Consider the following 72089-nt stretch of genomic DNA (forward strand, 5'->3'; position numbering starts at 1 on the left):
TGGAGCTGTGCTGTCCAGTACGGCAGCCACCAGCCAATGTGATTATGTTAAATTAATTAAAGTTAAATAAGACTTCAAGTTCAGGTCTTTGTTAACACTAACCCCATTTCAAGTACTCGAAAGCCACATGTGGCTAGGGCCACCACGTTGGACAGTGAAGATGTTAGAGGAAATTGTCATCATGGCAGAATGCTGTATCAGATGGACTTCCCTGGAGAGGCTCCCTGCCTTCCAAGAGGATCTCCTTAGCCAGGGGAGTCCCCAGGATCTGCTCCTGCCTTTCTCCCCCCAACTCCCACTCGCTCTCCATCGTCTTGTGCTACCGGCAGGGTTTATTTTTATTTATTTATAATTTCTATTTATTTTATTTTTGGCTGCATCAGGTCTTAGTTGCAGGAAGTGGGATCTTTCATTGTGGCGCACGGGCTGCTCTCTAGTTGTGGTGGCGGGCTCAGTAGTTGCCGTGCGTGGGCTTAGTTGCCCCGCGGCATGTGGAATCTTAGTTCCCGGACCAGGAATCGAACCCGTGTCCCCTGCACTGGAAGGTGGATTCTTAACCACTGGACCACGAGGGAAGTCCCTACCAGCAGGGTTTAGGGATAGGAATTCTACCCTTCGGAATGGGAAGAGTGCCAGAGAGACCCAGGATACTCTTTGATGGACAAATACGATATTACCGTTGGCTGAATGAAAGTGATGAGGTGCCTGTAGCATCACCTTCTGATTCCAGGGCCGTGAATCAGAGGGAGAAAGGCCGGCTGAACCAAGATGGCAATGCCCTGGGAGAAAGCCCGGCCGAATTTGACCTTGGACAACAATTTGGGGATAAAAGGGTTAATTGGGGACCACTAGATCATAACACGCAGAAAAGCCCAGCCTGCCTCTGCCATCTCGCGGTCCAGGGCCTGGCACACTGCCTGGCTGGTTGTGGGCAGTTCATGAGCTGCCTTTGTGCCTACGGGCCCTCAACAGGTACTTGGTGATTGATGGTGATTGAACTTAGCCTCTTTTGGGGCTTCCTAATTAAGACGTCTGGGAACATTTACATAGGTTTTGCAGCTAGTCCATGAAGTATATTTAGAAGTTAGAGAATAAAAGCCGTTTTAGGGCAAGGCCCACCTAGCTGTGCAGTGGAAGTTCCCTTCTTCGCAAGACGCGATTTCCACAGCGCCTTCCTCCCCCTTTCCTCTTGAAGTCTGCGTTTGGTTTGTTTTGCTATTTCCCTGACGGTGTGTGTCTACTTCGTCCAAACGAGAAAAGAAGTTCACTTTAATAAACCGAAGGGGAGAAAAATGATGCGGCCAGGATCCTGGTAAAGTTGGGGAAGGAGACGGAGAATACAGAGCAGAAATCGTAAAACCACAAGCCCAGTAACACTTTTAAGAGTCCCAGAGCTCTTGTATTTTGTCCCCAGGCTGGGGAGAAAGACCGTCAAGGGGGGAGCGATTTCTTTCACAGATTTCTAAGAGCGGCGCTGAACCAAAATTAACTCCTTCGCGGGAGCCGGATGCCGGCGTGGCGCTCGGCCCGCGGCCCCGGGAGCAGGTGGCTCCAGGTGACTGAGGCCGAGGTCCCCAGGGCTCCCTTTGTTCTCCGGACTCTGCGCTGAGGCAGGCGGCGGGCGCCAGCGCCCCCGTGTGGCCGCGCGCGTCCCGTGCGCGCAGAGGGTGGCTGGGTGGGCCGGTGGCGCCCCGGCACCGCGGGGCCGGGTGAACGAGGGGTGCAGCCCGGCCCGGAGCAGGAACGATCCCGCCTGCTCCCGGCCTCTCCCGGAAGTCGTTCGGGCAGGTGATGAGCGACTAACGTCCAGGCGTGCCTGCAGCAGGAATCCTGCTGGGACGGATGGATGTCTTGCCCCGATGTCTGGGGTTCGGGATGCGGCAAGGGGAGCGGGCGGCCCGGCCTCCACCGGGCCTGGCCTGGCCTGGCCTGGCCTGGCGTGTTCTTACCTCCGGCTTCCTCTGTCCACAGCGTGGCCTCTCCCCCACACTTCCAGTTTGTGGCCACATCTCTCCACGTGGATCCAGCCTGAGAACCAGGTCTGCAGGCTCATCCTTACACCAGCTCCGACCTCCCGCCCCCTGTTTGGGCTTCCGGCCCCAGGGCCCACCCGGACTGCCACCCTCCAGGGTGGGGATTTCCAGCTCCCCTCCCACCAAAGCCCGTCCGTGCCCAGATCTGGGCTGTCTTCTGAAAACCATGCACAGCCCGACCCCCTTTCGGGTTTGTTTTTTCCTAGCATCACTGCAGCTGCCCTGGATCCCCAGTCCCTTAGGATTCTGGGCCAGCGTCTCCCTCTAGCCTCTGCTCTCCGCCACCCACTCTACCCGGAGGTGGCGACCACCGCCCTGCTCCTTCATCACTCACAGCCCTGGCGGCTCATGCATTTGCTGGAACCACGACCCTGCTCTGTCATCACACAGCGGGTGCTTGGTGGCTGACATTTAATAGGCACTCGCTCTGGCCCAAGCAAATGTGATCATGGCCTTATGGGTTGCCCCCTATTGATTACAAGGGTCCTGTGAGGTAGGTACCACTCTGACCCCCGTTTTACAAATCAAGCAGTGGAAGCATGGAGAGTTTGCCGAAGTCATACAGTCATGAGGTAGGGAGCCTGGCTTTGGAGCAGGTGCTTGTCCCTTATACTGCCAGGATTCCCTGAGCAGGCGGTGGGGGCCACATCGGGTCCAGGGTGGGGCAGCAGCCTCAGCTGGTGGATGGAAATGGAGGCCAATGGGGCCGATTCTTCTGATCCTTCCAGAGAGCTTGGCCATCCCATTCAGATTATGACAGTTGTGTCAATTTTTGGACTGACCCCTCTTTCAGTTGGCCTGTGGGCCTGCAGGTTGCACCCACCCTCTGCTGTCCTGGAGTGGCTGGGATCGTGGGCCCTGCAGTCTAGCTCTGCCTGCCGTGGGCCTCACATCTGCACCTTCTTTCCACATCCTCCTCTGTAAAATGAAGTAACACTAATACCATGATCAATACATGTTAGCTGGTGTTATTATTTCCAGTCTGAATGAAGAGGCATTCAGACCTCCTTCTCTGTAGCTCTGTCCTAACCCTGGCTTTGTTTCTTGCTACTTCTCTTTGCTGTGTTACCATGGGCAAGTTACTTGGGCTTTCTGAGCCTCCTGTGTCCTTATTTATAGGTGGTGAGTATTGGATATCACCATGTTCAAGTTTCACCCCGAATAGCCTTGATTCCAGAAGCAGCTCAAGCTGTCTAGGGCAAATTATTGCTCACTTTCTTGTAAGGGGCTTCTCAGTATCACATAGAAATTCATTCCAGTGTTGGCTCATCATGACCAACAGCTGATTCTTGGTTTTATCCAACTGAGGCATCATTTAGTCCCAGCCTCTGGGAACAAGGAAAGAACCCATTCACTTCTTTGTAAAAATCCGCTGTGTGCTTCAAAACAGGAATCAAGACATTTGTTAGCCTCCTCCAAATAAGACAAGACACCACTTCAGAACACCACTGGGTTAGCAGTGCCAAATTTAGCTATTTAATAAAAATACAGGACACTCAGTTAAATTGGGATTTCAGATAAACAACGAATACTTTTTTTGTATAAGTATTCCCTAATATTGCATGAACAAATATTGCATGGAACATACTTCTATTAAAAAAGTATTCATTGTTTATCTGAAATTCCGATTGTGGTGAATGTTCTATATTTTATATGAAAACCCTACACTGGGTAGAAGGCACTCCCACAAGTTGACTGACTGGGGCAAGTCCAAGAGAGTTGGGCATTCTTTCCAGAGGTCATTGGGAACTGCCTCCCCCTCCCATCCTGGACCTGATTAATTTACGCATTGAGAGTGCTATTTGGAGAGAAAGATAATAATCTATTATAAAACCATGCTTCCTCTTGAATGAAGTAGTAACTACGGTATTGACTGCACTATTGGAGAAGACATGATGTTTTGCCATCAAGTGTGTGTGACGGTCCCCGGGCACTGCAGCTTGCCACAGGTCACAAAGCCTGTGATGACGGGCCTCTCAGCTACCGTGCTTCCTCACCTGATCTCTGCCATCCTACGGGGAGTTAGTTGATGGGCAAAACACAACTTTGGTCCAAGATGGCAGCAGACAGGCCCTCTGCTACAAGTATGTCCCCACCCACCTGGGCCATTTTTCTGGCTGCTGTCCAGTGCCAGCCCTTGCTACTCTACCTGACTCCATTTCTCAGAGCCAATTTTTCTGCTCAAGCCTGCTGAATTCCCAGTACTTTCTCATGACCCCACCAGTGTCAGCCGTCTGCTGTGGGTATCACCCCAACACCAGCCCCAGAGATCATGGATTCCACTGGCCATCCCTCCCATCCCCTCTGCCAGCCCCTGTCATGTCACGTCATGCATCAGGGCTCACTTTACCCGTCATCTGCCTCTGTCACCAATGCCTTCAGCTTCCGACAGGTAAGCCATGGATGTTGGTTTCAGGCAGACCTGGGTTCCCAGGCCAGCTCCTCCACTGAACCACTCTCTGAACTTGGACAAGTTCTCTGTGTGTCCGTTGCTACATCTGTTTTCTAGATGGCGTATTAGTTTCCTACTGCTGCTGTAACAAATTACCACAAACTTAGTGGCTTGAAACGACACAAATTTAGCTAAGCCACAGGTCTGTGGTTCAGAAGTCTGGGTGGGCTCAGTTGAACTCAAGGTGTTGGCAGAGCTGTGTGTCTTTCTGGAGACTCGGAGGGAAGAACCTGCTTCCAGGTTCATCCGGGTTATTGGCAGAATTCGGCTCCTGATGGCTGCAGGTCCTGTTTCCTGGCTGCCAGGAGCCCCTCTCCACTCCCCTCTTCCATCGGTAAAGTCAGCAACAACACACCAAGTCCCTCCCACACTGGGAATCCCTCTGATTTCTTCCCCTCTGGCATCCCTTCTGCTCAAGCCAGAGAAAGTTCTCTGTTTTTAAGGGTTTACGTGATTAGATTGGGTCCCCCCAGTTAATCTCCTTATTTTAATGTCCATAACTTTAATTCCATCTGAAAAGTCCTTTTACCATATTCTGGGGATTAGACGATGGATGTCTTTGGGGCAGGGGAGGGGGGAGGCATTATTCTGCCTACCGCAGATGGGGTAGTGATGTTGTAGGGTAAAACAAGGTGCATTCGTTTCCTAGGGCTGCTGTGACAACGTGCCACAAACTAGATGGCTTAAAACAACAGGAATTTATTGTCTCACAGTTCTGGTGTCTAGAAGTCCCAAATCAAGGTGTCAGCGAGCCATGCTCCCTCTGAAACCATAGAGGAGAATCCCTTCTCTTTTGTCCTAGCTTCTAGTGGTGGCTGGCAATCCTTGGCGTTCCTTGCGTTGCAGCTCGTCGCTCCAATCTCATCACGTGGCCTTTCTCCCTGTATGTCTGTGTCCAAATTTCACTCTTCTTAAAAAGACACTAGTCATCCTGAATGAGGGTCTACCCTAACGACCTCGTCTTAACCTGATTCCATCTGCTAAGATCTTATTTCGAAATTAGGTCCCATTCACAGATACCGGTGCTAGGACTTCAACAACTATTTTGGGGGGACGCAATTCAACCCCAACACGAAGTAATGCCAGAAAGGCACCAGGCATGGGGCCTGACCACTGGCCGGTGCTTAATCAATAGTAGCGGTTGGCATGCACAAGTGAAGTCTCAGACACACTGGGTGACCATGGCCATGGGCGGGGCCGGCTGGTGCCTAGAGATCACACTTCCTTCTGTCCTGCGTCCTGACCGTTCCTTTCCAATCTTGTGTTCAGCTTCATCCCCTCCCCCCAGCCCTTTACTCAGGCTGCCCCCTTGCCGGTGATGCCCCCTCCCTTCTCCCAGGCTGTCCAAATCCACATCTTGGCCACTCTTCAAGCCCCACCTGTTCTGGAAGGCCACCCCCCAGGTGGCTGTACCCATTGGCAGGTTGGGCCAATTAAAGATGGAGCCTGGAAAGGCTATTCCACCCCGAAAATCCTGCTGCTCAGCTGGCTGGAAACAGAGCCTTCCTATCAGGCAATGCAGGTCAAAAACTCAAGGGAGAAACAAAGATAAAGCAAGATGCTGACTCAGTGGCAGAAAGGTTCAGAAGAAGAGTAATTTTCAGGCAAGAAATTGCACCCTCTGCCTATCCTGGGCTGATAATAATCCATCTTGTAAGCGTGAACTGCTCTTCCTAGAAAGAAGAGCAATTAACATCCAAACACCCTGGCCAAGTTAGCGTTCCAGGGCCATAATTCTTTGGGGGTATGCACTACATACAAGACACTGGGTACTGGCTGATTACCACCCTTGCACATTTGTTAATATTACGTTGGCCTGACTTAAAATGCAAAGGAGGAAAGGTTTGATAGATTCCATCAGCAGTGCAGGAATCTCACTCCATTTTCTCTGTACCTCCATGTTTAATCAATTAGAACATGTGCAAACGCAAAGCAGTCCCCGGCCACGGCAGAGTCTGTGGAGAGTGCAGGCCTCGGTGCTCACTCTCTAGAACGACTTCCAAACACTTGAGCGTCCTGACCTCGCCTCGTTTCCGGAAACATCCTTAAGCTCACTTCCCCCAGCACAGATGGGAACAGAGCTGGGCGGACGAGGGACAGCTGTCGCTGCCGGAGGAACAGAAGAGACAGGCAGTCTTGTTTGGGGCTGAAAGACGCTCCAGAGGGAAGTCACCATCCCCCTCAAGACACGGCCCCTCAAGGCTCTCACCTGCGGGGTGAGGGGCTCCCAAGGGCCAGGCGGATCACCTCTGCATCGCGAGGATCTAGCACGGGGCCTGGGCAAGATCACTATGGGTTGGCTGAAGAAACAAATAAACTCAAGACCTGGGATTTGAGGCAGCCAGAGAAGATTCTGGAATCTGCCCCTGCTTGCAGTCGAGAATGGGTCTCAGCCCCACCTGAGTCCCAGGATGCAGGCCTCCACCTCCCATGGGCATCACCTGGCCTGGCCCAGAGCACAGCAGGCAAGAAATGCAGCCACCTTTCAGCTGTAGGCCTGCAGGTCAGAGCCGACTGCCACAGCCCCGTGGGGCAGCTGGCGGGGGGTGGGGGGTGGGGTACCGTTTGCAGCTGTTTATATGATGTGTATCTGGTAGATAAATAAACTTCATTTTCCGGGGCTGCCAATCTCTAAACATGCAGAAATATACATTCGCTCTGAAACTTAAAAAAAAATAAACAGACGTGGTGATGTTTGAATCTTCCTAGCATCAGGGCCCTGGGTCCCAAGCTACTCGCCTTTCAGCTGGTGAATAAACCTAGTTTATGGATCCCTCCTATGGGCCTGTGTGTAAAAGTTTTGCTCGGAGGAAATGCTCCCTGTTAGGATGTGGGGGAGGGACGGCGTGAGTACATCTCACCCAGTACATCTCCAGGCAGGCCCACGGCACAAGCCAGGCGACCCTTCGCGTAGCCCAGAAGGCGGCCCCACCATCTGCTGCCAGCCTCAGCTCAGCCTGACACGGGGGGTCAGGCAAGCCAGGTGAGAAGCCACCCAAGTCTTTTAAGCTGGGAACCCCCGCCCCCCGCTTTATTGTGACTCCGAGGCACCTTAGACAGGCGCCTGCCTGCCTCCATCCCTTCGTGGGACACGCAGACAGGAGAAGGAGGGAGAAGATTCGGTTCTGGGCTTCACTCCTTCTCCATCTCAGGCTAGAAGGTACCTGGAGATGTCCTCGCCACCTCCCTTGCTCTGAGCCGTCACAAAGACAGCACGTTTATTCTTATGGTGCCGGTCCACAAAGCCTGTTCGCACAGCAGCCCCTGGGAGGCCCACAGGGTGGCCGTTCTTTCATTCATTCATTCGCTCACTGGTGCATCAGGTGAGTGACAACCCGCTCAGGACTGGTCCTGGTCCCGGCGCCCATCACGCAATGCTGAGCAAGACAGCAGCCTTCAAGGGGCGCATACAGTCCAGAGGAGCCAGAGGCCAGGTTTCAGGAACTGGAAACCCAGAGGTGTCAGGGGATTGGGCCAAGGTCTCACCTAGTAGGTGACAGAAAGAGACCCAGAGTCTGGTCCGATTCCCCGACGGAGGGTCTTCCTACCACTCAGTGGAGTTGCATCCTACCCACAGGGTTTTGTGTTAGGAAAGGGGAGTCGGTCGAGAGGGGGAACAGGGTCAGAAAAGAGAGAAAAAGAGAGAAGAGGGGGAAGAGAGGAGGGGAAGACAGTTTAAACGGCTCAGGCCACACGCCCCACCATTTGAGGCCTGAGGTGACAGACAGGTAACACTGTTCCCTCCGTCATGATCCTGGGCACCTGTCACAGTGCCAGCGCCTCTCACTCCTGCAGTGAACCCCCTTTCTTCTCCTTCTCGACAACATGGCTCCAAAAAGAAAACCCACCACTCTCTCTGGTGCCCAAGGCAGTAGAGCCAGCTCCAGCCCTGGGGACAGACTGGTGCTGGAGGACTGACAGAAACAGCGCAGTCTCCAACCCTTCTCCAGGGACCTCCGAGGGTCCTTTCACCTGCATTGTCACCTTCGCCACTAACTTTGCACCCTAACGCCCCCCGACCCACACGCCCAGGCAGAGGCCACCAGGCTCCGGTTCCTGGAAGGACGCCTGGGCCTGCTGCCTCTCCTGTCATTCCCCGTGGCTCCCGTCACACAGCCAGGAGCACCTCGAGGAAACACACGGCTGCAGTGGGCCCGGGGGAGCACCCATGCCCCCTCGGGACCGTGGGCCTCGCTGCCTCGGCCGCTGTGAGCGTCGGCAGTCATGGCTCTCAGCCGGGGCCCCGTGGGGAGCTGGCCTCCACCGCACACGCCCTCCCCTTCCCAAGGTCATGTCACCTCCAGAGGCAGCCCACGTCCAGTGACTGGGCGTTAGAAGGGTGGCCCATTAATTTTGGGGCTGAAAGGCCACGTGCCAGGAGCCCCTCAGTCCCGCGAGAGTTGGTCACCATAGTTGTCGCACAGGGTGGGCACCAAAGGCCTGGCCCCTCGACCAGCAAGAGACGGCTCTGAAGGGCCACTCTGGCCCCAGAGGCTCCTGAAGGGCTGGCTGAGGCCTTTGCCGTGGCTGCGTCGGAGCTCACTTTGGCCCCGTCCTACCTCCGTCGCTCCCCCACGGATGCAGGTGCCAAGGACACGTCCAGTAAGCTTCCTCAGAGTCTGTTTCATGGGGATCCGACCTGAGATAATAGCGAAAGTTGAATTTTGGCTTGGCAGTGCCAGCTGAAAATTGTCACTCGCCGTCTGCCTCTACAAGGTCGCTAGCCACCGCAGTCGCTGACCTTCAACACACCCTGAGAGGAGTTCAGGGTGGAGATCAGGAATGAGGCCCTCTGTGCTCTGGGGAAAACTGGCAGAACAGGGCTTCAGAGAGAGATTTTCAGGAGGAGGTTTTATGAGCCCATGTCTTGCACCTCCTCAGATCTAGAAAAGCACTAAGATCGTGAACGGAGACATCTGCTCCTCGTGACCAGCAGCGGCCTTCTGCTGAGACGTGCGCTTGACTGCACGCACCCCCTTCACCAAAATCATATGTAACACTGACCTTCCCCCCACCCCTTCGGAGCAGTTCCTCAGAGCTCTCTGAGAGGCTGTCTCCCGGGCTGTAGTCCTCATTTTGCCCCAGATAAAACTTCACCCACAACTCTCACGTTGTGCGTTTTTTGTTTTTTTAGTTGACAGCAGTCACAGATGTCACAGCCAGGCTCTCCCAGGGACAAGAAGGAAGGCGAGGTTCCTAGCCTACTGTTCCCCTTCGAGAGGCTTCTATTCTTCCCTCTGTGCCTCCTTTCCTGCCCCAATAATGCAGGCTTACTTGACATAAAGGCGGATAATCTCTTACTCCATTTAGCTATGAGCTGGCATCCCTAGGATTGGCAAAGACATCTGGAGAGTTGCTAAAGTGGGCCTGCAGACATGAGACAGTGGGGAACAGCATGGAGGTTCTGGGTATCCCAACCCCGCCTGATCTTCCCTCACGCCAAACACAAATAAAGAACACCTTTGGCACTTTGTGGCCACAGGTACCAAGTTTTGACTTAAAGAAGCATCTGGCTGGTTGGAGGTCGAGGCGGGGAAGGTTTGTAAATACCAGGTAATCCATATTACAAAAATAGCTTGAGAAATTGGCCGAGGGAAAGAAAGGCCTCTGGATGCCAAAGTGAGGACAGGGATTGCCAGGTGACACTGGACCAGGTGCATCACTGCCTGTGTAGTAAAAGGTGGATGACGGTCTACATTGTTCTCCTGGTCTCTGACACTGAAGAATTCGCCAACCAGAGGAGTTTTCATTAGAAATTCACATCTTGGCTAAACACTGCACTTTATAAGAAATGGGGAAAACACATTCCCAGCCTTCAGAAGTCTAGTCAGCAAGCCCATCTTCGGGTCGCTCAGTTATCCACTGTCACATAACAGCCCATCCCAAAATGTACTGGCCGTTGTGTGGGCTGGCTGGGCTCAGCTGGGGGGTTCGTCTGCTCTGTGCTGGTGTCACCAGGGGCTGCACTCATCTGGAAGCTTAACTGGGATGGAATGACCATTCTGTCATTCACTCATGTGGCCGGCCATCTGTACTGGCCGTTGACTGGGTGCTCAGGTGAACTGTCCACAGAAGCACCTGGGCTCCCCGCCCCCCCACCCCCAATGCATGTGGCTGCTCCACAGGCCTCGAGCATCTCACAGCACAGCACGCTGCTCCAAGCAGGAGCTCTGTAAGTGAAAGCAGAAGCTGCGAATCTGTGAAGACCCAGCTTGGAGGTTCCATAGCATCACTTCCATCACATCCTATCAGTCAGAGCAAGTCAGACCAGCCCAGATTCAAGGGGAGAGTAGAGCGTCTTCACCTCTTGACGGGAGGAGTGGCAAAGAATTCTCAGCCCATCTTTAATCCATGGGGATGGAGAATGACACTCCACTTTGGCCCTGTCGTTATGGTGCAAAAGACACCAGTGTGTGGGCTTTGGACTCACAACAGCCTGGGAAGAAGGATCAGTTACATGCCTGTCCTGGATTGACATGGAACTGGCAGGGAGACCAAAGGCTGGAGGCACAAAGTCATGTAAATGACAGAACATCTCCGTCTTTCCCTCAATGGGTGAGAAATGGCAGGGGGAGCGTGGCTTGGCTTTGAAACCCATTGGACTGGCCATCTTTTTCTTTTCTCCTTTTGAGTCTGAACATTCCTGATTCAAACAGGAAGCCCTCATTGAACACGGATGCCTACTTTAGGTCTACTGGTGAGATGAGACTAGGAAATACCCTTCCTCTCTGCACTTTTCAATTCCAAGCTCCAAACACATTTCCAACGCCTGTTTTCTCTGTGACAGCACTGGATCTAAAGAAAGTGGAGCTTAAGCCTAGGGTTTAATTCACCTGTAGTAAACTTAAATCAACACAGATAGAGAACACCACAGGAAAGAGAGAGCTACACACTTGCTTTTGTTTTTTAATTCATTTTGCCCATTTCCTCCTGATTTCACATGCACAGACTACAGGTAAGGCACCTTCAGCCCAGCAGGGATCTCTGAGCTGAGCCCCTAAGGAGACCCCTGCATACCCAGAAGGCCAGTCCAATCAACTCCTTAGAAAAGCACAGGGGATAGGTATGGGTGTCAGAAATAGCTTGAAATGCTCCCCAAACTAGTAGTGTGAAAACCACACCAGATTTCCAGAAAGGGCGTTCTCATCCCCAAGGCAATTCCAGAGCATGTGACGGCAGAGCTGTAGACTACGGCCCAGAGGGGCTGGACAGCCATCCTGCTCTACGTCTCCACCCTCCACAGTGCCAGGTGGTAAGCCAATCCGCTGTTTCAACGTATTCTTCTGCTTCCTTTCACAAGGTTATCCCAAAGGAAATTTCAAATCAAACCAAATGAAACAAAAAAGGTGGTCAGTCTCCACAACAAGGCATATCTGATGGGAGATAATTGGAGCATTTGATAAAAAGGCATCATGTGGACCAACATGCAGTAAATGACCAAGAAACTGCAGACAAGTTCCATTGACTTGTAGCTGTGTGTATTCAGTCATTCAATCAACGGTTATCCAGCACCCGGGATGCCAGAGCTAGGGACAGCGGTAAACACGAGCAGGATATCCCTGTCATCTCAGAGCTTGTGGTCAGGTGGGAATGCAGGTGATCACTAAGTCATTACGAGTGGGAAGAGGGCCACAGAAAAGAAAGGCCCAGGGCCACGTGAGAACAGCTCCTTACTGCAAAATTGAATCATGTTATCCATCCTGTGTATCACTGAAAATCATACCAACTTTGATTCTGCAGCTATAAACCAAAGTCCTGTCTGAACAAGTAATACATTATGAACAAATAATTCCAGAACTAATGCTGTCTGCTGCTGCGTTTTGATTGACACAGTTCCACACGTGATGAAATGACCCCCAGCTACCAAATATCATACAAAGATTTGGAATTTCATACCAGTAAGTGGACACTTGACCACAGAGAAAAACAAGCCACCTCTCCATGACCCACCCCTAGAGCCCATCATTCCAATGACCCCATCTTAGTCCACTCAGGCTGCTGTAACAAAAATACCACCAACTGGGTGACTTAAACAACACTTATTTCTGGAGGCTGGAAGTTCAAGATCAAGTCACCAGCAGATTCGGTGTCTGGTGAGGACTCTCTTCCTGTTTCATAGACAGCTGTCTTCCCTCTGTGTCCTCACACGGGGAAAGAAGAGAGGGAGCTCCCTGGGTTCTCTTTTATAAGGGCACTAATCTCATTCACCAGGGCTCCACCCCCATGACCTAATCCCCTCCCAAAGGCTCCACCTCCTAATATCACTTAGGGATTAAGTTTCAACATATGAATTTGGGGTGGGGGGACACAAACCTTCAGTCTATAGCTCTCACCAATGCTTCGCATTTTTCTTTGGCTAACAGACAGGGCCAGCCTGGGGAGGTAGAGGCAGGGCTGTCCCAGCTCAGCCACTGGGGGCCAAAGGCAGGTCACTGCCCTTCTCTGGCTGCAGTTTTCTTATCTGCAAATTGGGTGGGGGAAGGACTGGCGGACCACGTTCTCTCACTGAACAGTTCTTCAAAGCAACAAGGAGGCAGCTGCAGGCAGGGGAGGTTTCCCCTGGGGAGCAGGTCCTGATCCCCCAGCCACACTGTTGTCCTGGGGACCATTCTGCTGTTGTTACCTGTTTAGTAGGACAAAAAGTTCACCCTATGTGGCTGGGGCAGGTTGCTCTGCCTGCATCACTCTGCGTCCTGACCATGGAGCCCCACCCTGAAAGGCAAGGAGAGGGAGAGCCTTGGGCTGCGTTCCAAAGAAGGCGAGGGTCAGAACGAGAAGGCTCGAGGTGAGGGTGTGCCCAGGCCAGGCCCCAGCAGAGGCTGAAGAGGAGCACCCTGCCCCCATGCAGGACACCTGGTGGGGGGCCCTGGACTGGGTGCGCCAGAGTCCCCTGATCTGGAACCCCAGGGCGATGAACACCGGATTACGTGTGTCATCTAGGTTGGGTTTCCACGTCAGACTTCATTTACAAAGAGTTTCCCTGCTAAAACAAATGTGACCAGCATGGCGCTGGGCGACTGAAGGACCCTTCTGATGGGTCTACACCCCTTACAGCTAACCTGTGAATGCCACACATTTCTACCAATGGACCTTTGTGACAAATAGTGACAAACAGTTCACAGGTGAGAGCGGCTGACAAGACCTGCTTTAGGAAACGTCAGCCAACCCACCTCCTCTTTCCTTCTTTAGTGCCCTCTCTCCATATTCATTCATTCATTCATTCATCCAACCAACTAGCCAACCCACTAATAATTTTTGCGCACCTGCCTTGTGCGGGGCTCTGCCCAAGGGCACGAAGGATCCAGTATCGAATAAGACAGTATCTTTGCTGCCCCCTAAAATTTACGTTCTGGAGGAGACAAAGCAATAAGTAAGTAAATAAATAAACAGCAATTACAGATTGGAACAATGTAATTGGGAAATAAAGTGATGAAAGTCACTTTGTTGGCCTTGTCGGCCTCCAAGCGTCAGCCTTCTGGGCGGGCAGTCAGCGCTGGAGTGGGTCTGCACTCACCCAGCAGAGCCTCTGAAACTTCGGTGTGCACGTGGAGCCTGCTTGTAAAAATGCAGAATCCGATTCGGTTGTTCTGGGCTGGAGCCTGAGATGCTGCATGTCTGCCTGGCTTCCAGGGACCACAGAACACTGAGTACTCCCTGCAACCCTGACCAAGCGGCTTGTCCTTAGCAGCCCCCCATCACACAGGGGCTGTGGGAGAGCTCAGAGGGGTCTCCACCAGGTGCCAGGACCATCAGTAAACTTAATTAAATTTACCTTTGCCTGAAATAATATTCTGTTCCAGCTGGGTGTGTGGCGTGGATGGACAGCTGAACCGTGGAAGGTGGATTTGTGATGGACTGCCTTGTGTGGACTGAAGCCATGAGACACATCTCTGCCTCAGCCATTTTACTCTCCTTCGATCTGCCTCTTTTCATTCCTGAGACTTGGAGAGCTATACTCAGTCCCCGGGTCCCCCAGGGTGCTGTGCAAAGAGCGCTAGTTTGGACTCGATGGCACTCAAGCCTCGGCTACATCACTGACAAGCATCCGACCTCCTGGCCCCGGTGGCCCATCTGTACAGGGGCCAACATCACCTGCCCTGCTTTCCCATCAGAGGAAACAGACATCGTTAACATAAGGAGCAGTCAGGTCTAGAAGCCTGGAAGGGTTTACCCAGACTTGAAATAGGCAGACCAGAATCCTTAGTTGGGGATTTGAATGAAGGTGGTTGAGAATCGGCCTGTGGCTTGTTGTTCTAGGGGACTTGGTGCAGCGTAAACAAATCTGCAGCAGTTAGAAAGACAGCGATCGGGAGTCATAGAGAAGCTTTGTATAAACATCACGCAGAATCGGCGTCCAGAACAGTGCCTGACACACACACAGGGGGCTCTACTTCAATGACCGTGTATAAGCATAGAACCAACATCTCCCCACCTCTCACCTTCATCCTCCTACGGATCCCTTATTTTTTTCCTTTGTCTCAAAGTCCCCATGTTCCCGGTTGAGCCATCCAGTTGTATCTGAAAAGGTGTGCTGTCTCTTTAAGCCCCTGGTAGGTCTCCCTGATTTTCTTTGGCATCAGAGTTGGGCATCTCTGGGAATCTGACCCACATCTGGGTGTGATAAAGAACAATTCTCAACCTGGAACATGCCCTGCACCAAACACACCTACTTAACTGGTGCTTTACTTAAGCTAACATTTCACATTATTTTGGCCTCCCCAAAGCATCAAGTAGAAAAGGCAAAGCTCGCTTACTGCAAGATTCCTTGAGGCATGGATGGGCCTTGTATGCACCACACATGCACAAAAGCCTCCAGCGTGTGCCACAGGCACGGCCTAATTAATGATGCTTTTACTTATTAGCAATAGCCAACTTCACATGCAGGGCTTTCTGAACTGGTTTCTGGAACTGTCTTCGGAACCACAGGACTAGAATAGAATAACAGGCACTCTGTAAAGATTCGTTGAGTGACTGGCAACGTGGAGGCCGTCAAGCATGGTGGCTAAGAGGGACTGAGGCTCTGCCTTCAGACAGACCTAGGATCTGGGTCTGGGTCTCAGTTCTGTTTGTCATTCATTACTGGTGTGACCTTAAGTTCTCTACACCCGTGTCTTCATAAACTTAGGTGATTTGATGAAAGTACAATATTAAATGAAGCCACATTTATAAAGCACATTATCTGGCAAATAGTAAGTCCTTGAAAAATGTTAGCTTTTAAAGGTGACCGAATACGCTATTGCCCAAACAGGGACACTTTTAGCAGCGAATAGGGAGCTATCATAACTACACCAGAACAGCAGGCATCAACCAGGACTGTCCAGGCAAGTGAGGGCGCATCTGGTCACCCTGGCTGTTCCTGTCTGATACAGGAGATCCTTAGAGATCATCAAATCCAACCTGCTTCTTTGACATGTGAAGCTAGTGAGCTGGTGAGCCCTGGGGAGGTTAAGAGTGACCTGAAGTGACGCTGCCTCCTAGCAAACCCCAGGTTCAGGGTCACACTGCAGACGCTAAGCTCCTTGCCCTCAAGAACATGAGCAGTGCTGAGAGACGCTGTAAGGCGCCGGTCTCTAACTGTCACTGCATTTTTGCGAGACCCCATCTTGCAAAGGACAACGGTGAACCTCCGAGAAGTTAAGAAACTTGCCCAAGGCTACACAGCAGTATGTGCAGGTGCTGGGACTGCAGACATCTCCCAGACTCTCGTCCACTGAAGTGTAACCCATGGCTGCATGGTCTGTACCAGCACGAGTGGTGGTTAGCATGCTGATGTCGGCTGTGATACCAGTGACGTACTTTGAGTTCACCCATCTTCTTCCGGTGTGTTTCAGAGCTCACCAATTCATCCTGATTATTGGTGCGTGACACAGACATCCCAGTCACAATTCACTGCTCCTTCACCTCGCTCCCATACACGTCTCTATCATCGTACCCGTTCCCCGTGTCTGTTTCTAAAGACCGCACTCTATAGAGAGGGATGCTGCCCACAGTGGTATTCGGCTACCTCTCACACAGAAGTGTGCTGAATGTCATTGTTCTCAGCATCCGTCACATTGCTGACAATCCAACAGGAACTACCAGTGATCCAACTTTCCCAATTTTCAAGACATGAAAATTCTCAGAAAGGGCCCCAGGCATCCCTGCTGCGAGGACCTACCTCCAGTGCAAAGTGACGGGTGAGAGTTCCTCCTGAATAACTGAGCCTAGTTTACACCTAATCGGTTTCCTCATCCAGGTCTTTTTTCCTCGTGGGCATTTGCATTTCTCTTTTAAATCTGGGAGAATCACCATTTATCTCATACATGTGAGGGGGCCGGCTCGGCCTGGCTCACGGGAACCAACTTAGTGCTGCTGTTGCCAAGGCCGTGTACAGGGAGTTCACATGGGTGGCTTGAACTTGGCCGTGGTGGGAGTATTTGCACCACAGAAATCAGCAGATGCTATAAATCAGGGCTTCTTCTTCTTCTTTTTTCTTTTTCTTTTCTCGGAGAACCAGTGGTTTAACGTTTACAGCTCACCACTGCGTATGTGGCACCAAACCCTGCCTGATTGCTCACGTCACATGCTTTTTATCAACTCAGGCCTCCCAAATTTCTACCAGCTCTCTCAATTCCTCTGCCCTTCCCTGGTAACTATGGGCAGTCAACATACCACGGTTACAGAAGACACAAGTATCATCTAGAACAGAATCAGATGAGTCCGTTTAGCACGCTGCTTGTACAACTGTGTTTATAGAATCTCTTTCAGATCCGGGCCCAACACAGGCCTTTACTTGCTAAAAAAATTATCCAGTTCCCCTCCACTGCCCGCTCCCACGTCCCACACCAAATGTGATCATCACATTTTGTACTCTCCAGTGCGCCCTGGGTCTTGTCAGGGGTCCACACAGGGACTGAGTTTCTCTTAAACAGGCTAAAGTCTCCCAGCTCTCAATTCCGCCCTTAAGCATCTGACGAGGCTGAGAGGAACACACCACTTCCAAGCGAGGCTGCGGAGAAAAGGACGGGCAGAGCCCCGCGGCTGAAAACCTCTCCTTCTGCGGAACGCCGATTTACAGAATTAAGTTACGACCTGACTGTTTCAACGCATGGTCACAGACTGTGGCAAACCTCTGAGGCTGAAATTTGAGCTGCCGTTCTGCAGCGCGCCTCATGACTTCTAGCAAGCCTGCTGCAATCGCCCAGCCCGCATCTCAGCACGACCTTGCGTTTCGGTCAGTTTCCAAGCACCAGGGCTCTCCGCGTAACGAAACATCAAGGGCTGGGCTTCAACTGCCTTTCTCCACAAACATTTCTTTATGGTGGTTTTAAAAACCAGAGATAAAGTTGACCTTGAAGAGAAGTCTTTATGTAACTCCACTGTCCTCCCTGCTGTTCTGACTCTGTTAGAAATGCCGGTTTGGGGCCCTGCCTGTTTCCATAAGACGATGCAAAAGCCTCTTCAAGCAATGAACCAATCACGCCTTATTAACTTCTCTGCAACTCAATTATTTTGGAAACAAAATGAAGAGACTGGAAAAGCTTACTAAAAATAGTAAGTCACTGCGTTTCAAGAGCTGGTTTTAAGACAATTAATTACACAGCAGCAGTAATGGTCTTAACCATCTCTAAAGGAAACTATTTGCTCACAGTACTGGAAGGAACCAAGCAAGCACTTTGCCTTAGCTCCGTGTTCTAAGCTCATCACGCAGGGTCATTTCGGCCCGGCTGGTTTCTGAGTCTTACTAAGGATGTGCTGAGTGGGGCTATGGGAGGTGGAAGCCGTATTTGGGCCACCTGGGTGTCATATGATAGAAAGAATTCAAGCACAAGCCTTCGATGGTTGGCTTCCTTCAGTGGGGAGGAAAGCCCCAACACCTACCCGATTTCCCCTGCTGTCTGTGAGGATCCACGGGCAGAGAGATTCTGCTTCCAGGTATTCATTGTGTGTGATAAATTTGGGACCCAAAGTGAACACGCTCATTCATATCACAAGTGTTACCGTAATTTTTCACCATCATCCTGTTTCAACACTTACTACATAGACGGCTTGCGTTTATTGAGTGCTTGCTGCATACCAGGTACAAGTCTAAGCAGCGTAGGCACATCCGCTGTTTTTTTAATTGTAAAATGGACACAACATGAAATTCATCATATTAGACCTTTTGAAGCGGACAGCTCATTGGTGTTAAGTTTATTCACAACGGTGAGCAAGCATCACCTATCTTCAGAACTCATTCATTACCCCTAACAACACACAACTACTCTTTAGATCCTTACCCCCAATTACAGATGGGGAAACTGTGGCAGAGACTGGTGCAGTAACCAGTCCAATGTCCCACAGCTCCTAAGTGGCTCTGACTCGGGACAAACACAGGGCCACACACACCCTCACAACCCTAAGTAGACTGTGGCCCTGAGAAGGAAAGGACTTGTCCAAAGTCACTCAGACCATCTGTGGCGGAGCTAGACCCCCATCGTCACCATCTCTTTCTGTCTCAGCATTCTGCCCCAAAAACGACACTTTGAATTCAGAGATGCCTGAATATGGGGGGGACACAGGCTGTGAATTAATGTTCTGATATAGAGTTGTGCTCCCCTCGAAAAAAGCAGCAGGTTTTATGTCTCTAAACCAGGGCTCAGCAAACGTTTTCTGCAAAAGACCAGATAGAAATACTTTAGGCTTCGTGGGCCATACGATCTCTGCTGCCGCTTTTCAACCCTGCAGTTGTAGCAAAAGGAGCCATAAATGATCCTGAAGTGAATGGGCGCGGCTGTGTTCCGATAAAACTTGGATTTATGGACACTGAAATTTGAATTTCACATAACTTTGATTGTGGTAGAATAGACATGACATAAATTGACCATTTTCACCATTTTTAAGTGCACAGTTCAGGGGCATTAAGTACATTCACATTGTGTACAACCATCACCACCATCCAGCTCCAGAACTTGTTCATCACCCCAAACTGAGACACCATGAAAACTAAACAATAACTTGCCCCTCCCCCTCCCCACCCCTGACAACGACGCTGCTACTGTCTGTGCCCATGAGTTTGACTACTCCAGGTACCCCATGTAAGTGGAATCATACAACATGTATCCCTTTGCGTCTGGCTTATTTCACTGAGCGTAATGTGAATTTCATACAACTTTCGCATGTCACGTAATATTCTTCTTCTTTGGACTTTTTCAATGATTGAAAAATGTAAACCCTTTCTTACCTCACCAGCTATACAAAAGCTAGATGTGACCCGTGGGCCATAGTCTGCCAACCCCTGATCTAAAGAAGGTTTTCACAAATACAAGTCTGACCGTCTGCTCTTTACCAATCCCTAAACTAAGGCACAGAGAGTCCGAGCGACCTGCCTGTGGTAACACAGCTACAAAGTGACCAGATTCAAATCGGAAGCTGGGAACCCACACCCCCAGTTTGGTAACTGGAACAAAGAAGTAAAGTTCGGATCCCTGAGTTTTTTCCCCCAAAGTGGTTCCATGCTGAGTGATTCAGTAGCAGTTACATTGTTGCTGGGGAACACACAGAGGAGGTCTCTCCCAGCCGCCCATCCTGGAGGCGGATTGGCAACGCATTAGACACTCTGTTTGAGAAGAAATGTCAAGTACGCACTCATCCTTCTGACTGTCATTCAAGTCAAACACACTGGGCCAGACAGTGAATGGTCAGCTTTATTCACTCAAACCCTCCTTTCACTGGAACATGCATTACTTTTATATACGGTGACTTGCCACATGCTTAAGAGACACATTTTTAGAGAAGAACAAACGTTCCTCTGTTCCTTTCTACTGGCCCAGGAGATCTGGGGTTTACAACACCAGGTTCTCAGCAAAGCCAGCCTTCTCCTGGCTGTCTTCCCCCCAGTCAGCCAGAACTCGCACACGTGGGCTTTCCTTCAGGCAGCCCCTGTTGGCGGGACCCTGTTGGAGGGTGGAGGTCGGCCTCGCCCACGCCTGCGCAGTGACCAGAGCACGCTGTTTGCTTGAGTTGGGCTGCGAATGTAGTCGACGGCCTGTACTTCTAGGTCAGTGCCAGCGAGAAGGGCAGGCAGAGCTCATGTGCAGGAAAATAAGTAGTTCAGGGTTATTTTCAACAGCTGCCTTTCGAAGGCTGGAAACAGAGACCCCAGGGCAGGGGCAGAGGCATGACTATCTTTTGTTGTGTCTTCCAAGTGGCCTCACTCATTCCTTTTCACAACCTCCCGCCCCAGGTGTCGAGATAGCAAATCTCTAACTGGAGGGTGCTTGTTCCCGGGGTCTTGGCTTGGCCTCCGTGGGTTCGGAGTAGCCTTCCCTCTGTGACATCATCAAGTGGATCCCTGGAGCAAAGTGTCCCCCAGGCCTCCGCTCAAGCAGAACACGAGCTTTCCATTTTCATTTAACTATTGCATCACTTTTGATTGACAGCCCGGCTGGCTCTATGGAAACTGATAAGGAAGTACTATTGTAAGCTCCTGCCTGGAGCTTGAGCCTCGGGAAAGCCTACAGATAAATATAATTTTGGATCAGTTTTTTGTAATTTGTAACCAACCAAGAATCCTCATTTACAACAAACTTCATCTTTGGGACAAAAATGAATGGCTGGGAAAACTATTTCTTCAGTAATTCTTGTTCATTGCAACTTCCAAATCGGATGAACTACATGATCAATGAAGCCGTCGTTACCATAATGAAGAGAAGCAGCAGCAGCAGTGGCTGCTAATTTGGTAGCTATAAAATGAACGTCGTCGCACAATCCTGGAAGGCATTCACTCTGCAGGAACGCTTGTGCAATCCAACCAATGCGATGGTCGCTCAATGGGATCCAAAGATGAGATTACCCTGCAGAGGGGCTGCAATCCACAAGGGGAGATAATGCCCGCACATCGATAACCCTAACACAATGCCAAGTGTACTGGAGAGCGGCAGGTCAAGCGCTTTGGGGGCTCAGAGAAGGCGATATGGCCTCAAGCCCGAGGAGGAGGAAGTCAAGACAGTTTAAAGCCTGCAGCTGTCTTCAGAGCCCTTTTCTGGCAGTCACTGTACTCTGACCACCCCTGGTTTCTGGACCGAGGATGTCGCTTTGTTCCTCATGACCAGGCTTCTTCACACCTTGCTGTCCGCGCAGGGCCCCAGCTCATTCTCTTGGCCCAGGGCTCTCAGCTGATCCCCCAAGTTCTCTGAGTAGAGTGTCACCTTGCCCGCCCGTCGGGTGTCCCAGGGATGGAGTCCAGATCCAGAACCACAACCCCCAGGGACCCAGGCCTACACCTCCCATGTGCGGGGATGTCAACAGGCGCCCCACGTGAAACGGCTGCCTCTGCAGGACTCGTGTTGGCGCTGCTGGAAGCTCCACCAGCCTGGCGTACAGCCCTGGTACCCAAAGCACAGGCCTCATCTCTGATCTCTCCATCCACAGGGCCTGGTGAGCCGCAGGTGCCCCAGAAAAGAGAAATGGATCATAGCAGGTCATCAACAACCTGGCACTGGGAGAGATGAAAGCAAACTGCAGTGGAACCAGATGATCTGAAACCTCAGCAGAAGGAGCAGGGCTGGAGGGTCAAATTTGCAAGGTCAAGTGCTTGAGCTTCTCCATTTCCATTGTGATTAAACAGAAACTTTTGTATATTATACTGTATACTTCCCCGATGTTTTTTTGTTTTTTTGTTTTGCGGTACGCGGGCCTCTCACTGTTGTGGCCTCTCCCGTTGCGGAGCACAGGCTCCGGACGCGCAGGCTCAGCGGCCATGGCTCACGGGCCCAGCCGCTCCGCGGAATGTGGGATCTTCCCAGACCAGGGCACGAATCCGTGTCCCCTGCATCGGCAGGCGGACTCTCAACCACTGAGCCACCAGGGAAGCCCTCCCTGATGTTTTTAAGGAGAATTTTGACAAATTTGGTGGCAGAAAAAAATAAAACTTCTGTATAGAGATCATAATCAGAATTAAATGTCAAATCAGGAAATCGTTTTATAAAATATATAATAGAGGGTACAATCTTTAAGACACAAGAAGAAACAGATGCCCAATTTTTTTTAATGGCAAAAAACATGAAGGTGAAATTCTTATAGAAGAAATAAAAATGACTCATACATAGTAAAAAAAAAAAAAAAAAAGAAAATCAACCTCCCTAGTAATCAAAGAATGTGAAAATATTAAAGCAACTTTCAGACACAATTTTTCACCTATCAGAAGGTTTAAGGAAACAATGGGATGCCTTTTTAGCAAGTTGTAGGGAGAAAAGCAGCCATATACTTCTGGTGGGACTGAAATTTGGTCAAGCTTCCTAGATGGCAGCCTTTGATGTATGTCAAACATCTTTTAAAAATATCTTTTGCTTTTGTCCCAGCAACTTAACATGGAAAGACGTATGGGTGTGCACAAAAATTTATTTATAAAGCACATTCACTGCATCATGGCTTATAACAGTGAAAGACAGGAAACCATCTAAAGGGCCAAGAGTGAATTAACTAAAAATAAAGAGCCAAACCATACAATAGGTCATAATCATTAAACTAGGAAAACATTTAGTGACATGAAAAAACGTTCACAGTAAATCCAGTGAAGAAAAGTATATTGCAAAACAGTGTGGTTCTGTGACATTTGTGTAAAAAAAAAAAAATCCCAACTTGTATCTGTATAGAAAATCATCTGGAAAAGTGCACTCCAAGGTGTTAATGGAGGTTGCTTTTGAATAGGTGGAATTGTCTGATTTTTTTCTTTTTCTCCGTTTATATTATCTGACTTTTCTGCAATAATCATGTATTTTTATAAAGAAAAAAGATTATTTTGATGATAAAGACATATACACACATATAAAAACATATGCACACATATAAAAACATATACACACATATAAAAACATATACACACATATAAAGACATATATAAACAAGACTGGGAAAAAAATATTTGCAGCAAAGACTCCAGTGCCTGGCTGCTGCTCTTTGGCTTGCGTTGGTTTAATATTTTTGGATTTTGCTTTCTTTCCTTCAGAACACGCTAGACATTGCTCCGTTGTCTTCTCTTTTTTTTTTTTTTCAGTACGCGGGCCTCTCACTGTTGTGGCCTCTCCCGTTGCGGAGCACAGGCTCCGGACGTGCAGGCTCAGCGGCCATGGCTCACGGGCCCAGCCGCTCCGCGGCACGTGGGATCTTCCCGGACCGGTGCACGAACCCGCGTCCCCTGAATCGGCAGGCGGACTCCCAACCACTGCGCCACCAGGGAAGCCCCATTGTCTTCTCTTAATGAGTCTGGGACACCTGACTTTTTTCCCCTTGTAGGCTTCTTCTGCCTGAATGTCTGAGAAGTCTTTGTTTATCCTCCAAGTTCAATATCTTAACCAGGATACAGCCTAATGTCAGTACTTACATATTTTTCTTCTGTGCCCTTTTGATCTACAGGTTTGTATTTTATTTCTGATGATTTCTCTCTCTGAGTGGTGTGTTCCCTATTTCATCTGTTGAGTCTCTAATTCAGAGACATCAATTATTTTACTGGATCATCTTTGTCCTTTATTGCTATATCTCCTCTAACCTATTTTACTCTTTGCCTTTTTCCTGTTTATTTATCATGAATAATTTCAGTAATTCTTCCTTGTCAGTTATTTGATTTTTCAGTGGTGACTTTATTATTCCTTACTTCTAATGTATTATCAAAATTGTTTTTTAAACTTAGTGTGTTTCCTTTGCTCTGAAATCTTTTAAAACCTCGTTCTATTATTTCACATCATCGCACTTTTGAGGTTTTGTCTTACTGAATTAATAGTCTTATTAAGTTCTATTATCCAAAATGTTCATAGGTAGTTCCTGGAATATGTTTTCATCCAGGACAGGCCCTTCATCTATTTTTTTTTTTCCTGCTATGTTCCCTTTCTTTCATTTGTTGTTGTTGTTTGCTATCATGAGTTTGCATGATGGCTGCACTGTTCAAGTTTAATGAGTGCAGCTCTGTGTGAATCTGTTTACTCTGAATACCAGGGGAATTTTCCTTTACACCCTTTTCACATTATCTGGGTCTCACTGTCCTGTAGGCTACAGTGTAGTGACGGATTTTACTAAACTCTCCACTCTCCTATAGTCTGGGGATACAGAGATGGAGAAGGGGCCAGTCATGGGTAGGGAGCATGGCCAGTAGCTTTCTCTTGGAAGCCAGGGCTCTGCTCCCTCTTCTGGGATGCCACTACACATCATAAAGCAAGGTCCACTCCATCCAGCCAAGGCTGTATCACACTTCTGTGGTTCTTGGCTTCCTGCACAGTTGCAATCCTCGGCAACTCCTAATCTCCCCCAAGGTTTGAAGGTGACATTTAGGGCCTTCCAAACTCAAGGGATCTTTTCACAGTGTTACCTACTCTTGTCTTCTCTGCTAGAGATGCTGTTTGTCTCTAAGTTGAAGAGTATTAGTAAAAATGCTGAATTTTATCCAACCTCTTTCTTTTCTTGGAGAGAGAGTTTGGGACTCAGGAGCTGCACTACATTAGAATTTTCCAGTTCTTTACACAGTCATGACTTTTCTAGACACAAAGGTAATTCCTTGTTTGCTTACTACTTATCTTTATTTGCTGTTATTTCGCTTTTCTAATTTTTCTGTGTTTACTAATTTATTTCATTAGGAATTGGGAAAGATGTATATCCCTCTACCTTCTTCAGCTAGAAGTCCCTCCCTGCCTTCCTTAGCAAAATGTTGTATATTGAACACAACCTTTCCGATGATTAGGGACGTCACTGAGATCAAAATCAGGGGAATGTTCCTTAGATGTGTCTGCAACTCCAGGGGTTAATGGGAGGGTGGTAGAGGAGTGAGGATCCTATGACAGGACCCAATCCTTGATACTGGTAGTTTCTCGTTCCTTTTCCTCTGTCTCAGAAAGGTGAGATTAGCCTATAAAGCCAATGCCCCTCTGACCAGTGGGAAAAAGTGTACTTCCCGTAAAACCAAATTCATTGAAAGAGGAAGAAACCTCATTCCAAGGGGTTTTCCCATCATCTTCACTCTTGCTTTCAGGTCCTTTGATGAGTCACTGCTACTGAGGAACGATCGGTGCTCTGATCCTACTAAGTCAAATGACCAAAGCACCACCCAGTCAGCTTTCCCGCCGGAGCACAAGCAGGTAAGTGTCAGCATTCTGAGATTCTAGGACGGAGGCTCTACCAGTTCAGGTTTCTTGGTTGTGAGCAACAGAGAACCACTCTGGTAACTTAAGCAGAAAAAGAATTCACAGAGAATTATGGGGTAGCCCACATATTCAAAGAAAGACTGAGTACCCAGACCCAGAAAAGAGGACCAAGGCAGCTCCAGGGACCTGAGAGGGAGGACACAGAGGATGGGCCCTTCTCGGCGTTGCTGTTGAAATAAATCAGCACCAGCCAGTCCCAGTGTCACTCTACTCGAGACTTAAGGTCACGGAGAGAGAGTCTGCTTGGCCCACCACTTGACTAAGCAAGAGAAGAGTACCTGGGAAGATAGTTCTCCAAAGCAACACCAGGTTTCTGCTCACAAAAGAAGGGCACCTTGGGCTCCCCTGGTGGCGCAGTGGTTGAGAGTCCGCCTGCCGATGCAGGGGACACGGGTTCGTGCCCCGGTCTGGGAAGATCCCACGTGCCGCGGAGCGGCTGGGCCCGTGAGCCATGGCCGCTGAGCCTGTGCGTCCGGAGCCTGTGCTCCGCAACGGGAGAGGCCACAACAGTGAGAGGCCCGCGTACCGCAAAAAAAAAAAAAAAAAAAGAAGGGCACCTGGATGGCAGGGCAGGCAGAATCCTCGGCTGTTTATAAACTTAGTATCAGAAAATGATGATTCTCCTGGTGCAACACCACCAGGCCATTTTCCCTTAAAACACAGGTGACTTTTAATGAAATCACACACACACGTACACACACACACACCAGTAAAACTGCACTCTTAGTATGATATTATGTGATGGGTCAACTTTTCTCAGAAAATTCTAAGCTTTAATAAAATTTGATCGTCTGAATAACACCCTCCGCAGCTTAGGTTAAAGCAGGAAGCGACTCCGAAGGGAGAGAGAAGTTTACAACCCACTCACCTTGCCTTTTTAAGGGAAAACGCAAAACCACCCTTTAGCATCAGAGTAGCTTGCCCATGTGAAGATAAGCCAATAATTCTGTAGAGGAAAGAACCAGTCAGAGGCAAAACGGGTGATCCATCAGCCTTGCTACTCAAAGTGTGGTCTGCAGACCCAGGAGCATCTGTATCACCCGGGAGCTTATTAAAAATGCAGAATCCCAGGCCCCACCCCAGACCTACTGAGTCAGAATCTGCATTTTAACAAGACCCTCAGGTGACCTGTGCAAACATGAAAGGTTGAGAAGCACAGACTGAGTACAAACTCTTAAGTCAAACTGCCTGGGTTAGCGGGTAGTTTATGTAGGAAAACTCTTCAGAGAAGCAGCTCAGCTAATGAATACAGATCAGAAAGACAGGACTAGAAGTCAATGTGTTGCTATCCCCTATGGTACAATGGACCTTAACAGCATTCGTCGACGGCCGCTAAGACAGATGAAAGAGGGACGGGAGCTGTGTCATGAAGTGACCAGGCTGACACCAACTGAACCCACAGAACAATCTCAGCATCATTAAAAACTGAATCACCAGACAGCCCGTGTAATAGAGAGGAGGAGTGGTACCCATGAAGGATTCTTTCCAGAAAATTAAACCTGAATGGAATCCCACTTCTCACTCCCAGTTTAAAGGAAATAAAAGGGACAGAGGAACATGTTAAATGATACCACCAAGATATAAACAGCAAAATCCAGAATATTTTACCAGTAAATGACATGGGGGGAAAAGTGGGCCACAGTTATAGGTTACAAGACAAAAAACATCAACCAGATGCAATGTTTGGTGGTCGCACCCTGATTCAAACATACTAACTGCCAAAGGGCATTCTGGAGGCAATCAGGGAAAACTGAACTTGGATCAAGTATTGGATGATATAAAGGAATATTTTTTGGGGGGTTATAGTACTACAGTCATATAAAAAGGAAAAGAAGTCCTTATCTATTACATAAAGTCACTAAAGTATTTACAAGTGGAATGATATGATACCCAGGAATGAAATATTCCAGAAAACAACAACAAATGTGGGGAAGAAAGATAAAACCAGGTGGCAGAATGTTGACCATTGTTGAAGTGGATGAGGAACACAGAGATATTCGTTGTGCAACCCTCTCTACTTTTGTATGTGTTTGAAATTTTCTGAAATAAAAACTTTAAAAAAAACAAATAAACAAACGTACCTGTCTGGGCTCATATCTTGGCTCCAACACTCCCTGGCTGTGTGAGCAAGGGAAAGTTACTGAACCTCTCTGGGCCTCAATGTCCCCATTTATAAAATAACAATAATGACAGCGCCTGCCTCATAGGCTTGCCGTGAGGATTCAGGAGGCAATACACGTAAAGTACATTCAAAAATATCTGGCACATAGTCAGCACTCAATAAACATCCACCATTGGTTCGATATTTATGTATTAGCTCAGGTCCTGCACAGCAACAGACTAAGAGAAGGCAATAAAATAAAAGCCCTGAGTCAATAAAATCTTTTAAAGACAAAGGTCTTTATGGGAACATTAGCAAATTCAGTTTGTCCTGATTCTGCTTGAAAGCGGAGGGACTTTACCTCACCATCCACTTCAACAAGATAACAAGCACCGTCTCCACATGCCAATTCCAAGTAATTGTAAAACTCGTCTGGTCCTTACTCCACGCTCAGAAATTAGGTGACTGCAGAATCCACAGAATGCTTCTAGAAGGTCATCTCGTGCTATTTTTCTCTATTGAGCTTTCCTAGCTGCGACGTCTCAGTTTTTAAGGTCAAAAGGGTCCTTTCTAGAGAACGGTCACCGCCACACAACCCCTGACACGTGGCTCTAACTAAACGTGCCCCAGAGTCAGCTGGAGGCCTTGGTACACCGCAGACTGCTTACAGACACAGTCCTGAGGCTCTGTCTTCCGGTGGCTACACCGAGGCTTTAAATGGCTGCATCCGTTAAAGGAGCCTCCATTTTTGCAACTGTCAAACGGGCACAAAAACATCTACCTGACGAGATCCTCTGAGGATTAAGTGAGTCGACAGGCCTGTAAAGCACTCACTCCCGGGAAGATTCTTGGTGACAGCTAGTTCCTTCTCAGGGGTGATTTCTCCCGATCCTCAGCCTTTCCCAACCTTCCTCTCTTGCTCTGAGAAGAAACCCCTCATTTCGCCCCCCATCGGCCTTCACTCTGGTGCCTCCTTTTCTATTTCCCACCGACCAAGGAGGCACCTTCAGGGTCAGCATCTCCCCGCAGCGCCTCTGCTCGGCCATCTCCCTGCATCCAAACACACTCCCGACTGCCCGGCAGCCCCTGGCCCTGGCGCGTCTGTCCTGAGTCTGAAGAATAGGAGCTTTGAAAGATGCTTCAAAGCGGTTCTTTTCACCACAGACCACTCGCCCCCGACTCACACTTTAAAACTTCCAGTGCAGCCCAGTCACACATCGCCCTACGAGATGTGTCTGAAATTTATGAAACCCAAATGGGGACACACATTTGACTCCTTTGCCAAGAACATTCTTACTCCCTTTGAAAGAAAGGGAAAGAACAAAATATATGATTTCTGGTTCTCCAGCCCATATCCTAGAGGAAACTGTTGTCCCATAAATTACGAGTAGACACTGAGGTCCAAGGCCTGGTGGCTGCCAATGGTACCAAGGGTGGGGTGACAGGGAACGGGTGCCAGCACTGCTGGGCCAGGGGGTGTGCAGCGCTCTTGTCTCACCTTCTCTCAGGATTGGGGTGCGCATTCTCTTCTGTTTTTAGAATATTCCAGATGCCTCAGTGCACTCATAGTCTCTGCAACGTGTCCACCCTCCAGTAGACACTAGAGCGCCAGCTGGGGGACCAGGTGGCGTGGGCTCTGGTCTGGGTGGCCCGAGGCGGGGAGCTGGACCCTGTGCCTGCCCCCTGCAGCACGGTGCAGCCCATGTGGCAGTAATACGACACCCACAGTCACACAAACAGGTGCCATATGAGTGAGAGCAGAGACCAAGGCGGGTAAGAGAGGCCCAGACTCCCGCGGTCCCAGTACATCCCCTGGAGCTCTGCGCTTGACCCCTCACCGATGGGCTGAGTGCCCCCAGCAGCCTGGCTGTGCCCATGGGCAAGAGAGTTGGCCTCAGGCTCAGAGCAGCAGATTGAACAGACCACAAGGGCACCTTCTGCGCCGGGTCACCGGCCATTAGCACAGCAAGGCCGCAGCCCCTTCTCTTGTCAGCCAGGCTGGTCTCTACTGCCAGGACTCCCTCTCCAAATGTCATCAAGGAATGAGGCTTTCGTACCAAAAGAACGGTGGAGAAACCCTGTTAGGAATTTTCTAGAAGCTCCCATGAAGGCCTAGCCAGCACACACACAGACTAAACAAGGGATTAAACATGTAGGGCCTTGCACCCCAGGAGTGGTCCGAGGACCAGCAGCCCCCCTTTACCTGGGAGCTTGCTAGAAATGCAGGGTCCCAGGCTCCACCCCAGATTTGCCGAATCGACCTCTACATCTTGACAAGGTTGGTTTGTAAATGCCTTAAAGTTCAAAATAACACCAGTTTATGATGCTTCTTGGGTTTCAGCTAAACCATCCAAGATTGCAATCAGCTCCTGGTATGATATCGCGTGAGCAGTTGGCATCATCCTCAAAGCCACTTGGGAGTAGGATGTGGGGGGGGTACGCTGCAGAGGAAGCTGTCTCTGGTTTGAATCTTGTTAACTACGGACCCCAAACTGGCACGCAGAGCCAGCTCCTCTTCGTTTCCGGGACTGACAAGGAGCTGCAAACGCTGTGGTTCACGTCCAAGCAGCCACAGGCGGTGATGCGTAACTCGGTACAAGACAGGTGCACGGTTCCCATTTCAAACCAATGCAGGGAAACTGGGAAATTTACCCAGCAGATGAGACAAGCCAGTCACATTTTTGTACTACCTTTTCCAATGCACTAAATTATAATATTAATAATTATCGCTATTATTATTATAGTATTCACAGCTACAGTCAGTGAACACTTACCATGAGCCAGAAACTTCATGCAATGAACTCGTGGAATTGCCCCAGGAACTCTTGTTCATGAACCCATGACCCCAGGATGGTCCAGTGAATAGAACCTGAGGAAGGTTCTAGTGAACATTGAAGAGTTCCACATGGCAGGAGGAGGGAAAAACAACCTGGACCCAAAGCTGGACACTAACCGTGGAACAGGGGAACGAACAGATTAGAACCTCAAACGTGAAAGGCAGGAGGGGCTCGGGGCCCAGGCCTCTCTTCCTCTGCACAGGGAGGGGAGCAAAGCCCAGAGAGGAAAGGTCTCCCCCAAGTTGCCGGTGAAATGTGCAGCCGGGCTGGGAGGAGAGCTGCCTCCTGGCTCCATCGCTGGTGTCGTCCCCGCACTGGCCTCTCAGGTCCAGTTTCCTTTGGGTTCACTGGGCGGCACGTGGTAAAGTGGGATCTCCCCCCACTCCTGACCCTCACTTTGCCTCCTCGGGGACTTCTCAGTGTCCCTGAGGGAAGCGACCATTCGGCGGGCTCCTTCAGACGGAAGTGAGCTTTAACCAGACCGAGGCGAAGAGCCATCTCTCAGGGCACCTGGTCTGAAGGCATCTGCATGGAGTGTGAGGTCCCAGGACAGTGAAACTTCTTCACGCAACCTCTTTAAAATGCCGCTAGATAGGATAATCAGAATGTGGTGACCCATACAAAGGAACATTATTCAGTCATAGAAAGGAATGCAGTACTGACACCTGCTACGCCAGTGAGCCTTGGAAACATTATACTAAGTGAAAGAAGCCAGACGGCAAAGACCACAAATCAAATGACCCTATTAATACAACACACCCAGAACAGGTAAATCCACAGAGGTGGAAAGCAGATTACCAGTCGTCTGGGGCCAGGGGAGGGGGAGTAGCGACAGACTGCTCATGGGCGTGGAGTCTTCTTTTGGGATGACAAAAATATTTTGGGACTTACATAGCACGACATTGTGAACGTATTGAATGCCATTGAAATGTACATTTAAAAACGGTTATTTTTATGTTATGTGAATTTCATCAGTTAAAAAAAGAAAATGAAAAGAAAAAAGGCCCTAGAGGCCACGTGTAGAAATTGAAGAGGGTGTCTGTCTTCTTTGGATGGAAAGGTCTTCCTGGCTTTGACTCATAAGAGCCTCTCGAGACCCTCCTTAGTTATGACCTCATGCTCAGATGCCCCTGAGGTGGGGAGGGTGGAAGAAAGGCCACAGGCTGGGCTTCTGGGTGTGACCTTGGGAAGACATTTCACGTCCCCGAGCCTCGGTTTCCCCACCTATAGAATGGGGGGAATAGAGTTGCTTCCATCTCCTTCATAGGTGGTCATAAGGATAAAACGGAACAGGGACTGTGAAAGGCATCCAAACGCTCTATGAAATTAGGACAGTAGGTTTGCCGTAAAGCAAAGAACTAGCGGCAACCCTTTTAATGACTGTAGAAGAAAACCTACGCAAAGTGGATCCCCAGCCCGTAGTGGACGCCAGGAAGCCGTTTGGTCCAGCCCCCAGCCTCTTGGGAAGAGCAGCCACGCCAGGCTATGGGACTCTGATGCATTCACTCGTTCAGAAAGCCAGTTGTGGGCCACACACTCTTGTAGGTGCTGCAGAAACAGAACAAGATGGACAGAAAGATCTTCCCCCATGGAACATACCTTCTGGTCCCAGGGCTGAGCAGTTGATAGGTATGAACACGTGGCTTCATCCCTCTGCACTCTCCCACCCACACCTTCACTAGCAAACACGCAGGAGGAACCACTCTATGCGAATTAAAGAAGGCAGGGCTCTGCTGGGAGAAGCGCGGGGTGTTTACGTGGAGTCACCCAATCCACCTGCCCACCTTGCTGAAATGCCACTCTTTTGAGACCAGCAGTGTCCCTCAGGTTATGTCACTTAAAATGCAGAGGCTCATGAAACTAGGAGCCGTGGCCTTGGTGCGAACTAGTTTATCAGACTATTGATTAACCCAGGAAAGCAGAAAGGTGCCGGTAGGTAAGAAGCAGGCACATACGAGGTACGCAAAAGAGCGGCAGCCCAGGACGTGGGGTCTGGGCCAGAGTATAATGTCCATCCCTGTCCTGGGCTCAAAGAGGCAGAACACCTGCTGGGTCCCTAGGAAAGCCAGGACGCTCAGCCTGGAGAGGAGTGGGGCACACAAAGCCACGGGGCATCTTCCTGCAGCCGCAGGATCATGGCAAGGAAGAGCCTTGATGATGCCAACGTGACATGTGAGGGAGAAGACATTAAGTCACTGTCCCCAGTGGCCACATCAGCCCACATGAGCTCAGATCAACCAGATAACTGGTTCGGTAAACAAGCCCTTGGGCCAAGCACCAAGCCATCCATCTACTCAGCAGGGTTCTGAGGGCCTTGGGACACAGGACAGGTACATTTTGATGAGGGGAGAGAGGAAAAGAAGACAAGATGGGGACTAATCTGAAGACAAGGGGTGCAGGGTGCTAGGCTGGGGGCACCAGCCAGAGAGGAGCTAGCGTGAGGGCTCGGGGCTCTTGGGGGGAAGGCCTGGGGGAGGGGAGCAGTAGACACCTCTGCACAGGCTGGAAGGGTGCAAGTAACAGGAGTAGAAGGGAAGTGGGAGAAGACGGCAGGAGAGAAGGAGAGAGTGAGGAGGGAGGGAGGGAGAAATGACTGAAGGACGATGGGACAGAAGCACAGAGAAGCAGATATGCTGCCCACGGACCCAGGAGCAGCCTGTGCCAGCCCGTGCTGTCCGGCTCTGTCCTCAGCCTCCCCCCGCCCGCCCCACAGCCCATCAATGCCTCGTCTGTGATTCAGGTACAAGCCCCTCCTCTGCTACCACTGGGGAGCTCAGAGGCCTCGCATCATCTGGTACCCCAGGCAGCAGGACACAGGGCGAAGAGGGAGCCTCTCCCACTGGCACCAGAAACTGCAAACAACTGACTTATCACTGCCCCTTTGTGTGGGAACAATGGAGTCCCCAAGAGACCAGAGAGGAAGTCTCCAGACAATGACCTCCCTTCCCCCATTTCCTAGTCTGCGTGGAAATGTGGAGGTGGAAGTGATCTAGCGCTGTGAGGTCTCAGTGGCTCAGTGACCCAGGGGGGCCAGGTTCTTACTGCACGCACATGCTCACCTCCTCTGAAACCTTGCTGCCCGCCCGCCTCCTTACCCCGCATCTGCCCCATTTCCCAGCCCCGCCAATGGACTTCCTCCACAGTCCCCTCATCTCCACATTCCCATCTGCGGTCCTGGCTGAACCTGCTTCGTCCCCCGTCTGGACTCTTCCTTGACTCCCCAACTGTGCACTGTGGTCCCTCTAGCTCCTTCATCTTCCTCTACCTGCGGCCAACGGGGAAGGAGGTGGCGGGGGGGTCTTTCTAACAATGCACGTGAGCACCAGTCAGGCAGGGCTGCCCGGACAAGCCCCACAGACCTGGGCTTAAACGACAGACGTGAATTCACTCACTGTCTGGAGGCTGAAGTCCGAGGTCACGGCATCGGCAGGTTTGGTCTCTCCTGCACTGCAGATGGCACCTTCTCTCGGTGTCCTCTGAGCTTATCCTTGGTGTCCCTTTCTCTTCTTTTTTTCTTTTTTTTTGTGGTACGCGGGCCTCTCACTGTTGTGGCCTCTCCCGTTGCGGAGCACAGGCTCCGGACGCGCAGGCTCAGCGGCCATGGCTCACGGGCCCAGCCGCTCTGCAGCATGTGGGATCTTCCTGAACCCGGGCACGAACCCGTGTCCCCTGCATCGGCAGGCGGACTCTCAACCACTGGGCCACCAGGGAAGCCCCCCCTTCCTCTTCTTATGGGGACACCAGTCCTGTTGGACTAGGGTCCCACCCTTATGGCCTCATTTAATCGTAATTACCTTTCTAAAGGGCCCATCTTTAAATACAGTCAACTGAGGGTAAGGGCTTCAACATAGGGATTTGGGGGAGACAGCTCAGTCATAACAACATCTCTCTGCATCACCACTGTCGCCCATCACCTCCCAAAGTTTCTGAGCGTGGCCTACAGAGTTTTCCCCACACCACAGCGCTTATGGGTACCTCAGCTTTACCTCCTGTTGTTTTTCTCAGTACTTATCACTGTTGGACACTACAGTATATACTTGTTTGCTTGTTTTCTGACTCTACTGAAATGCAACCTCATTGGAAACGGAGAATTTATCTCTTTCAGCACAGAATTCCCAGTCCCTGGAACAGGGCCTGGCACTTACCAGGTGCTCAATAAATATTTGTGGAAGGAAGGAAGGAACCTTCCCCTTGCAGTTTGCTCTCCTCACCCCCTTAAAACTCTGAGCTCCACCCATGCTGTTCCCTGGGTCTACAACACACTTCCAACCCCTCCTTTGTCTGGACAAGTGTAATTTATTCTCCAGCATTCAGCTCCATGGATTGCTGTCTCTGCAGTCCCTGTGTGGACTCAGTACCTTGGTACAGGACATAGATGTGCCATGCTGTACTGAAATTCTCTGCTTGTGTACAATTGGACTGGAAACTCATCATGGGCTGTGTCTTTTCCATCTCATTATACCCAGTACCTAGCACAGAGTCTGGCTCTCCAAAGCAATATAAATCTTTTCTGATGTGTATTAAATGTAGACATCATGCCTCATCTGCTCCAAAACCTTTATCCTCTCATCTATTTGTTTCCCAACAAATTATTATTTAGCACCTACTACAGAGTGTCTACTCCTGGGGTCCCTGAATTCAGGGAGTCTGAACGTAGACTAGAAAAAAACTGAAATCTTTAATTTTACTAACCTATAGGTAGTATTCAGTATTTTCATCAATGATGAATGGTAAAACATAGTAGTATTAGACGTTTGTCACCAATAGAAAGCTCAGATCGTTTCATGTCAGATTATAATTGTTGCAGACGTTGTAAAGTAGCATTTACCTTCATCATCACCTTGAAATGTAGTTATTACAGTAGCTATTACACCCATACAGAATTTCATTATTTAGTATATTAATAAAGAAGCATATATGTTATTATACTATACATTTTTAATATTGTAATAACCATTTCAATTATATTTTAATATTCTTATTCTTGGTTGTTTGGCCACACAGCTTGCAGGATCTTAGTTCCCTGACCAGGGATTGAACCAGGGCCACCGCAGTGAAAGTGGGAGTCCTAACCACTGAACCACCAGGGAACTTCCAATATTCTTGGTTTTCTTTGCAATCTTACGTGTTTTATTTATTTTGTTTTTAAAGATTTAATTTTATTTATTTTTGGCTGTGTTGGGTCTTCGTTGCTGCGCATGGGCTTTTTCTAGTTGCGGCGAGCGGGGGCTACTCTTCCTTGCGATGCATGGGTTTCTCATTGCAGTGGCTTCTCTTGTTGCAGAGCCCGGGCTCTAGGCACTCGGGCTTCAGTAGTTGGGGCTCGTGGGCTCTAGAGCACGGGCTCAGTAGTTGTGGCCCACGGGCTCAGTTCCTCCGCAGCATGTGGGATCTTCCCGGACCAGGGATTGAACCCGTGTCCCCTGCATTGGTAGGCGGATTCTTATCCACTGCACCACCAGGGAAGCCCCTTACATGCTTTATTTTATGCTTTTAAAAACATTGTTCTGAGAAGTTCACCAGATGGCCCGAGGAGCCCTGAACTGCCTAGGGTTCGGCCCACCTCTAGGATGTGGGTCTCTGACAATGAACAAGAGCAAATGAACCCCCCACAGAACTACACTCCAGGGAGCGAGATAGAATGATCACAAATGAATAAATAATATAATTTCACCTCGTGACAACTACTGCGAAGAAGATAACTTCTTGGTGGAGGAGGGACTCTCGGTGGTGCAATCAGGAAGGGCTCTTGCGGGTCAGGATATTTGAACAGAGACCTGACCGAAAATGTAAACAGTACAAAGAGCTGGGGGAAGAATGATCCAGGCACAGAGGTAAGAGCAAATGCAAAGGCCCGGAGGTAGGCTTGAGAGGGGCATGCTGCTGTCTGGCTGGAGGAGGCCGGGGGTGGGGGGATAGACGTGGAGAAAGGGGGTTCGCTGGGCCAGTCCCAGAGAACTCTGCAAGCTGGGTTAAGGAGCTGGGGAGATGGCAGTCAGGGCCAGTGAAGGAGCCACTGTATTTGTGCAGCCAAGAAACAATGAAGCCTTGGACCAGCATGAGAGCCAGAGAGGGGATGAAAAGTGGTTGGATTTGGAATATCTTTTGAAAACAGAGATGACAAGACTTTTGATGGACTGTAGGAGGGTGAGCAGGGTGGGGAGGGCTGAAAGAGAGGAATTTAGGCTACTTCCTGGTTTGGGGCCTCAGCAACTGGGTGGATGACAGTACCAAGACGGAGAAGCCGGGGTGAGGAGCAAGTGGGGGCAGGGTGGGCCCCTGGAGCCGTGCTCCTGAGTGCACCCGGAATAAAAATCCAAACCCTGTCACTTCGCTTTAAATTCCCCACAACCTGAGCCCGACCCACACGCCCACCCTCATCCTGATGTGCTCTCAAGGCAAACACTCTGCCACAGCCAAATCTGTCTGCCTGCTGTACCCCTCGCAAGCGCTCCCTGTGTCCCCCCCCACTCTCGTCCTGACTCCCCCGTCCTCCAGCTCCCACATGAAGACCCAGATCCCAGCAATCCCTCACTCCTCTGAAACCCTGCACTCTAGGTCCCCTTGTTTGACCCTGGGCAGGTCCTGCCTGCTTCGCTGGTCGTGTTTCTTCCATCCTCTCTCCAAGTGGTGTCAGTCCTTGGGTGGGGGGCAGGGGGGCAGACTCTCCCTGTCCTTGTTCCCCCACGAGGCACTGTCAGAAAGCATTCCAGCGCTAGTCTCGACGTGTCCACATTTAATCTCCGAGTGTCCTTGGGTCTGCCAACAGCTGGAGCCATTGGTTTTGAAATCTTTGCTTGAGATTTAATAACTTGAAAAGTTAGTTTAAAACGACTAATTGAATTACGAAATGTGACATTTTAAAGTATCTGTGAATTTCTGGAATTCTTTTAAGGATGTTCCAGAGCCATTTTCATCAGAAAACTTACCACTGAGGTCCCCTCGTAGCACAGATGGATGCCAAACCAACAAAAAGTTGGTTGGAATTTCTTAACTTGTTTTCAGGTCACACTGACGAGACAAAACAGGGGAGTTTCCTTCTAAAGCCGCGCTTGCACGTCTACGGCTCCCTCGAGGTAAGGAGCGGGATGGATGGGTCTCCGCGTCTCTAGAGCTGTTGGTTTCATTTCTCCTCCTCAACCACAGCATACTAGCCAGCAGTTAGGTCCGTGTAGCAGTGTGTAGTCACAAGTGTGTCTCAGGTTCCCATAAACAATGCAACATGCTTTGCATTCTCTGCATGGGTATTTCCAATCGCCAGCCGGATTAGAAATGTGCAGCTTGCTCTCAACAACCCACTACTATTTTCAGGGTAACATACAACCCTAAGAATTAGAATACCTTCAAGGGAACCTGTAAGTTCAAAAATACATTCCGTCTATATAATAAAAACTCTCTTCCATCCCAAGTGTCCACCAAGCTTGGAGTTTGCACACACAAATTCAGCATGGAAATCAAGGATGAAGGATGGGATAATGTCACAGCAGCTCCACAATCGTGGTAAGCTGAGGGATGCTCTCACCTGGTGATTTGAATTTGTCTTTGACAGAGGGGGAGGGCTATTCTAATGTGAAATGATCCCAGGAACATGACAGAGGCCAAGTTTCTGACTTAACATGGCAGTTCTGATTGGCTTTCAAACTCTCTGCTTCTGTAAAGTGAAATCAGCACAGGCTTCCAGGGAAGATGGAATCCAATTCGAATCCCAGCTAAGGCAAGAAGCCACTTTTTGACTTGGGCACGTTCATTACCTCCCTGACCCTCCATTTCCTCATTTGTGAAGAGATAATACTTTGAGGGCCGGTATGAGGAAAAGGGAGAGGAAGAAACGGTTCTGGCATTCCGAGAACCATGAAGTTGCTCAGTAAATGGTAGCTATTAATAATATGAAGCAAGACCCAGACAGTCATTGGTAGACGTTCAACACTCCAGTGCCCCATCCGAAGAGGGGAAGGCAGGGTCTCCATTAGGGCAGCCAAGGAAATAAGCATACCTGGAGCTATTGCCAACGAGAGGCACCGGGTCAATCTTTTTTGCCACTCGCTTCTGGAATCATTTCGCAGGTCCCCATGTTTGCAGCTGTGAAGTGACCTGCCAGCACCCCCCGGGCCTGTCCCGCCCGCCGAGCAGCGCTGGGGGCTGGGGTGAAGCGGAGGGAGGTGCGCATGCGGAGAGAGAGAGAGGCATTGATGAATGTGAAGGCGACCAAGGAAGAGTTTGCAGGCCGGATAGATTTTTGCAGACTATTGATTTTGGAAGCCCATTTGCAGAATTCATTTGGCGGCTGGTCCAGGAGTGCGGCGCCTGGAAGAATGAAGCAGAATGCTTGCTAATGTCTTCTGTGGCTCTGGGGCCATCGGGCCTTGCCAGCCCCTGCTCCATCCACCACGGGGCTGGCTCGGTCCACACCTCCGCTCCTCCAGGCCTCCGGGGGACCTAAGCGGGGCAGCGGATTCCCTGCCAGTGTTACGGAAAGAGGAGTGTGTGATCAGACCAGGGAGGCGGCTGAGGCCAATTACACATATTATAAGCTAGTCTTAATTCTTTTTACCTGCACTTTTTTCTCGGCAGAAAAATGCATTTCTTAATATCAAGAGGTAGAGAGCACAGTGAGCCTAATAAATCTTAGGAACATTTTAGCGCTCCAAAACAGGTGTCAGTCATGGTACCCACACCAGCAGCTTTCAGTTAGAAAAATGACTCACCTGGCCATTCATGCTACGGTCACCCAAAATCTAGACCCAAATTCCTATAATCTGCTGTATGGGTGAGGCAGATTCGAACGAAAGGCAGCTAGAGTCACTAGATCCATTCCAGATTTTACCTGTAGACATCGTGTCAGTTATAACATCTGACTTGCCATCCTTAAAGAGGCATCTTTGTTTTTTTTCTTTTCTTTTCTTTTTTTTTTTTGTTAACCAGACCGAGGGTTGAACCTCAACTCAGCCACTTACCCTCTGCTTGATCTTGAGCAATGAAACCTCTCTATGGCTTGTTGTCACCATCCGGGAATGTCACCTACTTCATAGGATTGCTGTAAAGTTTATATCGTTGATTCTAAGGTACATCATTACTGAACCATCAGTGAGCTAAGGAAGAACACTGTCATTTGGACCATGACACAACGCTTTCCCATCACTTAGGACAGGGGCTGGCAACCTCTCAACCTGCCATCTATGTTTGTATGGCCCATGAGCTAAGAATGGCTTTTATATTTGTAAATGGTTCTAAAAAAACACAACAGTTCTTTGAAATTCAGATTTCAGTATCCATAAATAAATATTACAGGATATTGCTACCTATGTAGGGACACAGTTTGCGCATTCGTTTTACATGTCGTCTGTGGCAGCTTTTGTGTTACAACGGCAGAATAGTTGTGACAGAGACGGTCTGGCCCACAAAGCCTAAAATATTTACTGTCTGGCCCTTTCCTGAAAAATGTTGCCCATCCCTGGCTTAGAATATTTATTTTATACTTATTAAGAGAACTCTCTTAGACTTATATGGACAGAGAATTTTTAAAATCACGTACCACTCTATTGCGTTCTCTATTGAAATGAGAAATTTAAGAGAGTTGAATTGGCCAAAAAAGCCCTGACCCTCCTCATTCAGAGTCCTATTCTTCTCAATTATCTTTTAAATCAAGAGTTGTCCATCCATGTTTCTGCACACAGCATTACCATCTATGCCTGCTGGGGACACAGCATCTCTTAGAGTCCTCATTCCGGTAGAAGGCAGCTTTTCCTGAAAGACTGCTCGTCGTTATCTCTGGGATTTCTGTCTGAGCCGCTGACCCTGCAAGGAGTGATATTCACGCACCTCCAGCTGGCTCTGTGACTGACAGCTGGGATCGAATCATGCCGATTATTTTCATGTTAAAATGTGCATGTGTTGGGGGAATGTGCACATTCAAATCCATGGAATACAAGGCTTTGCCACATTTCCTGGCCTGGAGGAATATTCAATACACAAGAGGCTCCCCTGTCCCTGTGTCATCCCATCCTCACCACCTTTGTGTCCCTGTCCACAAAGAAAAGTTGATAAAATTCCTTGGTTGCAAGCAACAGAAACCAGCTCAAGTTGATTTACGGGATTATCTGGAAGGATGGAGTTGCTAACAGAACTGAAGGAAAGACTGAAGATTCATATCTTGGAAAAGACCAGAACCAGGTCAGCTCTGAGGATTTAAGTTCGGAGAACGAGCGGATCTTGACTTCATGACGTCACTTGAGCCCATCTGTTCGGGTCTGATTCAGGTCAGAGAGAAGCAAAGCAGCCTTGAGGAGAGACCTAGACTCAGAGCTGCGATTGGGAAGGAGAGAAGGATGACACATGTGGATGAATGGTCTTCTTGACGTTCCTTGACTTCTCCCTGAGGGTGCTGGTGAGGAAGCCCACGGAGGCTTGCAAAGCCATTCCTGATTCCCTTTGCACAGTGAGGAGAAGCCTCACTAAGTAGATTCAAATGATGACCACAGGCAGGCTGGCTGCCTTCCATGTCTGTCTAGAGCAGAGTACGAAATAACATGGGCTAAATAACTTGGCTAGAGAAGTGATCAACTGTCAATAAATATGACCATGGGCATCCAGCATTATGGGGCTCCATGCAGGGCCCTCAGGGGAGCAAAGAAACTCTCTTCCTGGAAGCAGCTCGTACCTAGGCAAGATGGCAAGGTGTCCTTCTGGACTTGGCTTGGGGTCCCTCCTCTGAGAAGCTGTCCCTGACCCCCAGCTTGGTTAGAGGGTCCTCTGCTCTGAAGGCACTTTGTACTTCCCCTACTTTTCACATTGTAGCACTTCTGTTGGTTGACCTGGCTCCCTCACCATATTAGGGTTCTCCAGAGAAACAATAAGATGTGTGTGTCCGTGTGTGTGTGTGTGTGTGTGTGTGTGTGTGTGTGTGTGTGTGTAGAGAGAGAGAGAGAGAGAGAGAGAGTTTTATTTTAAGGAATTGGTTCACACAACTATAGAAACTGGCAAGTCTAAAATCTGCACAGTGGGCCCTCAGCCTGGAGACCCAGGATGAGCCAACATTGCAATTCAAATCTGAAGGCCGTCTGCTGGCAGAATCCCTCTTGCACTGGGGAGCTCAATCATTGTTCTGTTCAGGCCTTCAACTGATTGGATGAGACCAACTTATGTTGTGGAGGGCAATCCGCTTTACACAAAGTTCATCAATCTAAATGTAAATCTCATTTAAAAAAAATCACTCTCATAGAAACATCTAGAATAATGTTTGACCACATACCTGGACGCTGTGGCCCAACCAAATTAACACATTACATTAAGCATCACTCTAACCACGTTGTGGGGACTCTTCTCTGAGAGCGGGAACCAGGAAAACTTGCACTTTGTTGCTCTGGTAATTACGAGCCAACCACACGTTTGCTGAAAATAATGAACGAGGAAAAGTATGTGCTGCAGACCAGGGGTTCAGACATCTGCTTCTAGGTGTCAAAACAGGGAGCAGTTCCTGGGGGAAGAGCTTCAAGAAATTTTCACAGGGGAGGAGGGCCGGACCTGGACTTTGAAGGAGCCTTGGGGTTTGGAGGAGTAGAAAGCATCCATCCCAGCTGGAGGGGAGGCATGTCCTCAACAGCTATTTATGGGGTGCCTACTGCGTGTGGGTGCTGTGCGTGCAGAGGGGAGGCTCTTGGGCAGAGTGGTGAGAGATACGGGCACTGTGGAGGTCAGTGTCCAGAAGGTCTTGGTGGAGGCTGGGAAAAGTCCCCCGTATTTATAAACAGAATCCTGTCCAAGGCTCTAAAAGGTCTGTTTGGTTATCCTGGCCCTGGCTTTTCACAAGCTGAGGGTGGCCAGGTGGGTCTCCAGGAGCTGGTCACATCGACTCTCTGCATGGTTCCTGCCCTTAGACTCGACTTACAGGCCTGGAGGAGGAGAGGTCGGATGCCCACTGGCACCGCAGCCTCGGAGAAAGCAAAGGTGAAGGATCAGTTCCCAAAATGGGGGGCGCCCTGGGCAAGGAGGTGCTGCGGGGAGACCCGGCGGGCAGCCAGCCCGCTTGGTGGTACGAAGCAGCTGGCAGTTTCCGTGGGGAGAGCCAAGTGTGGAAGCAGCCCTCCAAGTGTCTCCTCCAACTATTTGGGCAGCCAGGGATCGTGGTGCCAGGGGCAACACGGACAGCGTGACCCAGAGGAGTATGGAATCAACACTGGGCCGGGGGGGCCTGGCCTCGGGTCAGCAACAACACTGGTGGAAGTGATAGCAGGAAGAGAGCCCTGGGTTCCAGGGGGGAGAGGGAAAACCCACATCCGCTGGGCCCACGCGCTGTGCGGCTTGTGCGGGCGGAGACGGGGGGCTCCAGCTCCCCTTCCTGAGAACGGCACCATCTCTGTAGCCCTTCCAGGCCTGCTGTGCGTCAGGGAGCACAGGTACGAATCACCAGCTCTCCAGGGGAAAACTTACTTTCAAGGGAAAAGTGGTTTTATCGTACAAAATGCTACACATGCTGGTCCAATTCAAATGAGAAGTGACTTTTTTCAGTAACAGGTAACATTAAAACTCTCCTCTTCCTCTGAAGGCCATGCTAGTTGAGGTCTTTCTGTGTAAGGCAGAAGCAATCCAAACTCATGGGACACACGGTCACCCACTTGTGCAGCGTCTTGGTTCTGGGAAGTCCCACAGAGGCAAGCTCAGCAGGGGAATGGGGGAGGGGCTTTATAATCCACACCCTCTAGAAAGTCACAGAACTCTTCTCTTTGGCCTCAAAATGTCACTCCAGCCAACACTTACTAAATCCCTACTCTGCCCAAGCCATTGTGCCGTTTTGTTTTTAAATTTTTAATTCTGAAATGATTTCAAGCTTACAATTGATAGAAAGTTCCAAGAATGCAGACAGCCTCCATATACCCTTTCCCCACCTTCATAGGTTTTTAACATTTTGTTCTCATTTTGTTATCAGTGTCTTTTTGTTTTCTCTGAACAACTTGAGAAAGGTCACAGGCATCAGTCCCTCTACCCCTTGTACTGCCACTTGTACTTTCTAAGAACAAGGATATTCTCTTAGGCGACCACAGCACTGTTCTCAAATTCAGGAATTTAGCATTGATATCATATTTTAATCTACAGTCCATGGTCCAGTTTTGTCCATTGTTCCAATTATGTCTCTTACAGCACTTTTTCCTCTAGCTCAGAATCCAGTCCAGAGTCATGCACTACATTTAGTTGTCATGTGTGCTCAGGAACTTTCAATGCAGCCACAGACAGGGCATGGGGTCCTATCCCTAACATTTACAGGACCTGGGCAAGACACTGAAGGAGACCCACATCGCATAGGTCTAAATATTTAAAGGTTATTCTTTTTTTTTTTTTTTTTTCTTTTTCTTTTTGGCCGCGCTGGCTCGGCATGTGGGGATCTTAGTTCCCTGACCAGGGATCCAAACCACGCCCCCTGCAGTGGAAGCACTGAGTCTTAACCACTGGACCTCCAGGGAAGTCCCTAAATGTTATTCTTGTAAAAATCGGTAATTAAAATATGTTCTCTCTTCCTTCCTTGACAAATAGAACTTCAGAGCAACTGGGAGGTCTGTGTTCCCCGTGTAGAATTCTCGGACACCTTGGGGCTCTGTGCTGGAATTGATGACTTGGGAAGAGAAGACTCATGTCTCTGGTCTGTAGCCTGTGCCATCCTGACTCTATCCCACACTGTTAAGAGCCTTGCGGGCACACGGGAGGTCAGCCCAGCCTGCACGTCCAAGTTCTATTCAGATCCCACAAATGCTGCCATCGGACCACGGGCTCAGGGATGCACACATCAGTGACACGATCCCCTCTCGGGAGGGTCCACACAGGGAAGAGGCCTCCTCATGTCCATTTGGGACTGGCTACCTGTGGCATGACCGAAAAGAGGGGGAGGAGGCACGGGCTCCAGGTGGGCTTGTCCCCCTGGTCCCAGAGACTCCTCCCCCCTGTGGAGGGGGGTATGGTTGAAGGAGGGAGGGTCAGAGCAGGGCCCTGAAACGGGGGCCCTGGAACAGGGATCCCTCTTGCCTGGGTTTAAGGGTGGTACTGAAAATATGGTCCCTGTTCAAGAGCTTTGAGTCTAACGGAGAAGATACACGGATCATCTTGATCCCCTAAGGTCAGTGCTCAGGTGGAGGTGAGTCCCACACTGTTAGCACTTGCTCAGGGCTCTCTTTTCCCTCTAACCTGGCAGCCTTTACTTACTGCTGTCTTATGGCAGCAACTTTGTCATTTGAGTATAAATACTTGTGTATGTATCGTTGCCAACCTGGACTTGTCTGGATGGCAAGAACCATGCTTTTTTTCCTCTGCATTTCTCAGCACTTAGTATGTGACGGTCACAGAGTAGGTCCTTAGAAAACGAGGACTGGATGTATGAACAAGTGCACAGCTGCTTTGCTGGAGGGATGGATAAATGGATGGGTGGATGGGTAGGGGGTGGATGGATGGATAGATGGATGGATCGGTTGGTTTACAGATAAGTGGATGACTTCACAGGTGGATGGGTGGGTGGATGGGTGGGTGGGTGGGTGGATGGGTGGGTGGATACGTAGGTGGATGGATAGGTGTCTGAATGAATGGCTGTATGTTTTTATGGATAGACGGATGTGTAGATGGGTGGATGAATGGATGCGTGGATGGATGGATGTGTGGATGGATGGATGACAGACGAACGGTCAACCTCTGATCTTTCTTGAACAGCACATCAAGGTGACAAGTACTGTCGGTCCTAGGAGGAGTCCTGAGGTGGTTATGGGACCGGCCAGAGTCATCGGAGGATGTCAGCAGCAGAGCTGGAGAGAGAACCTAATGGTCTTGACTCCTAGAATCACCACCTTTGCCACGAGATGGAGAAAGCCTGCCGCTCCCCTCTGGACTTGTACAGAGCCTCTTGCCAGAGTTACTGGATGTCCCCCCTGGCTGCCGTACTACGACAAGCCTATCCCTTTTGTTCAGCCGAAGCACCCACTTCCTCTGGGATCATTTCTGATCACCCCATCCCTTCCTGGACACCCACAGCAGCATTTAGGTGTGTCACATTGCCTTTCTGAACTTCCACTTAACAGACACGACCTTGTCACCTTTATTCCCTCTACCTACCTGCACCCTATGTCTTATATCCTAGATTAAGCAGGGAGGGCCTGTGTTGTCGGTCCCTGTAGCACCTCCCAGGAACCAATCTCGTGCCCTGGGCAGAGCTGCCCCTCAGTAAATCTTTGATGATTGAGCTGCAGAACCAGTCATGTTGAAGCACTTTATAATGCCATGAAATTGGGTCATCTACAGTCAATCTCTCCAAGTTTTCATGTGAGACCGCTTGCTACATGCCTAAGAATTACAGCACTTTAAAAAAAAATTTATTCCTCATTACACATCCCCGCCATCTCAGCTTTCAGCAGAAACTTAGGGCATAAAAGCCAATGTACCACATGCTCCCAAACAATTCACAGATTCGAAACAGCAACAAAGGCTGGGAACTGGCCACATGCAAGGGAAAAAAAAAAAAAAAAAAGATGGCAAAGAAGATTAATTGCCTTTGGAAATAAAAGATAATCACTGAGAGCACAATGATAGTACGTGCCAGTGGGAAAGCATTTGCAGAGATACTATACTAGTCGTCGCAGAGAGCTGGGCTGAAGCCCCCAATGTGACATCAAAGGGCCAAGTCATGTGGCTGGTGACTGGGACGCTGGGGGAAGGCCTCATAATAGTCTTGTTCTTGCCAGCTCTGCACATTTTAACATCAAAATGTGCCCACCACGGTTGCCCCTGGGGAGGTTGGCAAATAGCCAGGTGACTCTCACCTGGAGAGCCGCTCAGTTTACAGAGTTTCTTAAGGGTTGGGGAGGGCCGTAGGGCCTGGGCGGGGAGGGGCGGCCAGTGGCTTAGCATTTGACCTGCAGAGAGAGCAAGAGAAAGCAAAGGAGAGTGAGAGAGAAAGTGAACGCACTCCACACTCTCCCGGATCTCTCCCCGATCTCTGAGCCAGGTGCACTCCCACACTTCCCCTCCCGCAGGGACAGGCAGCCAGCTCTCCAAAGAGCAACCAGGACAGGAAACACAGCAGGTCCACAGCTGGGTGTTGGAAAGCTGGCCCACAGGAGGCTGAGGGTGGGAGGAAATTTGTTTTGGATATGGGACCCAGATGGGGCGGGGTGGTGGGAGGAGCGGGGAGTGAGGCAAGATAAGAAGGTGCTGTGATTTAACTGGAAAGGGAGGGAGGGGGTGTTTGGGGCTAAGAGTGTTAGATCTCTCTCCTCGCAGCTACAGAAGCCACCTCTCCTTCTTCCAGGACGGCGGCGTGCATGTGCTCTCCAGGCCAGCTCCGCACAGGGACATCATGATTCTATTGGTCTCTGGCCTATAACTGCCCCGTCCAATACAGCAGCCGCTAGCTGCACGTGGCTATTGAGCCCCTGAAATGTGGCTCATCCAAACGGAGATGAACCGTAAATGTGAAATACACACCAGATTCTGAAGAGCTAATATAAAAAAAGTACAATACCTCATTAATAATTTTGTATTGATTATATATTAAAATGACACAATTTGTTGAGGCTTCCCTGGTGGCGCAGTGGTTGAGAGTCCACCTGCCGATGCAGGGGACACGGGTTCGTGCCCCGGTCCGGGAAGATCCCACATGCCGCGGAGCGGCTGGGCCCATGAGTCGTGGCCGCTGAGCCTGCGCGTCCGGAGCCTGTGCTCCACAACAGTGAGAGGCCCGCGTACCACCCCACCCCCCAAAAATGATACAATTTACATGCATGCATTAAATAAAAGATATAAACATTAATTTCACTGTTTCTTTTTACTTTCTTATACATGGTTACTAAAAATTGGAAATTACATATGTGGCTCCTATAGTTCCACTGGTCTGTACTGGTCTATAGCCTGTCCACCACCTCTATCCCCAAGTTTCAATGATTCTGTTCAACTCAATAAATACCTGAGGTGCAGGATACCACTGAGAATAAAAAGATGCTCTCAGAACGTGCCTGCATTTAGAATCACCTGTCAAGCTCTTAAAAACCCCCCTCTTGGCATTATGCTGAGTGAAGTTATTCAGACAGAGAAAGACAAACCCTGTAGGATATCACTTGGATGCGGAATCTAAATATACAACCAACTAGTGAATAAAACAAAAAAGAAGCAGACTCACAGATACAGGGAACAAACTAGTGGTTACCGGTGGGGAGAGGGAAGGGGGGGAGGGGCAGCACAAGGGTCGGGGAGTGAAAGGTACAGACTACTACGTATAAAATAAATAAGCTACAAGGATATGTTGTCCAACACGGGGAATACAGCCAGTATTTTATAATAACTATAAATGGAGTACAACCTTTAAAAATTTTGAATCACTATATTGTACACCTGTAACTTATATAATATTGTACCTCAGCTGTACTTCAATTTAAAAAAATGAAGTTTAAAACAACTGCCCCCCCCTTGGCTGCACGGAAACCAATTATGTCAGAATCTCTGGACATGGGACCCCAGGCATCAGTGTTCTTTTAAAGCTCCCTGGGGGTTCCAGTGTGCAGTCAGATTGAGAACCAGGGGCTTATTTTATATGGCCACTGCCCTTTGGGGGTCAATATTAAGTGGGACAGAGGGATCTGAAGCGCTAGTGTGGAAAGCTGCCTGGGATAATTAGTCAGTGCAGGACTCGCCAGGGCCGTGGAGGAGAGGGGAGGGGTGGAGAGCACAGCTGCAGAGGTCGGGGCAGAGTGGGACACGGAGAGATGACCTTGACTTGGGGGCTCGGAGGTTGAGGTGGACCGAGGGCGTGGGCGGGTTTTCAGGCAGAGAAGATGCCGCGGCCAAATGCCAGGGCGGTCGAGGACCCAAGGACGGGAGAAGCGCGGGAAGGGCGGAGAATTGCCCGGCCGTCAGGAGCTCTGGGAGGAGGTGAGGATGAAAGTTGGAGAGGCCCAGGATTCAGGAGCGGGGAGCCCAGGAGAGGCTCCAGGGGGGCGAGGCGCAGGCTTGAACCGTGATTTAAGTGACAGGTTTGGCGGGAGGAGGAGAGGATGGAAGGGCCACAAGCGGCCTCTGCTCCCCCGCTGCACCTGCCGAGGCTCGGCCGGCCCGGCTCTCCGACTAGACGGCCACCCCTTGTGGGCGGCCCTGCCCGGGCCCAGGTCTAAACAGGTCCACAGCAAGCGTTTGCTCAGAGTTTCCGAGCCTGCTAATAGTCTGCCCCAACCTGGCCGCCAGGAGGAGCGAGGAAGGTAAGGGCTGCCCTTCAGTGTGCCCCAGTTCTCCGCCTTCTCTCTCCAGGAAGCAGCCCTTGAAGACACTGGGGCTTCCACGCAGTGATCTGCAGGGGTCAGTGAAGGGTCCAGGTGGGTCTGCAGAGCAGGCCTTACAATGGCCCCCTTGTCCTCCACACGGTGGTCCCCACTTGCTGCATTCGGCCGGGCTGGAGCACCTAAATTACCATTGTCCAAGGATTCCCTGCTGGTCCCCACAGGCGGCAGGCCTGGGCCCCATCACCCCACCCTCTCCCCCAACTCTCTCTCCCAACTTTGTGAGTCCTTGCTTATTGACCTGTAACAGTAGCTCATCCCGCCACAAAAGTAGCCCATTAGAGTCTTTCGTGCATGACTTTTTGGTAGCCGAGGCATGAAGCAGCTGGAGGCACCTCTCTGCTTCAAGTTGCGGAAATATTTAGAATTGCATCTAATGGGTCTCTAAGCGCTGCTGTCTCTGCACCTTGGGGAGAGGACCATTACAGATACAGAGTGGGCTGCTTGGGCTGCCTCAGTGTCCAGCAGCCTGGTGGCTCTGGGCTGGCCCGAGTAAGCAAATGCCAAATATTAGGGTCAACATGATCTTTAATGAAAGCTTGTTGCTGTAACTTAAGGGCTGGGTTCAAAGAAATATCTATTAATTGTGAATTTTTTGCTCAAGCAACCACTCCCCTTTGCAACAGGCTTTATGCCAAGGAGGCATTTATCATTTCTTGAATGGCAGAATTCCTCTGAGAACACCTGGTTTTCTTTCAGAAGAAGGCTGAGCCTTTCCCTCCTGCGCTGTCCCTGTGCAAAGCTGTCATCTGCATCCCTGGGTCTCCAGGACCTGAGCAGAGACCAGCTCAGGACTTAAGTCCTGGGGGACGTTAATAAGACACGCCCTAAAGAGTGGATTCCTTGCTGAGGGTGCTAAGACTGCCTGCCTCTCTTGGTCTCTGCCAGCCAGGCCTCTGGCTTTTCTTTCTCCTTCTCTATCCTTTTAACGCACTGGCTGCTGTAGCCAACGTATCAGGGCTGCAGGGGAGAAGTTGAACTTTAACCCACTAAGTTGTGGGAAAGAGTAAAGGCATCAGTGGGGAAGGTTGGGATGCCCAGTTACAACTGTGACCTGAGATTCCACGTGTCCACATTCTACCAGCGCCAGAAACCTAGAGGTAGAAGGAGCCAGCCAGGCTGTCCCAGGGCCCGAGATACAACAAGATAAATGACCAACCAAGTGCCAGGTTCCTGTCCCACTTGCCCCAGGGAAGGAACTTAAATGCCGATAGAATATAGTTAATTTAGTGGATTTTCCTTGAAGAGATTTGCTTCCATAGCTGGTTCCCGTTCTCACTTTATAAATGGGGAACTAGCTTGGAGAGTTTTAAGTGGTTAACTGAATTCCCGCAATACAAACAGACCCCTGGCCACCCAAATCCACATATATTTGCAAGCTGCCACGATGCAAAATTGTTCCTTTAGTTTCAATTCCCTCACATGTCTTTTTTCCTGCTCCATCAATTCAGTCAGTGTCTGAGAGCATCAGTTATGCTCACCGCTACAGGATGCGGTGTCTGGCAGACAGTAGTTGCTCAATTAACATTTTTGAATGAATGCGAGAGAAGAGACATTATTCTGCAGGGATCCACAGACCAGTGAGGAGGGGCGTATAGACAAACCATAGTAACGCAGCATGGAAAGTGCCAGAGCGGGTGATGTGATAGCGGCAGCCTCCAGGGGAAGACGGGTAGCTGTCCAGAGGAGGTGATGGGAGCTGGGTGGTGAGGGTGCTGTAGGAGTTTGCCCTCAGGGCAAGGGGGAAAGGGCATTCAGCAATAGGAAAGCAAGAGAAAGTCCACTAGGTTCATTCAAGGAAAGGCAGCTGATTCCAGCTCGTGATTATTCACTGGCCTCACCTTCCAAGGTGCTCAGCTTGTGGGTGGCACTGTCACCAAGCTCAGGACCAGACCTGTTGAAGGTCAGTGCTACACTGGAGCGGACGCAGTACACACCTGATAACTCAGACTCCAGAGAGAAAGCAGTGAGCATTGCCTTTCTAAGAGCAGCTCTGATGGCAGCAGGCCTCGGTCTGCAGACTTCACTACTACCTGCTGCCCTGTAAATCTCCCCACGTGCTCCGTGAGACCCTACTAACCCCGTGCAGACCACCCTTTTGCCCTCTCCTCCGGTCTCCTGCCTAGTGCCCGCGACCCGGTCTTGCACTTTAACTCCATCACACTTGGGCTGGTTACCCCGCCTGAACACCTTCCCTGCTTCTTTGTCCACTGGACTCCTATTCATTCGTCAAGGCCCATTTGAACTTAACCTACCCTCTGAATCTTTCTTAAATCCTCTAAGTCGCAAATTAGATCACCTCAGGGGCTTTTAAAAGATTCTCAGATCTGAGCTCCCCCAAGACCGCTTAGTCAGACTCTGGGTGGGACCTGGGTCTCAGGCCTGTATTAGTCTGTCAGGGCTGTGGTAACACAACGCCACAAACTGGGTGGCTTAAACAACAGAAATTTATTCTCTCACAATTCTGGAGACTGGAAGTCCAAGATCAAGGTGCTGGCAGGGCTGGCTTTCCCTGAAGCCTCTACAGTTGACCATCTTCTCTCTGTGGCTCTTCACATTATCCTCCCTCTATGCCAGTCTCTCGGTCCACATTTCCCCCTTTTATAAGGACACCGGTTATACTGAGTTTGGACAGCCTCAGGACCTCACTTTAAACTGATTACCTTTCTAAAGGCTTTGATTCCAAACAGGTCATATTCCGAGGTACTGGGGTTAGAACTTCAATACGTGAATTGTAGCGGGGTGACACGATTCAACCCACAACAGGGCTGTAAATGCTTCTCAGGTGCTGGTCACCTACAGCAGGTTTAGGACTTGGATCTAAGCTGACAGGACAGTGGGCACTTGGTGGACACTCCTGACAAGGCAGTGGGGCGTTGGCTCGGAATCATGTTCGGCTCTGAATAACAGGACTCTGGGCACTGGGCTTAACATGGGCTTTTCCATGTTAGAGAAGTGCAGAAACGGGAATCCTGCAGAGGAACAGTTAAACCTCCAGACCTCTCCCAAGTTCCAGCCACTTTATTTTGTATTCTTCTTCTCAGAGAAGGTCTCCTACACTGCAAAACCCTCAGGCCTCATAAAATGTGGATCTGTCCCACAAAACGAGTCCAGGATGGGCAGGGCTGCTTCCCAGAGCCCTCAGGGGCCCAGGCTCCGTCCAGCCCTTCCCCACATCCATCCCTAGTATATGACTATGATCATTAGGGTTGCACACTGTGATTCTGTTCCCATTTAAACAGTCTCCCCCAAAGCCCCACCCAAGCTTTTGTCTCCATCTTACTGGTGAGAAGTGGGACACGCGGCTTCCCCAGCTGCAGGGGAGCCTGGGACTGTAGTTTTTTTCTGCTGGGCTCATTACTTCCTTAGACAAAACAATAGACAGTTGTCCGTGTGCACCACGGCTCTCCAGGTCTGTGGTGTCTGATTGGTCCCCTGTCCGTTTCCCATTTAGATCTGCTCATTCCCTGAGCAATGTGGGAGCCTGCCTGGAGGAGGAGGTGGCCTGTGGCTGGGACCTGAGGCACGGATAAGGAGGAAACATCGGAGAGGAAGGACATCTGGGGGAGGGGACAGCATGAGCAAAGGCACGGCGGTGGGAAGGAAAGGGTCAGGGAGAGGACCTGGTGGAGGCTTCGATATGGCTCCAGCACAGGGCAGTGAGATAGAGGGTCAGGACAAACCAGGAAGGCCCTGGCCCTTCTGTAGCCTAACTCACCAGTAGAGAGATGCCCACCTGGGCACTTCCAGGGCCAGCACGACCTGAATTCTGATTCCACTGTTCGCCAAAGACCTACCCTCTGCCACAGGACTGAGCCCGACAACTTGTTCAGTCTCTTAGCTCTTCCCTGTGCATCCTGGGTGGGGGACAATCTGGTCTTGTTCTCTGTAAAAGTCCTGAAGGTGCACATTTGGGAGAAAGAGAGGGGATATTCCATGGGAATGGTCTCTACTGAGTTTATTACACTCCACCCTTCCCCCGTCTCTCTCCACACACACACACACACACACACACACACACACACACACACACACATGCACTTTTGATGACTTTGAACGCAGAAGATGACTTTACTGGCCTCCGTGCAGACCGACGGCCCACTCCTGCCAGCTTACTTGGAGCTGAGCCCTCAGCAGTAATTTCTGGCAGGAATTACTGGAAGTTAAGATAGACATATAACACAGCGGCGGGGGAGGGCAGGGATGGGGCACTGCCTGCATCAGTGGGGGAAAGACTCCTGACGCCGTTTCCCCATCCCAGCTCAGGGGCGGGCCAGAGCCAGGCGGGTGCATCAGGAGGGAGCGAGATGAAGGCTCCTGGCAATCTCCCTGAGGCGGACCCCAGCCTGAGGTGAGCTGGTGAGGTAGGACACACATTGGAAAAGGAGAGGATTGATGCCGGAAACAGACAGATTTGAGCTAGAGGCACACACTTGAGGCCACCTGTCCTCAGGCTCCTAGGCTGTCCCATGGTGCCGGGAGCCCACAGCGGAAACAGCCCCTGGTCCGTGCCCCTAACTGGGCTGAGTGTAGCCTTGAGTCATGGAGCAACTTGGGTGGGGCCGGAAATCTTCCTAGGATGTGGCCAAAGGCAGAGGCAGGTGCAGAGGGCTCCCTCCTCCCCCCATCCGCACCCCCACCCCCCAGCTGCTGTGAATCAGGCTCCTCCAGGGAGGGGCCGGGGAGCTTCCCTTCCCAAGCTGGCTGTTTCGAGCAACTAGGAACTCAGGCGCCGCTTTGGAAGGACACCAGGGCGCCGGAGGGGCAGAAGGGGAAAACAACCCTCCCTTTATGGGTATTGCTTTGACTTTAATAGAACAGTCTGCTGCTGCAAAAACAGGTCTAAGGGAGTGGAGGCAGATCTGAGCCCCTAGCAAAGGGGCTTCTCACCATCATTCATGTGATAGGCTTTGCAGTCACTGAGCAGGATGAAACTGTCCCTTCAAGAACATCACTGGCGAGGATGACCTTAACCATGGAGAAGTCAGGATGTTCTTGCCGGCTGGGCTCTTCAATTGACCATATTCCAGCATCAAGGCTACTCACATGCTCACCAGCCTGAGATGCATGTGCCTACCCATGTGGGAGGCTGTTCAGCATGAAAGTTACAGCCTGGGTAAATACTGACAGTTGCTGTGTGACCCCAGACTACTTACTTCACCTCTCTGTGCCTTGATTTCCTTACGTGTAAAACAGGAGCAATAGTTCTGGCCTGGTAGTATATCAAGTGGGTCAAAGGAAAGAAGGCACTTAACAGGTCTAGCATTCTGCCTGGCACGTGATAGATCCTCAGAAAAAGGCAAGGCCTCGGGAGCACCCAGGACAAGCTCCAGACCAGGGTCGTGCTGCTGCTCCCTGATGAAGCGCTGGGGTCACCTCCCTCCGTCAAGACCCAGAGAGAGTGTGTCTTAGCTCCTATCGGGAGGTTCCGCCCTCCCTGTGCTCAGGGAGCTTAGGGTCTAAGACAGGAGCCTCTCAGGGGGAAAATTACAGCACCCATCTTAGTCCCTAAAGCAGCCACACTACGTGAGAACAAAGCTCAAACTGGAGGCCAAAATTCAGAACCACAGCCTGTGAAAGCTGCCTGGCCAGCTGTGGGGAAGGAATCACACAGACTACAGTCTGGGCTGGAGGGAGGATCCCCGTTATCAGCTGATCAAAGGACAGAGAGAAGACAAAGACAGGGAAACAGGCTCCAGGGGAGAAGGTGGGGCTGCTGGGAGGGACCCCAATGTTCCTTTGGGGAGAAAGTCATCCTGGCCCCTCAGGACAACAGGGGACGAAGCCTCGGGAATTTGGCATGTCAGGTTTTCTGAAGCAATAGCAGACCTTAAACTCTCAAGTGCGAGGGAGAGAAGGGACACCGGAAGGCGACACAGCGCCTCCCGAACCCTGCCTGCCCAACCCCCCACACCCCCCAACACCCACAGGCCCGCTTCGGAATTCCTAGGCTCATCTTCTCGACCCCTGGGGGCCTAATCCAGAAAGGCCTGTGACAAATCGCCTGTAATTCAAAGGCGTTCTAGCCAGATCTAATCCACGTGGAATCTCTGTGCTGCAGGTTTAGGGATTTCATTATTGGTGTCATAACGTGCCCTTGTGTTTTGCTGCCCCTGAAGAGGTCCACCTCCAAATGCCAGGCTTTGGGGAGAGAAATAAATTAGGATCCAGAGTCTTGGGTAGTTAAGTCTGTAAGGCGAGGTCTGTAAGTACACCTCCTGCAGCCTGGCCCCAGAACTAGGAATATTTCAAGGATTCTCAGAACCCACAGAAGATGACAGCCCCTTGTGCTTGAAGCACAGAGAAGGACGGCAGGCAGTTTTACTGCTGCCTGAGAATTTTGTTTCCATACTTAACATGAGGCTCGCGACTCCGGCCCCAGAACACTTACTGTAACACCACCCTGTGCATGATGGTCCGACTGCAGTGGCCCCAGGAAGAGAATGTTCTGTGCTGGTCTGTAGAAGATCTATTTCACACCAGTCCCCATGGTCCCACCTCCTGGGACTCCCACAGACACCCACACTTCACAAACTCCTTCCTTGGGGTTGAGAGAAATGAATGAAACAGCATATGTCAGGTGCCCCACAGGGGACTGTGGGGCAGATTCGCAAGAACCTGGGGGTGGGAGGGGCAGCAGGCTCTGCGTGGGGCAGGGGAGGGGAGTCTCAGGGCTGAACGTGCCTGAGATTTAGGGGAAGGTGCTGCAGCCTCCTGGCGGCGCCCGAGGAAGCCGTTTTACAACATCCCGGCTCCAGTGCAGAGAGGAGAACCCCCCGTCTAGGGAAAAGGGGGACTGATGCCAGCCTCTGAAAGAGGTCAGCTCTGCCCTGAGACTGACAACAAGTCCATCATAGAGGTCTGCTGGTTATGAGCTCATAGCACAGGGAAACACACAGCGCGGCTGGAGAAGTAGCTACAGTTCCCTGGCTTCTTAAACAATGGCATTTAAAAAACCTTTGTATTTTGGAATAATTATAGACACACAGGAAGTTGCAAAAACAGCGCAGAGAGGGCCCAACTATCCTTCACCTCACTTCCCCCACGATAACATCTTGCATCACTAAAGTACAACATCCAAACCAGGAAACCAGCACGGGGACAATCCACAGCCCCGATTCAAATCTAAAACAATGGCATTGTAGTCACCTCTTGAAGTGGCTCTCAAATACTGTATTACCAGGAATTTCAGGGCTGCTCTGAAAAATGATTTGACACTCAAGTTGACGGTACCAGCACCATGGTTGTTCTGAAAACTCTCATCGGCCCTCTGCCATCTTTTCCTGACAAAAGCCTCCTAGGGTAGGTGGAGACACTGGTCCCTCTCTCTCTCCCTCAATTTCCCTAGAAGCCAGGGGGATGAGGGGAAATCAAAGACAGAGCCAGGCAGCGGGCCTGTTCCTGCCCCGTCCTTCAGTGGACTGCCCTGGACCTTATATGAACATAACCAATGGGGAGGAAATGGGGTGCTGAACCTCACAAAAAATGGGGTGCTGAACCTCACAAAAAGCAGGTTGTTTGGTGTCTTACCTGCCCTCTTAGGAAATGTCCTTGCAGTCTGTGCCATCACCGTTAGAGTGGCCTGGGCCTCGGTTTTCTCATCTGTACAATGGGAGAAATGACAGAACCTTCTTCATAGTACTGTTAAGCGGAATCAGTGAAGTGATACTAGTAAAAATTTTGGAACATTCCTGGCATGTAATAAACCTACATATGTCCTTGATAAATTAGTAATAAAAATTAAAATGAAATATCTGTAAATAACTTTACAGAAAACCTAAGCTAGAGCTAAGTTTTTTCCCAAGAGCCTGGAGTGAGTGCCTGAGGCTTTTGGGAAGCATGGAGGTCTTTGACAGAGCATTTAATTTATATGGGGGATGCTTTTTGCATGTAAAATCGATTTGACATGCAAGTAAACTGGAGTTGATTGAAGATTATTAAGCACATGCTCTGAATAGTGGTTGTATTTGAGAACAGCCATTAACCCTACCACCAGCCTTGTTGGTCAGGAATGATTTTCTCCCAGTCCTGGTCCCTGCCTTCCCGGCTTGTGGGATTAGTAAGACCTAACCACGCCAGGTCTGCAGAGTCACCATAGGTGTATCCCCAAGGCTGGGGTGAACCTGAATATTTCTTCAATACTTCCTCATATCGTCGTTAGAAATTCCACAGGGCCTGAAAAGGACACGGCCTGAATGTTACTGGGGGAAATTTCTAACGATGAAATGACACTCTCTTTTGGTGGCCATCACAGGACAATTGGTCAGAACCCTGATCCCAGGACGGAGGTGCCCTGGGGCACATCTGCAGACTGAGACTCACTGGGGAAGGTCTGCTGGGGCAGGGGCTACCCTCTAGGCTGGGCTACGTGCTCCCTGGGGCCGTTCAGAGAAAGCCAGAAATCTTTTCTTCCCCAGACCACAGCAGCTGGGGCAGGGAAATAGGAGGTTAAACAGATTATGTTTTCAACAGCAGGGAGCTCTAATGGACCCTATTCAAAGGGTACCTAAGACCCAACGATCCCATAATAGAATCTGGCCAATCCACGGTTCTTTATTTTATTATAGTGGCTGGAAAGGAAAGCTGAGATTTTTTTTTTTTTCGGTAAAATATAAGTAACATAAAGTTTACCATTTTAATCATTTTTAAATGTGCAGTTCAGTGTCATTAATTACATTCACACTGTCGTGCAAATATCACCACTATTTCCAACATTTTTTCATCGCCTCAAACAGAAACTCTGTAGCCATTAAGCAATAACCCCGCGTTCCTCCCTCCCACCAGGCCCTGGTAAAATTTTTATCTACTTTCTTGCTATGAATTTGCCCAACTTTAGATTTTTCATACAAGTGAAATCATACAATATTTGTCCTTTCGTGTCTGGCTTATTTCACGTAGCATAATGTTTTCAAGATTCACCCATGTTGTAGCAGTTGTCGATTATCTCCTTTTAAGGCTGAATAATATTCCATTCTATGGATAGCTTTTGCTTATCCATTCATCCTTCGATGGACACGTGGGTGTCTCCGCCTTTTGACTACGGTCAAAGCAGCTCCTGCTATGAACACAGATATACAAGTATCTGTTTGTGTCCCTGTTTCCAATTCTTTGGGGGACATACCTGGGAGTGGAATTGCTGGCTCATGTGGTTAAGAAAAGCGGCAATGTTTCTGTTCTTTTCCTTTTTTTTTTTAAGTTTTTGGCCGTACCGCACAGCATGCGGGATCTCAGTTCCCCAACCAGAGATTGAACCCGCTCCCCCTGCAGTAGAAGCGAGGAGTCTTAACCACTGGACCACTAGGGAAGTCCCTGCAATTTTTCTTCAAAGCTTTACTTTCTTGGTACAGATTAAGACCCGTCCTAGTCCACTGGGCAGGAGCCACATGAGCCACGTGTCACGTGGGCTATGCTGCTGGCGCTCAGTCACATGAATTAACTTGTGCTTTTATCACAGTGAATGGCACATACCTCGCGCTTTGAGTGCAGGATGATTGAGGAAGGTGAATAAGGTGAGGCAGGAGGGAAGATGTACATCTTCCATGCAGGAAACCTCAGACACAGAGGAACTCACCCAGGCTTGGGGGAAGCACACAGTGGGGGACAGAGGGGGTTCTCTGCCAGGGATGAAAAGCGTGGACACAGCTATTCCGTGGACGTTACTAATACTTGTTTTAAAATGGTTATAATCCTACCAGCACCACCTGACAGTTTTTTACTCCCAGTGAGTTTGAAAGCCTTTTCCACCAACTTTACTCATTGGTGTACCACTCCGTGATTTAGACTGAGGGGTGCATCTCTGTCTGCCGCTGAGCAGAAACACTCTGGCATTTCCTGGAAACGGTAGCTCTTCCAGGTGTTTGGGGATAATGACACTGCCTTTGCTTGTACCTTGTGAAGATAAAATTAGTTGATTGATTAGAAGCACCTAGGACAGTACCTGCATGTAAGGACTCAATAAATGTTCTTATTCTGGGACTGAAGATTATTCAAGGGATACAAAGAGAAGCTTGGACTCTGCTTTCAGGGAGTTCACAGTCTAGGAGAAATGGTTTCAGGCCAAGAGTTGAGGAAGCTTTCCTGAATCACAGGAGATGTGGCATTTGAGCTGGGTTTCCATGGTGTAGATGGAGATGAAGCCCAGACACAGCAGTTGACTCAGGAGTCCTGGGCTGGGGTTTGAGGGGAGTTGGCCAGCCCTGTGTCACAGCCCTGGTGCCCACGTGTGTACATCAGAGTGACCAGGGAGCTTGCTAGAAATGCAGGTTCCCTAGGGACTTCCCTCGTGGTCCAGTGGTTAAGACTCCGCGCTCCCAGGCAGGGGGCCGGGTTCGATCCCTGGTCAGGGAACTAGATCCTGCGTGCCCCAACCAAAAGAGCCCACGGGCCACAACAAAGACCCGGCACAGCCAAATAAGTAAATAAATAAAAGAAATGCAGGTTCCCTGGCTCCACGCCCAGAGAGTGTGCTTAGTAGGTGTGGAGTGGGGCTGGAAGCTGCGATTTTGACCCGCCCTTCAGGGGGCCCTGGTGCAGGTTGTTGTCAGGTATGGTTGGGGGTTACCAGCCAGTCTGGAGGGAAGTGAGTTGGGAGGAATCAAGTTCAGATATGTCATGACTTCAGAAGTTCTAGAGACAGAGTGAAGGTGGGAGTGGGAATGGAAGTTCAAGGGAGAGAAAATAACTTCAACCCCCGAACACAGGATAAATATTCAGCCACGGAAGGGAATGAGATTCTCACACATGCCACAACGTGGATAAAGCTTGAGAGGTTAGTATGCTCAGTGAAAGAAGCCACACACAGACGGTCACATATTGTCTGATTCTATTTATATGAAGTGTCCAGAAGAGGGGCGCCCGGAGAGACAGAAGGCTGACTGGTGGCTGCCAGGGAGCGGCGGGGAGGCGGTGGTGACGACTGCTTAACGTGCACCAGCCTTCCCTTAGGGGTGAAAACGTCTGGAGATAGACAGCGGTGACGGTGGCGCTAAATACTGCTGAATTGTTCAGTCTAAAATGGTTAAGATGGTAAACCTTAGAGTACATGTATTTCACCACAATAAAATAAAAAGGTAGCCGAGTGTATATTCACATCGATCCATTTTCTAATGCGTAAAAGGTGACTTTTTCCCGTTCCAGCATGGGACTTGCAGCCAGTGGTCCCAGCCCCACAGTGATGCCGTGTATTTTTAATATATTATTCTGAAGGTAGCTGCTCAGGACCTCCGCAGGGGACTTGTGCAAAAAATTCTAGAGAACTAAGGCCTAAGGAGTAAAAGATATGGTGAAATGCATACACACAACCTCCCTCTCTCCCAGCACACGCTTGCCTTGAGGGAGGTCCAGCACCAAAGTCGTTTCACTCCCTTATTTTTACTGGCAGCAGAGAGCAGGAGGTGGAAAGGAATAACAGCGGACTTCGGGGCCTCCTGAGCAGAGCCAGCACTCTGCTTCTGGTTTGCACCAAAGAGAACAGAACCCCAGGTGACAGAGGCCAGCCCCCAAACCTCCGGACGTGGCTTGCAGGACTCAGGCTCGCCACTACCTGTGAGTCTCAGGGGTATGTCCCTCTTCGATGGGAGCAGGGCAGCAGAACCCATCCCAAACCAAGATGGAAGGCCAAAGAAACCAAACTAAAATCCTGGCCAGCTCTCGTGGCAGATGCCAGCTGCCTCAGGAACCGGCCAAGACAAACACCCAGGGCTTTCCAAGCAGCTCTAAAAGCCACGTGCACCCAGCACCCGGTTCCCGTGCCCACCTGAAGGTGTGTAGACTCGACCCACCACCTGCACAGATGATGCTTTCCCAACTCCCGTCCCCTGTTCCCAGAGGTGGGCTTCTTCAGGAAGGAACACTGTCAGAAATATTAGTTTAGCTGCAGGCCCTAAGGGGCAAGAATGCTAGAAAGTTCTGGTGGGTAGAACGGACTCATGTTTTCTTTTTCTTTCCCCACGGTAAGCTGCAAACTCTTATGAAAGGGTGGATTTGATCCTACTCTCTCTCCCCGCTGTCCTCAGGAAAGGAAAAGTCAAGGAGAGCCAGCGAAGCCGGAACCTGCCATGAATGGTGCAGAGTCAGCAGGATGCGGAAAGAAATTGTTGCTCGGGACTTAGCCCTTCCAGAGGGTTACATTTTAAGAACCACCACGCCTGGGTGTTCTGCTTTGGCTTCAGAAACCAGGAGAAACTCTGGCTGTGTATTCTTTTCAGAGGTTCTCAAGCACTCCTGAAATGGCTTGGTTTAACCCCAATTCATTTATTCATTCATTCATTGTTCGCTGAGTATGTTCTCTGTGTGTAGAAGTGGTCCAGGTGTAGTGGGAGTCCAAACCCAACATCAGGCTCAGTGCCCCATCAATAGAAGACACCCAATAAATGTCTGCTGAGCAAATGAATGAATGAAAGAATGAATGAACCTTTGTCTTCAAGAAATTCAGAATCCAGTTTGGATGGCAAAACATACACATGAAAGGTTAATGGTGTGAAATAAGTAAAATTGCAAAAGGGAGTTTAGGATTAAAAGGTGTGTTGATAATACAAGCTTATAGACAGGAGTGAGGTGGTTGGTTGATGGAAGAAAATCTTAACGGAAGAGTTTGACTTTAAAGAGAGTTGCAGGATCAGAATGTGGGGAAGGGATGAGAGAAGGCAAGTGAGGAGGCAAATACGTGTGCACGTTGGGGAAATAATGAGTAGAACAGCCCAGAGGAACAGGTGCGGAGAGCAGTGGGAGGTGGGATCAGGAGGGCAGCCAGGGCAACAGTGTACATCACCCTACAGGTGAGGGGAGCCTTGGAAGCTTTGGATTGTGGTACAGACGTGAAAAACAGGTTTTAGATATTGCGCTCATGTAATATACAGGATGGATGGGAAAGAGAACGAAATTGGAGGTAGGAAACCAGTTAGTGATGGCAATGAAGTTTCGGCAGGACTCAGACCCCTCTGAGAATCCATGGAGACCTATAAGCCCACCCCCTCACCTCAAAAGAATCTCTGCACATACGAAACTGTGCATATAATCTCATGGGGTGATTTGCAACTCTAAACCCCATTCATGGACTTTCTAGGGTCCAGGGACTCCAGGTTAAGTATCCTTCTGTTAGGGGAACTAGCCTTTCCTGAATGCCTGTGTGAGCCAAGCTGGATTCTTCTTAGGGGGTTTTGAGAATGATTTGACGTGAGGGTTAAGAGAGGAGGAGCAAAGCTTGAGCTCTGAGGATTAAGCAAGGGCAGCTCAGAGAACGGCCCACAGCTGCAGCGGCCCTGGCCCGAACCATCAGTACCCGCTAGCCAGGGTGTGGCACAAACTGAAACATCATGGCTTGCAACTAACCACACTGAGGGACCGGCTGTGCGTGTCACCTGCAGCACGGAACTGCGTGGGCACTTTCTGGGGGGCGCTAAGAGCATGTCCTTTTAGTAAACAGGAAGACATGATGAGAGTTTTGCAATTCAAAAGGTAAAACTGTTGAACTCATTTTCTTTATGTCATTAAATCAATACCACTCTAGGTAAATGCTTTCTCTCAAATGTGATCCATACATTTGGGACGGGGGGGTGATTTGTTTTTCTGAAGAGCCAAAAAACCTATATGGACCTTTGGTCATTGTTTAATGTGTCCCCATGTTATTGATGGCACTGGGGGACATGTGTGGTATGTGTTATGCCCAGACATTAACTAGTGAATAAGAATTCATCCTAAAAAGAAGAGGGAAAGAATTTAAAGTTACATGGTTTATATGTAAGCCCACAAAAATGTGATAGAAGAAGACCAATAAACTAGAATTACACACACACACACACACACACACACACACACCAAGATCAAATGGATTGGGCACTGACTTTTTTCTTTTTAAGATTTTTTTGATGTGGACCATTTTAAAAGTCTTTATCGAATTTGTTACAACATTACTTATGTTTTATGCTTTAGTTTTTCGGCCGCGAGGCATGTGAGATCTTGGCTCCCTGACCAGGGATCGAACCCGCAACCCCCGCACTGGAAGGCAAAGTCTTAACCACGGGACCGCCAGGGAAGTCCCTGGGCACTGACTTTTTAATTTCATTTTCCCTTTTTCTTCTGTTTCAGAGGCTTGCGGCACATCATCTCATAAAGAAAGAAAAACTCCTACAGAGTTTCAGTCCATCAGCAAGAATCTAGTTCAGTTTCAACTACCACGAAAACCTGCGGGCTCTCACCCCACCTGAACGGTTAAGGAAGGAACAAGTTGTTATGAACACACCTGGGAGTCATAGAAAAGGAGTAACAAGAGAAGCTCAGGGCCTCCAAACCTTGACAAGAGGAGGCCATCACCACCTTTGCATCACATCACAGGGAATCTGCACAACACTTCAAGGAGACTTAAAGACAATTTTTAAGAGAAAGTCCCCTTGATAGAGTAGAGTATGCACAAAATGCGACCTAACAGCTGGTTCCACGGAAGACTCAGCTGTTTTTTATACAAATTATTCAGCCAGGAAAGCATTGTATAGGAGAAAGCATAGGAGGCCTTTGAAGTTCGTTGTGTTTCTTTGGATGGCTTAGACTTTTCTGGGTGACCGATTTTTGCATATCCATCTTCTGGTTCTAACTCGGCCTCCATCAAGCCAGCGACTCAGGATCTACCTTGCTGCTCATTAACTAGGAGGAATGCATACAGGGCTTTGAGGTGCTTTCAAGAACTTTGCCATTGTAACAGAGCTGATTTATGGTCCTGCTTTTACAGCTCCAACTTGGTGCAATTTGCCCAAAGAAGCAGAGGTCGCTCCCTGTACAATGCACCAATTACTCATGGATCCCAAGTGAGGCACAAAGGATGGGAAAACCCGGCCACCGCAAAGGCTGCTTCCTTCCCTCCCACCTCGAGAGTCCCGGATAAAATATGGACAGCAAGCTGGGGTTCTGTAGAGCCTGTCACCCCAGGAGAGTCTTTTCTCTTCGTGCATATCTTTACCTGGGCTGTGGACAGTCTATGCAAACACAGTGCCTCCACGTGGGTGCATTGCTAAAGGAGTTTATGGAGACGCCATGGGTGATGATGTAGAAATCCACACTCTAAGGCAATTGAGTGATAAAATCAACAGGTAGAGAGGACTTCAGTTATTACTAATTCTTCAAGAAAATAATGCAATAATCTTCTCACCAACAGGAGAAAGTCACTTTACACTTATTAATATTTTCTTCTCATACTGCCTCATACCCAATCCCTCATCTGTTAAATTTCCTAACTAATATTTTCAAAGGGAGAAGTAAACATGACTTGCTTCTGAGAAGGGGGAGAAGCAAGCCTTCTCATTATCTGTATAGGTTTCCTCTGGGTAAAATGAAGAGCTCAAGCATAGAAATCAAGCGAGAAGGGCTTCCCTGGTGGCGCAGTGGTTGAGAATCTGCCTGCCAATGCAGGGGACACGGGTTCGAGCCCTGGTCTGGGAAGATCCCACCTGCCGCGGATGCAACTGGGCCCGTGAGCCACAATTACTGAGCCTGTGCGTCTGGAGCCTGTGCTCCGCAGAGAACAAGAGAGGCAGCGATAGTGAGAGGCCCGCGCACCACGATGAAGAGTGGCCCCCGCTTGCCACAACTAGAGAAAGCCCTCGCACAGAAACGAAGACCCAACACAGCCATAAATAAATAAATAAATTTAAAAATAAATTTTAGAAAAAAGAAATCAAGTGAGAAGCAAGTCTGAAAGACCTTCTGTAACTATGTGGCAGAGGGAGGGGTTGCCTGGGGTTGCAGGGGCAGCGTCTACGCTAGACCCACCTTGCTTCCCACCACAGCTCGTGCTACTTATTCCGTAACTGAAATGGCTTTGGGATCCTTCAGAGGCATTTTAAGGAGGCTCGCTTACTCCAACCAAGGGCACTGGGGAGACAAATGCCCGGTGCTGCTGCTGCTACTTCTTCTTAAAATCTAGATTTAAAAAATTTTCGTATGTGCCACTTCCTAGCTTTATTTATTGACATTATTATAAATGGCCTCCTCGGGGACTTCCCTCGTGGCACAGTGGTTAAGAATCCGCCTGCCAATGCAGGGGACACAGGTTCGAGCCCTGGTCGAGGAAGATCCCACATGCAACGGAGCATCTAAGCCCGTGAGCCACAACTACTGAGCCCACATGCCACAACTACTGAAGCCCGCGCGACTAGAGCCCGTGCTCTGCAACAAGAGAAGCCACCGCAGTGAGAAGCCCGCGCACCGCAATGAAGAGTGGTCCCCGCTCTCCGCAACTAGAGAAAGTCTGCATGCGGCAATGAAGACCCAACACAGCCAAAAAACAAACAAACAAATAAATAAGTGGCCTCCTCCTCCTTTTTTGCTTTTTTATATTTACTTTTAATTTTTAAAATTTGGTGAGTTAAAACAATTTTAAAAGCACAGCATCCATCTCAACCTTGGACCCTGAAGGAGAAGTGATTCCACGTGCAGGACCGATTCTGCCATAACCTCCCCTTCCCCCTCCCTTCCGTCCTATGGTGGCAAATCAGGGCCAGCACTGTTTATTACAGCCATTACCTCCAGGTATGAAAGTCTCGAACTTGTAATTCTGAGAACTGCCTGAGCTTGCCATGTGTTGAAGGGGAAGCCAAGGGGCTGCCAGCGCCCTCCTGGAGGGCATTAAAGCGCAGAGGTCAGCACAGAGAAGGCTTTGCTTGGGGTGCAGACCCCAGTTCGCTTACGTTACAGCATATGCTGCAGACCCCTTACTATTTTAGGCTTTTAAAATAAATAGCCCTGAGGGGAAAGCTGGCTTTACATCAACACACAAAAATTTAAACTCCCATGAATGCAGCTATTAACAAGCAGTCCCTTTAGGGTAGGAAGGGCTCCTACCAGCAGAGACCTTGGCTATGACTTGAGCTCATATGCTACCAGAACGGTCCGCTGTGTGGGTCTGAGAGTGTATGTCTTTAAAGGCAAAAATAGTACCTCACAACACGGTATTTTTCACTTCTCTCTCTCATTCAAAAAAACAATTCTTTCCAGAGCCTATCATCTTAAATAAAGGAGCTATGGAGGGAAAGTTCCAAATGGAAAAGCAGATGGCCACCCACTTTGGGTGGGTGGGGGGGGCAATCCCAGACCATTGCATTGAACGCAGGGTTTGACTAAGGAGCCGCGGGCTCTAAAAGCGGATTGCAAAAAGCCAGTTAGGGAAGCAGCTCTACACATGTAGCCCACTGCGGAGCGTAGCTGCGGTGCTCATCAAACGAAACAATCACTCGGAGAGGAGTTCAGGTGGACAAGCAGTTAATCAGGCTGAGAAGGGCGGGGTTAGCAACATCAATAGTTTGCATGTCAGAAAGGGCACAGGACATCAGGCTCCGGACGCGCAGGCTCAGCGGCCATGGCTCACGGGCCCAGCCGCTCCGCGGCGTGTGGGATCCTCCCGGACCGGGGCACGAACCCGTGTCCCCTGCATCAGCAGGTGGACTCTCAACCACTGCGCCACCAGGGAAGCCCCACAGGACATTTTTAAAGAAGTCTGGGGGCTTCCCTGGTGGCTCAGTGGTTAACAATCCGCCTGCCGACGCAGGGGACACGGGTTCGAGCCCTGGTCGGGGAAGATCCCACGTGTCGTGGAGCAACTAAGCCAGCATGCGCCACGACTACTGAAACCTGCGCGCCTAGAGCCCGTGCTCTGCAACAAGAGAAGCCACCGCAGTGAGAAGCACACGCACCGCAATGAAGAGCAGCCCCCCCGCTTGCCGCAGCTAGAGAAAGCCCACGCACAAAAATGAAGACCCAACGCAGCCAAAAATAAATTAATTAATTAAAAACAAAAAGAAGTCTGCACGGTGGAGAGACATTCTTCCTCAGCTACATTATCCTACAACACTCCCCCACTTTCAACTTTTTAAAAAAAATTTCCTGAGCAGCAAAAAGGAAATTTCTCTGTAATATCTTTGATTCATTTGCCTTTTGTGGAAAATACTGTTTTTCTACAAGAGACTAAGCTCTTGTACCATGTCACTCATATTGCTATCTCCTCCCACCCCACCCCCCAGCTTTTAAGAAATCAGTAAGACACATTTGGCTGGGGGAGCCATATCTACTCTACTATCAAAAGTCCTAGGTCTAGACCAACCTATGAAGTAACAGGCCCTGAACTGGGTGTGAAACATGGCTCAGCCACCAAAACATTCAGTACAGAGCCTGGACGTGATAAACACATTGCCAACAGGAAGAAGAGGCCCCCCCGGTTCATGCAATCCCCACCAATACCCTTTTTCTTCTCTAACACCCACCAGGACAGGCAGAAAAACCCAGCCGGTTAAGCCGAGACTAGGAATATCATGACTTTCATCCTAATTTATGGTTTTTCTTTATGAGCTTGGACAAGTTAACTGACATCTTTGGGTCCTGACTTAACTTCTTTGCAAAACGGAAGCTTTAGAGGTTTCAATCACAGGCTGAAATGATTATAATGCAAATACAACACTTCCTTGTACATCAAGGTCAAACTTAGAAACATGTGAGAATTATTTCCTTGTTCCCCAAACTGCCCAGCTCCTACCTGCCTTCCCTGCCCTCCGTCTTAGCAGAAAGTCCCAATCCTGCCTCTGAGGCTCAGAATGGACTTCCTCTTTCCTTCTTTCCCTCTGTCCCCATCCTTTGAAGCTGGGGACATTTCTAAATGTTTTCACTAACTCCTGTACTGGTCTCACTTATGAGCACACCAACCCTACCCCTGGCACGGCCATGGCACGACTGTAAGAAACGGCTATCTCTAAGCTAGACTCCTTATCACAAAGGTCCCCTGCCTCAGTTTTCCTCTGTAAGGATGTGTCCAATAACCCCGTTTGTGCATACGTGTGTGTGTGTGTGTGTGCATGTGGATTCCTTCAGCCATTTCCACATTGGTTCTGAATTCCATGGAGGATTCTAGGCTCTGACTTATTCTTTAATTTTGTATTACATGTGCCATTTAGGAAGAGGAGGAGTAGTAATGAGAACAACAAAAGTTGGGGATGAGATTGTAATGAAAATGATACCAATTACAGCATATCCAGATCACAGCTCTGAAAAAGTAGCTGAGGACGGGAATTAAGTTGATGAAGCTTTTTTAAGTCTCTTGAGTACAACTCTTTGAAACCCACTATCTTTCAAAAACATCATAATGATCTTGCCATCGTGACTTCAAACATTCTTAACGAAACCCAGAGAAAGGCATGCACAGCTTCTCAGTGGTGAAGGGAAGAGATTCCTTTAGAAAATTAACAGAAAAGAAGGCAAGTCCTTACTCATAGCCATCCTGTTGCTACAATAAATTATTGCATTGTTGAAGGCTTTTATAAAATTAGATACCTCGGTAGCAAGAAAAAAATGAAACCCTGTCTCATTTATCGGAAGGATCAGTGGCAACTGAAATTACTCTATCCTGGAAGAGGATTAAATTTGAATCTTTCCCAAAAAAATGTCATTGAAATGAAAAGCCCATCTACCACGGTGCTTCGTGCTGGAGCCCAAGCCTGCCTTGGAGATGTGCGTTGCTGATAGGCTCCCTGCCTGCCTGTTCCTGCAAGTCCTAACGAGATGATGTCTCTCTCTTATACACCTGCTTGTCTCACATCCAGGCTGGATGACAGCTAATAGCCAGCAGCTCAGAGCAGGGAGCAGCCTAGCTGGTTTGAACTGGTTTAAAACGACACATGTAGCTCCCTTATCGCACATTTTGATAGGTTCACGTCTCCACTTACAGAGACCTGGGGAAAAATATCTTTGGTATAATTTTAAATGCTCAGCTCCCACCTTAAGGAGCATATCAACCATGTCGATCTAATTAAGTTCCAAAGAAAACTTCTATTCCGATCCCCTCCCCCACCCCCCAGACCAACGAGCATCAGGTAACACTAGCTCTCTGGAATTTGGTTTATTTGCTGGTCTTGTCTGGACTCGAGGAGCTGTGCCTTCTGAAATTCTTTGATGGCTGACAGTCCTTGCTCAAAAGAGCCTTTGCTTAAGCATCTACCTTTCACATCCATTGCATGAAGCATGTGTTTGACGATGCGGCTCACAAAACAGCCTGGAGAATGGACCAAGGACTCCTCCTTTAATAAGTTTGTGTCTTGTCTCATAAAGCATCCAGGAAGGCTTCTTCTGCTTCTCATTGCTCTACGGGTGAGACAGTGCAGCAGAGAAGACCCAAATCCAGAAACTGTAGCCACCAAAGTACTGGTTCTCTTCTGGGAAAATTAGCTGGAAGAGACCTTAGAGGCAATTCAGGCAGGTCTCTCATTTCGTGAATGAAAAAACAGAGGGGCAGAGAGGTTTTACAACCGCTCAGTCAGGTTGCATCCCTCCCCTGCCTAGACCCTTTGGTGGTTTCCCATCCCTCTCACCACTCATCTTAGCTCACTCCCTCGCCGACCTCAGTCACTTCTCTGGGAGAAGGCCAACCAAACCCCAATGGAGAGCCCACACGGAGGAAAACTAAGCCCCTGGCCAACAGCCCCAGCTGAACTGCAAGCCAACAGCTAGCAACAGCTGGCCCGCCAAGGGACAGAGCCAGCCGATGCCATGCGGAGCAGAGAGGGGCTGTCCCCACCAGCCCCCGCCCAAGTGGCAGAATGCTGAGCAAACACATGATGGTTTTTAAGACATTTTCCTTTAGGTCATTTGCTACGCAGCAATGGATAACCAACCACTATCTGAAATGAGCTTGTTCAGGTGTTTGTTTTCTTCCCTTGACCTGCCTCCCCTCCTCCTGCAATCTTCCCTTAGGACATGAGCTCCATGAATACATCTGGGTTCATCACGGGATCCCCAGGACTCTGCACAGTGCCTGGCCCCCCAATATGCACTCAATAGATGTTTGTTGTATGAATGAATAAGTGAATGAATGAATGGAGAATCATACAAGTTTTGACTGGTTAATCCCACTCCTAACCTTCATCCTGCTCTGTTACCCCCAGGCACCACCACTGTGCTATACTTTCTCTTTCATGTATCATTCCCTTTGGTGCTTAGTAGGGATTGAAGTCCTAGATTCTGCCAGATTGGCTCAAGCATATGTCCTTAATTCCTAAGAAAACATGGTCAAGGCTAAACATATCTCTAGCTAATCAATCAGACCTTGATGTCCTATGGATTCTCAGAGAAATCATAATGGATAGTCATCGAGCCAAGCACTGCACTCAGCCCTTTATATGCATCGACTCGTTTAATCCTCTGGGCCAGGGGTCCCCAACTCACAGTCCGTGGCCTGTTAGGAACCGGGCTGCACAGCAGGAGGTGAGCAGCAGGCGAGCAAGCGAAGCTCCGTCTGTATTTACAGCCGCTCCCCATGGCTCACATTACCGCCTGAGCTCCGCCTCCTGTCAGATCAGCGGAGGCGTTAGATTCTCATAGGAACTCGAACCCTACTGTGAACTCCGCATGCGAGGGATCTTCGTTGCGCGCTCCTTATGAGAATCTAACGCCTGATCTGAGGCGGAGCTGAGGCAGTGATGCTAGCGCTGGGGAGCGGCTGCAAATACAGATCATCATTAGCTGAGAGGTCTGACCACACAGAGACCGTAATAAATCAACTGCTTGCAGACTCATATCAAAACCCTTTCAGGGAGTGGCAAGTAAAAACAAGCTCAGGGGTTCCACTGATTCTTCATTATGGTGAGTTGCATAATTATTTCATTATATATTACAAGGTAATAATAATAGAAATAAAGTGCACAATAAATGTAATGCGCTTGAATCATCCCAAGACCATCCCCCCAGCCCTGGTCTGTGGAAAAATTGTCTTCCATGGTCCCTGGTGCAAAAATATTGGGGACCTCTGCTCTGGGCAACCTATTAGATGGGTTCTGTTGATTTTACAGACCAAGTAGAGGAGAGAGTCACTAACTTGTCCCAGGTCACTCGGCTAGGGACTGGCAAAGCTGGGCATTGGGGTGGGGCAGTGTGCCCTGCAGGGAGCAGGAAATGGTCCTTCATCCAGCCTCAGAGACTGAGCGAGCCCTCTGCTGGTTTTACCATCACTGAGCATGGTCACCCGTCTCTCCTGAGTCTTGCTTATTAAGGACTTGAGCCTGGGCTGGAGATGATGCTATCATGGGACTCCTAGAATAGGGACAGTCCTCTCATTAAAAGCTGGGAAGGTAATGGAGCAAATAGTTCGTCTTCTTCTGAAGCCAAAAGTTTGCAGCAGACATTCAGCCCAACTGTTAAGACATGGTTGCCTTTTGGCAGAAGCTGGTATCTAGGTGGAGGGGGCGATGTCTAGAACCCCATACAGAGACACTCACGAAATTTGAGACAGAGGTTCCGCCGGGATGAAAGCTGCCCAGTTCTCCTCTGCGGGGCATGGCCTGCTAGAGACCGCTACACCCTCAGTTCAGTGCCGCCAGGCATCCCGCAGGATCTGGGCGCTACGCTGGCTGAGAACTTTACCCCGATCGTCAGAAACGCAGGATCTAAGAATAGGAGGTAGCTAGAAGGAAGGGGTACTGAGGTGTCCTTGGGGCCTGGATGACTTTATTTCCAAAGCGTATCTGAGAAAGCTGTGGGTCCCATACCCAGGAAGCAAAGACAAATCCTTTTCTTTGTCTTATTTTCCTGTATTCAGGCAGAAAACTCAGCTAAAGGACACCAGCTAAGAGGCCGGCCCTTCCCCGGAGCCCCATGGCCTTTGGGGCTTAGCATCTTGGAACAGACGCGAAAGAAACCACCATCTGGCCTGGAACAAGCAAGCAGTTTCTGCTTCATAGACTCATTCATGCCAACTTGGGTGCCTTTTATCTTTCCCCCGGGCCATTGCCCCGGGGCCCACGTTCTCCATCTGCAGCCAGCTTTCTGAGATCGGTCTGAATGACGTGCCTGGACGGAGAATGGGTGTAGGGAGAAATGTCTCCCTCTGATTTCCCTCTGGGGCTTCGGGTCGTAGCAAGATACCAGTGATCAAAGCGAAGGCAGATGCCTTGATATGTCTGAGTTGGAGGAATAGCACGCGCAAGAATGAGCGCCTGCTGCAGAGGGCAGAGTGCGGGAGAGCAGGCTCTGCAGGCCAGGCAGCTCGCACAAGCCCTGGGACAATGGCCCGTTCACGTGGATTCCTGAGGGGCATGAGAAAAACCTGCATTCTCTGATTGATGTCTGTAAACCACCAGTGGAGTTGGAAAAAAATTGCACCAGACCCAAGTTCTCTTTAAAACGGCTCCGTATCCTTAATTAGTAGTTTAAAGCACAAACAAAAGGAAGCGGTAATTATCTTCATCTACTCCCCGGTGTC

Source organism: Monodon monoceros, unplaced genomic scaffold (genome assembly GCF_005190385.1).
Source record: "Monodon monoceros isolate NGI ecotype Baffin Bay Population unplaced genomic scaffold, NGI_Narwhal_1 Super_Scaffold_4, whole genome shotgun sequence".
Lineage (NCBI taxonomy): Eukaryota > Metazoa > Chordata > Mammalia > Artiodactyla > Monodontidae > Monodon > Monodon monoceros.